Source organism: Capsicum annuum, chromosome 6, assembly GCF_002878395.1.
Source record: "Capsicum annuum cultivar UCD-10X-F1 chromosome 6, UCD10Xv1.1, whole genome shotgun sequence".
NCBI lineage: Eukaryota > Viridiplantae > Streptophyta > Magnoliopsida > Solanales > Solanaceae > Capsicum > Capsicum annuum.
In genome coordinates, this window is record NC_061116.1 from 134,516,018 (window position 1) to 134,584,697 (window position 68,680).

At 36.5% G+C, this 68,680-nt stretch overlaps 2 protein-coding genes across 4 annotated transcripts; one reads left to right on the top strand and one right to left on the bottom strand.

Moving 5' to 3' along the window:
• Positions 1 to 22,779: 22,779 nt before the first annotated feature.
• Positions 22,780 to 26,017, top strand: LOC107873215 (probably inactive leucine-rich repeat receptor-like protein kinase IMK2). The gene is made up of 2 exons (XM_047414894.1): positions 22,780 to 25,137; positions 25,220 to 26,017. Exons 1-2 carry the CDS (start codon positions 23,160 to 23,162, stop codon positions 25,834 to 25,836), a joined length of 2,595 nt encoding a protein of 864 aa, XP_047270850.1. The 5' UTR covers positions 22,780 to 23,159; the 3' UTR covers positions 25,837 to 26,017.
• A 7,114-nt stretch (positions 26,018 to 33,131) lies between these two features.
• LOC107873216 (sorting nexin 2B) lies at positions 33,132 to 54,069 on the bottom strand. 3 transcript variants are annotated; one of them, XR_007057183.1, is made up of 6 exons: positions 52,902 to 54,034; positions 52,309 to 52,518; positions 51,849 to 52,109; positions 46,889 to 46,975; positions 33,564 to 33,657; positions 33,132 to 33,403 (listed from the first exon to the last, which is right to left on the bottom strand). XR_007057183.1 is itself a non-coding variant. In XM_016719975.2 (5 exons), exons 1-5 carry the CDS (start codon positions 53,892 to 53,894, stop codon positions 33,323 to 33,325), a joined length of 1,632 nt encoding a protein of 543 aa, XP_016575461.1. In that variant the 5' UTR covers positions 53,895 to 54,069; the 3' UTR covers positions 33,132 to 33,322. The 3 variants fall into 3 exon arrangements, 2 of the variants coding, with proteins under 2 accessions (XP_016575461.1, XP_047270851.1); XM_016719975.2 differs by lacking the exon at positions 33,564 to 33,657 and having other exon boundaries at positions 52,902 to 54,069; XM_047414895.1 differs by lacking the exons at positions 33,132 to 33,403; positions 33,564 to 33,657 and adding an exon at positions 33,779 to 34,297.
• Positions 54,070 to 68,680: the final 14,611 nt, after the last annotated feature.

The following is a 68,680-nucleotide window of genomic DNA, read 5'->3' on the forward strand; positions in this document are numbered from 1 at the left end:
ACATTAATGAAGGAATAACCATTCAAATGTATAATCAGATAGATTTGGTCTACATTAGACTATTTTCTTCTGCTTCTTAATGTTAATGGCTGAAAGCATTTGTGAACTATGTATAGATTTAAAGTAAGAGTATTTGAAGAGGTGCCATCAACTTCACACCCTCAAACAGTTAGTCCTACACATTTCTTCGAATTATAAGGCATCATTAAAGTACATTAGTGAAGAAATAACCATTCATATACTAACACATTAGACTATTTTCTTTTAATTAAATACAACTTTTTGACAATTGAATTTTCGACTACAGTCACATGAATTTTTTGACTACATAATGATCGATTGGTGAGCCAAAGAATTAATGTAGTTTTTGAAAAAGTTCTTCAAATGGGGGTTAGTTACAGCTAATTATCTTTTGAAAAAAATTAATTTACCTTTGTTAAGAATTCGTGCCCTACTGATTATCTTATTTTCGCCTAACTGTTGCTTATCAATGGCACGAGTTGCCTGACGTGTTCCACTGACGTGTTCCAAGGAAGCAGTAAAACAGAAAGTAAGAACACAATGATTTTTACGTGGAAAACACCCGGCTCAAAAAGGTGTAAAAAACCACGACCTATACCTCTACAGGATTTAACCCCAACTTCACTAAATAACTCTGAGCCTCAACAACGACCGATTACAAAACTCTTGTAACCAACAAATAGGAATTATGAACTCTATCCCTATAACTCAACAACTAGGAATAATAAACTCTAATTTCTTTGACTCAACAACTAGGAATTATAAACTAATTCCTAACTACACACACCTCCCAAGGTATTCGTTCCCAAAGTTTGAGTTTTTCCCAACTCGAAGACTAGCTCCTAATTCAATTTATAACACACTGAAACTAATATTACATCAATAGTTCAAACACAATGAACAACTCTAAAAATCAACGCTAAAACTCGTAGCTGGATTCTATACTTAGGACCAGGTTCTTCAATGTGTTTCTTCAGTGATTGAGTAGCACTTCGTGAAGTCAATCTGTCGATTGTGCTTTTCTGCTTTGTAAGTGTGTGAGTTATTCTAAATAATACATCTTCTATTTAAGCACAGATCTCCAAAGAGTCATTCTTTATTTTAAACTCCTTCTTTAATCAAAACTATTATTGCATAGAATTCTACTTCAAGTGAGACTCCTTCTTCAATTCCAACTCTTGTCTCCTTAGTGTTGTAGTCAAACTCCAACTCTCCAAAGAGTCCTTCAAATTATACGTTTTGCATAAACTTCTGCAATTTTTAGATTCTTTCTCCTTCTACACATAGGACTCTTAAGAATATGCTTAGACGTGAAACTCCTTCTTCACATAGGAATCCTCTTTCAAATCAACTTGTTTTTCCTTATCATCAAGTGTTTGAATCAAATTCAACTTGTTCTATTCCCCACGTGATCAGTAAGTTGAAGTTTCCAGTTACACTGATTTAACTCATTCTGATTTTTAATTATTTATACTGTAGACTGCACTGCTGAACTTGTCGGATTAGTGGAACACGTATTCAACTTGTTTCATTCATATTGTCGTTCATCAAAACTCCAAGGTTCCAATAAATTCACCCTTTTTGATGATGACAACCTCTTGTCTTTATGCATTCAAACATCTTCACCTATAGGCATTAAAGTATAAAACACTAGAATGAAATAAGTTAGTCAATGGGTTATAAACATTGCACAACCCTCTTATCTTCCCCCTTTTGGCATCATCGAAAACCATTTCAATGCAATAATATACTAGCCAAAGTGATTTGTTATGCTATTCATGGCCACTGGGGCTATCATCAAAATAATCAGACAAAGAATTTAGCCAACATAGTAATATATTAAAGAGAGCAAAAATATGAGTCAATTTAGCAAAGATAACCATTCCATTTAACTACCAAAGCATGTTCCACATTAAACCTAAGCTAGTACTGAACAAAGCAAAACAATTGAGCATTTAAAAAAAGGTATAAAAGCGGGACATGGCTAAGGATACGAATATTGAGGAGCTGATGAGGAAGGTGGAACAGGTGTTATCAACTATGTCAATTGACGAATGACTTCAATATTTTCATCCCTTTCTCAATCAAGGTCAAGCTTTAAAATCATGATCCTAGCCTTAAATACCTCTTATTCCACTTCATGACTGTCTTGTGCAGCATTTAGTTCAGATTTTTTTTTAAATTTTTTTTCATATGAGTGTTAGCCCTCCTTATTGAAACAGGTATAACAACATGATTCATCTGTTCAAGAACATCTAGTCAAACCTGAACTAGGACTGAGAAGTCCTAAAAAATAACCAATTAGGAACTAAAAGGGAAAGCATATCCCTTTTCATTCTTCAGAAACATATGTTGTATGTGATTGATGATCAAGCTTGGCAAATCCATGGTACACAACTAATATTTTGGTTGAGAAAGAAGAAAAATTTTCTGGTGTAGGATTAACACATATGTGCACACCCATTTGGAGAGAATCAAAGAAAGTTTGGTCAACCAATTTATTAGCTTTATTAAACAATGAGAGGATGAATTGTGTGGAATTGAACAGGTGTGCTCAACTGTTTCAACTTAGACAACCTATGCTTATGTTAGTGTAAAACATACCTAATAAGAAGAACTTTGTGGTCACGATTGCTTGCTTGTACCTATTTCTGCACAATCTAATACAAAATTAGGTTAGAAAATTCAAAAATCTGGAATTGGGACACAACTAAATGTGCAAGACTAAATAGAATAACTTTTGAGCTAATAAGATTAAGAAGAAAAATAATTATTCTAGTCAATCATTGAGGGGAGTTCATGCAATTTTAATCATCCCCAAATTTAACATATTTCTTTCAAAATGCTCTCTACTTAGTGCCTTTGGTGCTTCTCCAGTCTATTAAGTAACCCACATAGTGAATAGTTTTATAGCCTTCAAGAGTGAAATTACTTTCCTTTGAATACCATAGTCTCAAGCCATTGATTCCCATGAGATATCTCAAGATTCTTGTGATAACACCAATTCTTATGAATTACCAACAAAATTATCATCAGCTTGTATTGGTGTTATTGATGCATCAATTTCTTGATTTATTGTTTCCTCTGTTAATATGCCCTCAGTTTGTACAACAGCTGAACCAGGTGGTACAACATGTTCCTGTGCATGCTCATCAGTTTCACAGTCATCCTCTTTTATCATTTTTTAAAATCTCCCTTGCTCCCCCCTTACACGAGCACTATAAATCTGGCCATCTTTTAAATGATCCATTCCCCCTTTAAATGTGGTGAGTGAAAGAAACTTTATTTTCTTCTAGTCTTATGCCTTGAGCAAGCTTTATCCATGTACAAATTTTGCTTGACTCCTTTTACTCTTACCTACAAAAAAAATTAGGGGTTAACTTTAGGCACCCAGACAAGCTTAGGTCCTTTCTTATGAGAAAAAAGATGTATGGAGTTTCTTCTAGCCCATCGAGGCAACAGGTTATGTGACATGTTTCTCTGACCAGATTTGACCTTCTTGTTAGCTTGTGCTAACATAGAATAAGATATTTTTGCTAGGATTATGCTTCTTGATTTGCTTTTTGCTGCAACTGGACATTTAGTAGTTGGATGTCCCTGATTACTACAAATATAACACATATCTTTAATAGCATTAGAACTTTTATAAAGGCCCACCTAGCCTTTTCATTGTGAGTTCTTTGACCAACTTATGAATAATTTTTGAAGAATATGTCCATCTATTAGCTCTTTCAAGATCAAGTTTCAATTTAGAAACTTCTTGACTTAAATGACTGACCTTTTCTTTTTCACAAAAGTATTTATGTTTAATCTTAGTCAATTCTGACTCAATTTTTTCTTGTTTCTCACTTTTGACCCTTTTTTCTTTTTCAGAAAGAGAGTTTCAAGATTTCAGATTTGAGGGTCAGGTTTGATGAATCAAGTTTGCTAACCTGTTCCTTAAAAGTACATTTTTCCTTTTCAATAGTGTTCTTACAATTTTTTAGATCAATAAAATCAAACTTGAGACTAGCAAGATTGTTGAATAACTCATCCCTATCAGAAGTTAATTCTTGAAAATCATCAATTAGAGCACTCATTAAGGAAATAAGTTTTGTTTTAGAAAACAAATGCAAATTTTCTTTAAGTTCAAGTATACTTACCTCAGAAGTATCATCTTCTTCCTCCAAGTCTGAATCTTCAAGAGCCATAAGTGTTGTTTCATTAACTTCATCATCATCTAAGTCAGATCTCCATGCTACTACCATTGCATATTCTTCTCTTTTTTTCTTTCACTTCCTTTTCAGCCCTTTCCTTTCTCCATTCTATTTCCTAGACAGGCCAATCCCTGATCTGATTATCAGTCTTACCACATTTGTAGCATCCATTTGGATTGTCATTGGACCATTTCTTGCTACTTGTTCCCTTTTTATTTTTGAAGAATTTGCTGAAGTTCTTAGCTACAAAGGCAATTTGTTTTTTATCAAGTTTAATTTCTTTATCGCTGTCAGATGCCTTCAGAGCTAAGGTATCCTCAAGGGCTACTAGCTCTTTAGTTCCATCAATTTCCATTTCATAAATTCTCAGATTCCCTATTAGTTCATCTAGTGTCATGCCTGTGAGATCCTTATTTGCCTCCCTAATAACAGTCACTTTAACATTCCATTTTGATTTTGTTAGCACCCTTAACACCTTTTCAACTTGTTCTTCAACAGTGATGACTTTTTCCAAAAAATTTAACTCATTTGTCAAGGTAGTAAGACTTGTCATCATTTTCATGCAAGGTTTTATTCTCTTTCATCTTAAAAGCTTCATATTAAGTAAATAGAAGAGCAATTCTAAATTTTCTTACCTGAGAGGTACCCTCATGTGCATTGACAAGTGCATACCAGATTTGCTTAGCAGTGGTACAGGTTGACACTCTGTTGTATTCAGCCGGTCCTAGTCCACAGACTAAGATATTCTTAGCCTTAGCATTTTTCTTTAATGCCACTACGTCATTAGAGGTAAACTCACTTCTTACCTTCTTGACCTGTTCACCATCTTCTAACTTCATTGGAATAGTAGGACCATCAGTGATCCTATTTCATAACTCGTAGTCTTCCCCTTGAATGAAAGTTTCCATCCTAGCTTTCCACCAAATGAAGTGAGAACCATCAAAGAGCGGAGGTCTAATAGTGGATTGACCTTCACTATGACCAGTAGGTGGTGCGGAATTCATCATATTGATCTTTGTTTTAGGTGCTAACCCTTTTTAAGATAACCTCTCTCTGATACCACTTGTTAAGAATTCGTGCCCTACTGATTATCTTATTTTTGCCTAGCTGTTGCTTATCGATGGAGCGGGTTGCCTGACATGTTCCACTAACGTGTTCTAAGGAAACAGTAAAACAGAAAAAAAGAACACAATGATTTTTATGTGGAAAACACCCGGCTCAAAAAGGTGTAAAAAACCACGACCTGTACCTCTATAGGATTTAACCCCAACTTCACTAAATAACTCTGAGCCTCAACAATGACTGATTACAAAACTCTTGTAACCAACAAATAGGAATTATAAACTTTAATCCCTATAAATCAACAACTAGGAACTATAAACTCTAATTTCTTTGACTCAACAACTAGGAATTGTAAACTCTAATTTCTAACTATACGCACACTTCCCAAGGAATGCGTTCCCAAAGTCTCTAAGTTTTTCCCAACTCGAAGACTAGCTCCTAATTCAGTTTATAACACACTGAAACTAATATTACATCAATAGTTCAAACACAATGAACAACTCTAAAAATCAATGCTAAAACTCTTAGTTGGATTCTATACTTAGGACTAGGTTCCTCAATGTGTTTCTTCAGTGATTGAGTAGCACTTCGTGAAGTCAATCTGTCGATTGTGTTTTTCTAATTTGTAAGTGCATGAGTTATTATGAATAATACATCTTCTATTTAAGCACAGCTCTCCAAAGAGTCATTCTTTATTTTAAACTCCACTTTAACCAAAACTCTCATTGCATAGAATTTTACTTCAAGTGCGACTCCTTCTGCAATTCCAACTCTTGTCTTCTCAGTGTTGTAGTCAAACACCAACTCTCCAAAGAGTCTTTCAAAATATACGTTTTGCATAAACTTCTGTAATTTTCAGATTCTTTCTCCTTCTACACATAGGACTATTAAGAATATGCTCAGAAGTGAAACTTCTTCTTCACATAGGACTCCTCTTTCAAATCAACTTGCTTTTCCTTATCATCAAGTGTTTGAACTTGTTCTTCCCCGCTTGATCAGTAAGTTGAAGTTTCCGGTTGCACTGATTTAACTTATTCTGATTTTTAATTATTTATATCGTAGAATGCACTCTTGAACTTGTCGGATCAGTGGAATACGTATATCAACTTGTTTCATTCATATTGTCATTCATCAAAACTCCAAGGTTCCAACAACCTTTATGATCGATCTTTTAAAAACAAAAACAATGCGTTTGCAAATTCACTTGGTACCTTCAAAGTTACTTTTACCGGTACACTTTTAATCCAATTGATTTTCTTTTCTTTTGGTCCATTGAGATTGACTTGTTAATAAAATTCAAGATGGGGATAGTTTATAATGGTAATGGGGAAATACTTCATTTCATTTTATTTGCCGGTAATTTTTCATTTTATTTGTTCATTTTAACAAACTGCTAGAGTTGATTTTTTTCATAATAGCTTTAGTATTAAATAACTATATAAAATAGTAATAGTCAAATTTAAAATTTTAAAAAAACACTAGAAAAACTAATTTTGTAACAGGGACAAGTAATATGAAATAGAGGAGACAATAATAAAGTATTCCTCCTCTTTCAATTTATGGGTTTTAGTTCCCGTTTTAGTTTGTTTAAACAAATTTATTCCATCTGTGAAGGGGTCTTGTTGAGTAACTAGTAAAGTTGTTGTCATGTAATCATGAGGTATTAGGTTTAACCCGTAGAAACAATCTCTTTGAGAAATGCAAGGTAGCATTACGTACAATAAATTCTTGTAGTTTGGTCTTTGCTCGGACCCTACGCATATGGGAGATTTAGTGCATTGAGTTGTCCTTTTAAGATTATTTCATTTATCTCAATTTATGTGATTCTTTTATTTTTAAGATTCAAATTATATAAATTTTGATTAATATTTTAAAATATAATTTTTGAGAAGAGTATTTTAAAATATTTAATGGATCTAATTTAATTTGCTTCAAAAACTTAATCAAATTAATTATAGAGAAACGAAAACTGCCATATAAAATTAAAATTGAGGGAATACTTTTGACATTTAATACTTCTTCTTTTTTTTTTTTGCTAGTGACATTTAATATTTCATACTACACGTAATATTTTAAAAATCATACAATGCAAAGGATCTGGTTATAATTTATCTTTTATTAAAGTTCACATTTTCAATATTCTCTTTTTATTGTTCCTTGTTACTCAAATCTATTGTGACAAATTTTTCTTTATAATCAGTCTCGAAAAAATATCATATTTGCATAATTAGAATAAATTTAACTTTAAATTATTTTTGTTATCCTGAATGAAATAATTGTAAGCTATACAAGCGTCTAAGTTTGTTTTAGACCACTAATTTTAAAAATAAATTCATTCTTTTTCTTAAATCTTATGTCAACTCAAACGATATTGAGATAGAGGGAGTACGTTTTTAGAATCCATTTGGCTATAAAAATTATATATTTAGTTTGAAATTATTTTTTCCTTAATTTGAAAATCAATATTTGGACATATGAAAATTTTAATACAACTTGAAGTGGTATTCAAATTTAAAAATCAGCTTATAACTTATTTTGCAATTTACTTTTCACTTTTGAAGTTGTGTTTAAGTACATTCAAGCATGAACATTATTCCAAGTATTCTTTCTAAAATATATAATCAAACACAACTCTTGTTGAATATTTGATGTGTACAATTACTCTATATATTTCTCACACTCACATCCTAGTAATTTACTTGTATTTCTCACTTGATCACTCACTTAATGTTTATTTCAGCAACACTCATTACTTGAGCACTCACTCGTCTTAAGCATACACTCGTTAATTGTTCATATTTTACATACATCTTAGTGAAACACCTTATTTATAAATGGTGATGGAGGTGTTTAGTGAGAAAAATTTACTTCTCTCTTCTACAATATTTCTCCTGCCAATTCTCTACAACTTTATAATTATTTTAGATGCAAATTAAATTAGTAATAAATATAAATGAACAAAATCGAATCGTAAAACTACACCAAATCACAAATTGAGTCAAATAAAAAAAAATCTGACTAATAATTTGATTTGACTTCATTTGGTGTTGGAAAAAAGGTTCAATTATAATAGATTTGGTTTGATTTTAACTTAGAAAGATCAAACTAAACCGAACCAACCCGATATTGTACGTGTACAATTTTAAAAAGTACTTAATACATAAAAATATCTACTATGATGTAATTTATAAATATTTCTTTAACTTTTTCTTATTTTTTTATCATTTAACTTATTATTTCAAGTTTATTGAATGATTCAATAAATTTTATAGCCCATAGATATTATAGAGATAATACATAAATATGACCTTAAACTTGACACCAAATTATAACTTTGACCTTAAACTTTGATAGTGCACAAATAGGACCTTTAACTATTCAAGACCTGAACAAATATGACCTCCGATTTTGCAACCCCATACGTGAGTTTCACTCGCGCCTACGTGGAAAGGTAATCCAATCACACGGTGCCACGTCGTTAAAAGGATTGACTTGGAGGGAGGTCATATTTGTGCAGTTTTGAATAGTTAAAGTTCATATTTGCATACTGTCAAAGTTTTGCTTTTTGTGATAAAACGATGTCGTTTTTATTATTATTATTATTATTATTATTATTATTATTATTATTATTATTATTATTATTATTATTATAATTTATTTATTTATTTCTATAGCAGCAACACCTTGCTTTTTTGTTTTTATTAAAAAAAAACAGCCACTAGCAGGGATCGAATCCGCACAGTAGGCTGAAGGAAGCGTCCAAGAAGAGCAATTAACACCACTGGGCTATCTAAGTGCCTTGTTTCATGTGGTTCAACATTAATATACGTACATAAATATAGATTTTCTACCTTATAAATACAACGTAATTTTTTTACCGAGGGGGTTCGGGTGAACCCCATGGCAACCACGTAGGTCCGCCCCTGCGTTAATTTAATAATATTTTAATAATGTTAATTTAATAACATTTTAATAGTGTTAATTTGATAACGTTAATTTAATATACTACTGATGCTATCCTTAATAATGTTAATTTAATAACGTTTTATTAAAACTATAATTTTTTTATTATTAGTATAGTTTCATATTTAATTTAATATTTAAATAAATTATATTTAGATATATTATATAACTTAAATTCGTCCTATGCTTTACAATATATATACATATCCGCACGATTTTTTCATATGAGGCTGACCCACCTAATTAATAAATCTTTAATATTGCTCTTTTTTTGCAATGACAAAAGCAATAAATGTCATTTTCATCTTTGAGCCAAAAATAATGAAAAAATAATAGTGAAAAGTCATTTAAAGGTCATATTTGTGTAGTTTTGAATAGTTAAAGGTCATATTTGTGCACTGTCAAAGTTTAAGGTCAAAGTTATAATTTGATGTCAAGTTTAGGGCCATATTTATGTATTATGCCCTTAGATTTTAAGCTGGACGCGTCCAGTTTTGCGTGTTGAACACGCATTTTGCCACGTAGGATCGGAGGTCATATTTGTGCAGTTTTGAATAGTTAAAAATCATCTTTGTGCACTGTCAAAGTTTAAGGTCAAAGTTATAATTTGGTGTCAAGTTTAGGGTCATATTTATATATTATCTCGATATTATAACTCAAATAAAGTTCAAAACAATATTTATGTTAATAAAAATATTCAATTAAAAAATAAAGATGACAATAATATTGTATATTTATTCTTTAGTTTTGCATAAATATATATCCTGAATTTATTTTTCTATTTATTATTTATTGTTATTTTCCTAAAAAACACCTAAGATTGATGTATCTTGTTAAGACTAAAGAAATATTTGAAGCACAAGTTCATTCTATGTTTGTACAAAAACTTAACCAAAAAATTCCAAAGATCCGAGAAAATGAAAAAATCTAAAAAATTAAAGTCAAAAAACTCAAATTTTATTGATTTAGTTTGGTTTATAAATTTAAAAACTTAATATAAATAATTTAGCTGATATTTTAAAAATTCGAACCAACCTGATGAAATACACCCCTAGTGATAATTCTTAATTATTTGATCTTTAACTCAAATTTATGGCGAAGCATTTAGACTTACTGTCCAATTAGAAAATATAAATAAAAAAAAGGGGACTTACAAAACTAGTCTAAATTTGGGCAAAATTGTACCATTCCTAACCTAACTTTCAAAATTATAATTTTTAGTTTTTCTCTCTCTTTTTTCTTTTTTCTTTTCTTTTCTATTTTTTTTTTTTTTTTTTTACTCTCTTCTAGTTGTAATCTCTACTTCTCCTCCTTATTTTTTTCTTGTTTCTTTTTTTTTTCTTTCTCATTTTTTTCTATTTTTGTTGTATTTTCTATTTTTTGTATTTCAAAAAATATGGTTACGTCAAGTACAATTCGTGGATGATGACGGATACATCCTAACTGCTCATTGTATTTGTATTCACCATCATTTTTAATTTTATTTTCTCTTTTTTTTTTTTATTTTTTACTTTTTGATTTTTTTCTATTTTCGTTTTTTTTAATTCTTTATTTTCGTTTTTTCCTTTCTTCTATCTCTAACTTCTATTTCTCTTTCTTTTTTTCTTTTTTCTTTTTTTCAATTTTTTGTATTTATTTTGATTTTTATTTTTTTTCTTTGTGGGTTTTTTTAATTGTCCTTTTTCTATTTTATTTTTTTCGTTTCTTTCTTTTCTCTTTTTTATTCTCTTTTATCTGTAGCTTCTATTTCTCTTTCTTTTTTTTCTAGCTTTTTTTTGTAATTTTTATTTCTTTTTTTTTTAAAAAAAAATCTATTTTATAGTTTTTGTATTTTCGAATTATATGACTATAACGAGCACAAGTCATCGATGATAACGAAAATAGAACAATCAGTTATTTTATTTTTATTCACACTATCATTTAAATTTTTGTATTCATCGATAGAAATGTATTTGTATTTTATTATTCGCGCTTGTATTTTTGGTTTATAGTTCGCATTTATATTTGTATTTTGTAATTCTCACTTTTATTTGTATTTTATAGTTCACACCATCATTTTTATTTTTATTTTCGTTGATACACTTATATTTGTATTTTGTAGTTTGCCCTTATATTTGTATTTGTATTTTATAGTTTGTATTTGTATTTATATGTTATAGTTCACACTTGTATATATATTTTATAGTTCTCACCATCATTTATATTTTATACAATTTGCACTTGTATTTTAAAGAACTATTTTGTATTTGTATTTTAAAGTTGACTGCACATTGTATTTGTATCTTGTGGTTTCATTTTGTTTATTTGTATTTGTATTCTATTTTTATATATGCACTTGTATTTTTAAAAGAGCTACTTTGTACTTGTATTTGTAAATTGACCACATATTGTATTTGTATTTGTAAGTTCACTTATTTTATCTATTTGTATTTGAATTTGTAGTTGACAACATCATTTGTATTTTTAAACAATTGAAAAAGAATTATTATTTTTCTTTCTACGAACACTTGTATTTATAGTTATTGATATGAATTATGTTTTATTAATACAAATTGAACAATATAAATATAAATATAAATATAAATGATAAATTACAAAAATACAAATGTCAAATTATACAAATACAATTGTTACATTTGTAGCAAATGATACATGTTTATACAATTTGAACCATAAACATACAAATGATACTTGTTTATACACAAATACAAATGATAAACTTGATATATAAATACTAATGATACATTTTCATTGAATGACACATGGCATATTATATATTTTAGACTCAAGTAAATACAGTTAATCCGTACATTTATTTGTATACAAATACAAATGATAAATAGTATTCACGACAATACCATTTGAATTCAAATAATGAATTTATTTAAAATATATAGTGTGGTATGAATAAATATAAAATAAAAATATATAAAATATAAAATATGACAACAAAAAATAAGAGGAAAAAATACAAAAATAGAAAAAAAAAAAAGGAGAAAAAAATGAACCAAAAAAAGAAACAAGAAAAAAGATAGAAAAAAAAATACTGCAAAGAAAAAAAATAAAATAAAAAAATATATAAAAACAATGAAAGCGAAAAAAAGTGAAAGAAAAAAATTATAAAAAATGAGAAAAGAAAAGAAGAAACAAAAAATAACAAAATGGAATTAAAAAAAAGGAAAAGGTAAAATGACTGAAAAATAAAAAAAAAGGAAAAAAATGAAAAATAAAGAGAAATAGAGAAAGAACGAAAATTAAAGGAGGATATAAAGAAAAAAGATAGGAATTATATTTATCTATAATCTATATCTATAATCTATAATCTATAATCTATATCTATAATATATTAAAAGTGTGAAGACCCTTAGAAAAGTGATTTGAACTTTTTACCCTTCATTAAAAGACTCTTCTTTAGACAAAACAGTCTTTTTTACTTTTTTTTTAAATTATTATTTAATTATATTTTATTATGTTAACTAGACTTCCAAAAATATACGAGACTCCTAAAATATATGGTAGGAGAATTTATTAATATTTTTCTTTCAACTAGATTTCCTAAAATACATGAGACTCCTAAAATATATGGTAGGAGAATTAATTAATATTTTTCTTTCTACTGTTCAATTAGAAAAATACCCCTAAAAATAGGACTTTATTAAGGAAATAATTTAATAAATATTGAGATGTACGTTAAACTAGAGAACAAATCGATTTGCCTATTGGGAGAATATACTTGATGGTCATCTAATTTGATTCGATTACATGTCTAGATTTGTGAATGCTAGATTTTCTAACCCTCAACTTGTTCATTGTATTTATAAGCATAATAGAATTCAACATGTGTGTTGTAACCCTGCAAAATTCTTAGCCTAACTCAGTCCTTTAAGCTTGTTAAGCGGGTCCCAGACTTATAAAATTTTAGCTAAGTATCAAGACTTAGAATCATTTTAACCTTTCAAATTTGGAAAATTTTATTTTCAACCTTCCCGACCTTAGTTAGTCGATTTTTTAAATTGATTCATGATCAGGGTCACTTGTAGGTCATCTCAGGCGAGTTTCAGATTTTTTGAACTAGCGTAAGGGCGAGTTTGGATGTCCAAAACATTGAAGGGTCGTGATAGCCCTGCTTCGCGAGGGCCAGTCAACCCAAGGGTCGCGCCGCGATGGCTACTTGACCCAAGTAAGGTTCGCGTCGCAATGGCTACTTAACCCAAGCAGGGGTCGCGATGTGATGGCACCCTATTCAATATTATTTTAATATGGGTTGTGGGGGCAAATGGGTCATTTACCCCATCCTTATTCAGCCTTAACACGAAATTAATCAGCCTATAAGGCAAAAATTTTATTTTTTACTCATAAACTCTCTCAAGAGCAATCCCTAGCCTCATCAAGTTCAAGAATTCAAGTCACAAGAACTCACTTCAATCTTCTCAAAAGTAGTAATCAAGGTATGTGAAGTGTTCATCCAAGGGTCCCTTCCACCCTTGGAGTCTAAGAAACTATTGTTAAACTTCAAGTTTATGGAATTTAGGAATTCCATGTTGGGTTTGATTATATCCATGTTTATAATGATTAATTGGGATTCTAATCCATATTTTATGACAGTTTTATGTGAGGTTAATTGATATGTATGTAATATCTTGAGGATCCATGTAAAACCCTTGAAATTGTCAATGGGGATTTGAGTGATGATGTCTACTTATTGTTTAGTGTTATGTGCATAAGTATGCTTACCAAGTGTTTGATGAATTACTCATGTGAACTAATAAGGAAAGAGATCATGTTATGTTAGCTTATGTGCAAGTTGTATCATACAAGTGTTTGATAAAATGTTTCCATGAATGATTTGTGAACAAGTGCACATGTTATGCTTTCCAAGCTTATGCTATGATTTACCTTTCATGCTATCGAGTCTTGGGGGTATTCAATACCTAAAAACTTAGCTGTTAATCTAGAGCTTCAGTCAGTTACAGAACTCAGAAAAATCTCAGTAGTATTCATAAGTCAGTCACAATATTCATTTCATAACTCAATGGTACTCAGTCAGATAACAGAATTCAGTAGTATTCCATCAGTCTATGAAACTCAGTGAACTCAGTTCAGTTCAGTCAAAAAGTAGAATCAGTAACAGTTCATTCAATCTCAGTACAGTCTAGGAATCAGTTCAGTATCTATTCAGTTAGGAGCAGGATTTAGCACCGAGTGAACCCAAGGATGGGGGCTCACCTGCCAGTGGAGGGTGTGGTCCTTAGAAGCAATCCTTGTGTTCCAGAACTACGTAGCCAGCGTAGGTTGAGATATTTTCCTACAAGACTAGGTTTGATATATCTTATTTGAGCTTTCCTACCTACGAGGGTTGACGGAAGAGCTTCCTATCAGAGAGGGTTAACTCACAACTTGTTTTTACCCATGGTACGGTATTGATACCCTTCCAATTGGGGTTATAGGTTGGACCCTAAATCAGTTAGAGAAGAGGCATGTCGGTTAGATGATTACTTTCCATAGTCTTAGTCTCAGATTCAGTCTCAGTATAGAACTCAGTTTAGTTCTACAAATTCAGGACTATCAGATACAGTCACTCAGTTCAGTACTATCAGATACAGTCATTCAGTTATGAGTAATTCAGATATCAGTTAATTAGTATTTAGATTCAGTATCCAATGTTATCATGATTTCAGTTATAGTATACGTATTCATGCATATACTCTCATTCGGTCATATTCATGATATTCAGTTAGTATTGTTCATGCATATGAACCCATACATTTCAACCTACCTCATGAGCATGCCAGTATATTCAAAGTACTGACGCATGCCTTTCTTTTGGGCTATGATGTCTTATATCATAGATTCAGACGCGCGGGCTCCTGAGCACCCTTAGCAGTTCAGACTTTCAGCAGTCAGAGTTAGCGGTGAGTCCTCATAGTTTGAGAATATGATTATTTTCTTTCAGTATTTCAGTTATCAATTCACTTTCAATAGTTGAAGTTAGTTGGGGGCTTATCCCATCAACTCAATAGTTCAGACAATTTAGAGTCTTTTCAGACTAGAATTATTTTTAGATAGATATTTCAGTTATGGTATTGTTATACTGTATTTAGTTTTATCTACAGATTTAAACCTTATGGCAAGTTTCTGCCAAAATTCTACATATTACAGTATTATTATTCAGTTATTACAGCAGGTACTAGTCATAGGTTAGCTTGTGGTCCTTCGAGATTATGAGATCGTGTAGCATCCAAGGTACCGACTCGAGGCATTATAAATTTGGTATCAGAGCCTAAGATTCAACAAAGTCTTAGGAATTTTGAAAGCCACATCTAGAAGAGTCTTGTGCATGGGTGTGTAGCGCGCCATACTTTTAGACGAGAGGCTATGACATCTTTTAGGAAAAGTTTCCATTATTTCAGTATTCATGTCGTGCGAGTGAGCATGATCTCTAGTAAAACTCTCAGTTTAATTTGTTTCTTTCTTTCACTTATAGAACATGTCTTCCAAAAGGACTAATGAAAAAAAATCCAGAAATCAGTAAGCACCTCAGCCCGTTTAGGCAGATCCCCTGGACGAGCACATTTCTTATACAAAATTCAAGGTTGCATTCACTACTCTAGCCAATTCAGTCACAACTCAGAATGAACGACCAACTGTTGTTCCAGCCAACCCAGTGGCCAATACTGCTGCATCTAAGATTTGAGACTTCACCTCAATGAATCCTCCCCTATTCTCAGGTTCTAAGTCTGAAGAGGATCCATAAGAGTTCCCTAATCAGGTTTAGAAAGTCACAGATATCATGGGAGTGACTTTTAGTAAGAGTGCTAAGTTAGACACCTATCAGCTACAAGATGTAGCCCATATGTGTTTTAGGCAGTGAAAGGTAGATAGGGGTACAGATACAGAGCCCATAGAATGGGAAAAGTTTACTACGGCCTTCTTAGATAGATTCTTTCCCTTAGAGCTAAAATAAGCCAAGGTGTTAGAGTTCATCAATCTCAAGCAAGGAAGTATGAGTGTGAAAGAGTATTCCTTCAAGTTTACTCAGTTAGTCAGGTATGCTCCCCATGTAGTAGCAAACAATAGATCCATAATGAGCAAGTTTGTGTCTAGGGTATCGAGTAGAGTGGTTAAAGAGTGCAGGACTGCGATATTGATTAGGGAGATACACATATCTACGCTTATGGTCCATGCTTAACAGATTGAGAAACAGAAACTTAAGAAGAAAGAGAGGGAAAATAAAAGAGCCAGAATGGGTAGCTTTAGTTTTGCCCAGCCAAGGTTAGAGGGTGATAACCGTTCTCAATTTAGTCTGAAGTTTTCAGCCCTAATTCCATCTTCAGCTAGTACACCAGCACCAAGGTTCAGGAACGGCAGTCATGATAGGGCGCCAGGCCCTAAAATCCAGAGTAGTGCAAGCTGTGTTCGTACTAATCCTCTTTGCAAAGAATGTGGTAAGAATCATAAGGGTATGTGTAGAATCGACAATGATATGTGTTTTGGATGTAACAAGTCAGGTCACAGAGTCCGAGACTGTCCTAAGGCTGGTCTACGAAGTCAGCACAATCGTCCTTCAACTCAGTCCTGCTGCCTGAATCAGTAAGGTGCCACTTCCAGTGCCGCCAGTGGGCAGCGCCCAAATAAGATTTATACACTTTAGTCCAGGTAAGATTGGGAAAGTTCCCCTGATGCGGTCACTGGTACATTATAGACCTCCTATTTCATGTTTATGTCTCATCAGATTTAGGAAGTTCTCTATCTTTGTAACTATTTGCATAGCATTTAACTTTAAAGTCAAACCAAATATTAACAAAACCTTTCTCAGCCTCTACCCCAGTGGGTCAGTCTATCATAGCCCGGCGGGTATACAGGAACTGTCCGGTTATGATATCTCAGGAAGTCAGGCTTTCAGATTTCAGTAGTAATATTAGTATGTGTAGAAAAGTAATGGGTGGGAATGATTCCCAACCCATATTTACCTTAGTTTAAAGTTTTATACTTCAGTCATCACGATACCTTGGCATGTTTTACGTCTCAACTCCATGAACACAACTTATATTCACATAATTTTCATAGAATCATGTCTTGCAGACCCAGCATTCAGCTATCAATTATTCAGTTAATTAGATAAGATAGTATGTTTATGCATTCGTGCGCAGTGCCCATGCAAATATTTTTTAGTAGTCCCAAGTAAAGTGCCATACTAAGGTGGAGAGTATAATTAAGAGAGTATTCAAGGGATATGTCTAAGCTTGAAAATTTATAGTTGCAGTGCATAAGTCTTAGTCACTCTATCTTAGATAATGATTCGTAGGCCTCGCCTCATATTGCAGAATTCTAGCCACGTTGTGATGTCGTATTTAGACAATGCCAAGTTTTCCTTACTCCCTAAAGTTAATGGCAACTCAATAGAAAGAGTGTCAGATAAAAAGCTCCAATTAATAATAATTTTTTAGTATCAGTTAGTCCGTAAAGCCAGTAATTCATTTTAGCAGTCAGACGGACAAATTCGTGTGGTATAGTTTTCTATCTTTCCATCTAGTCGCATTATTCGAAGTTTTATAAAAGTAACTATTCCAAAATTGAGAAACCTTATGGTTACGAGTTCAGCTCAATCCGGGTGTCATGCCTCAGTTTTAGATCTCGCATATACAGTAACGATTCAGTTCGTAGGTGCCTTATGCATCGTATCAGTTCTCCTCAATATCTTATCCAAGTCAGCATTCTTCAGAGGACATAATGTCCCAAGGGGGAGATATACTATAACCCCCTCCCCCCGAGTTTTTATTACCTAAACCTTCCATCTTCTCTTCACGTAACGAATCCAGTTTGGAGTAGTGGGTACTCATAGGTGGACCCTTAAGTTCCAATCTTAGCCGTAAGCCATGTATTCAGGGGCTCGGTTTTGTTCATGATAATCAGTTCATGTATCACGTTTCAGGCTAAGTTATGTTCTCATTCATGCGTATTCAGTAAATAATCTCAAGTTTGGGATTGGTGATTTGGTATTCTTGAGAATCTCTCCTATGAAAGGAGTGAAGAAGTTGGCAAGAAGGGGGGAGCTTATCCCCCGATATGTCGATCCTAATTGAATTCTCAGCCTTTTAAAAAAGGTAGCTTACGAGGTCGAGCTATCTTCAGATTTAGCTTTAGTGCATTCAGTGTTCCACGTCTCCTTGCTTAAGAAATGCGTAGGTGACCCAGTAGACGTAGTCTCTCTTATAAAAAAAAATGCGTAGGTGACCCAGAGGGCATAGATATCCAGAATAGTCTCTCTTATAAAAAGGTTCCAATCGAAATCCTTGACTATTAGATTCGTAGACTGGGGAACAAAGAAGTCCCTCTAGTCAAAGTTCTTTGGCGTAATCAATCTGTTGAGGAAGCTACTTGGGAAGCAGAAGTAGATATATGGACCAAGTATCCTCACCTCTTCTCCGCAGACTCAAACTCGGCTCAAGGTAACAGTTTTCCTTAAAAACTTACTCAGTTCTATGCTCAGATATTCCTCGTGAACTTGGTATCAGTTGTCGTTACATATTCAGTCCTACATTCATGAATCGTGTTCAGTCATGTACTCATGTATCAGACATGCATGTTCAGTATATATAAACTCAGCTTATTAGTAATATCAGTTACGAAATCATGCATCAGATATGCATGTTCAGTATAAAATTCTAGTATAACAGTAGTCTCATCCATGAAATCATGTTTCAGTTGTGTATGTCTAGTACTTACTTGCAGTCTGTCAGTTCTCCCATCTTAGTCAGTCTTATTCAAAGATGAATGTTCTCAAGGGGGAGATATTGTAAGACCCCACAAAATTCTTAGCTTAACTCAGTCCTTTAAGCTTGTAAAGGGGGTCCCAGACTTAGAAAACTTTATCTAAGTATCAAGACTTAGAATTATTTTAGCCTTCCAAATTTGGAGGATTTTATTTCCAACCTTCCTGGCCTTAGTTAGTTGATTTTTTAAATTGATTCATGATCAGGGTCACTTGTAGGTCATCTCAGGCGAGTTTTGGATTTTTTGGACTAACTTAAGGGTGAGTTTGGTTGTCCAAAACAGTGAAGGGTCGCAATAGCCCCGCGTCGCGAGGGCTAGTCAACCCAAGTAAGGGTCGCATTGCGATAGATACTAGACCTGAGTAGGGTTTGCGTCGCGATGGTTACTTGACCCAAGCAAGGGTCACGATGCGAGAGCAGCTTGTTCAACATTATTTTAATACGGGTTGTGGGGGAAAATGAGTCATTTTCCCCATCCTTATTCAGCCTTAACACGAAATTAATCAGCCTATAGGCAAAAATCTCATTCTTTACTCATAAACTCTCTCAAGAGAAAGCCCTAGCCTCATCAAGTTCAAGAATTCAAGTCTCAATAACTCACTTCAATCTTCTCGAAAGTAGTAATCAAGGTATGTGAAGTATTCATCCAAGGGTCCCTTCCACCCTTGGAGTCCAAGATACTATTTTTAAACTTCAAGTTTATCGATTTTATGAATTCCATGTTGGGTTTGATTATATCTATGTTTATAATGATTAGTGTGGATTCTAATCCATGTTTTATGATACGTTTGATGTGAGGTTAATTGATATGTATGTAATATCATGAGGATCTATGTAAAACCCTTGAAATTGTCAATGAGGATTAGAGTTATGATGTTTACTTGTTGTTTAGTGTTATGTGCATATGTATGCTTACTAAGAACTTTATGAATTACTCATATGAACTAATAAGGAAAAGAGATCATATTATGTTAGCTTATGTGCAAGTTGTATCATGCAAGTGTTTGATAAAATGTTCCCATGAATTAGTTGTGAACAAGGCACATGATTATGCTTTTCAAGCTTATGCTATGATTTACCTTTCATGCTATCAAGTCCTGGGGGTATTCAATACCCGAAAACTTAGTTATTTACCTGGAGCTTCAGTCAGTTACAGAACTCAAAAAAATCCCAGTAGTATTTATAAGTCATTCACAATATTCAGTTCAAAACTCAGTGGTACTCAGTCAGATAACAAAATTCAACAGTATTTCGTCAGTCCATGATACTTAGTGAACTTAGTTCAGTTCAGTCAAATAGTACAATCAGTAGCAGTTTAGTCAAGCTTAGTACAGTCTAGGAATTAGTTCAGTGTCTATTCAGTTGGGAGTAGGATTCAGCACCAAGTGAGCCCAAGGATGGGAGCTCACCTGCCAGTGGAGGGTATGTTCCTTAGAAGCAATCCTTGCATTCCAAAACTACGTAGACAACATAGGTTAAGATATCTCCCTGCAAGACTAGGGTTGATATATTTTATTTAAGCTTTCTTACCAACGAGGGTTGATATAAGAGCTTCCTGTCAGAGAGGGTTAACTCACAGCTTGTCTTTACCCGTGGCACGGTATTGATACCCTTCCAACTGGGGTTATAGGTTGGACCCCAAATCAGTTAGAGAAGGGGTATGTCAGTTAGATAATTACTTCCTACAGTCTTAGTCTCAGATTCAGCCTCAGTATAGAACTCAGTTCAGTTATATAGATTCAGGACTATCAGATACAGTCACTCAGTTCAGTTCGGAACTCAGTACAGTTTTATAGGTTCAGAACTGTCAGATACAGTCATTCAGTTATCAGTAATTAAGTATCAATATACTCAGATATCAGTTAATTAGTATTCAGATTCAGTATCCATTGTTATCATGATTTCAGTTACAGTATACTTATTCATGTATGTACTCTCATTCAGTCATATTCATGATATTCAGTTAGTATTGTTTATGTATATGAACCCATGCATTTCAGCCTACGTCACTGAGCATAACAGTACATTCAAAGTACTGACGTATGCCTTTATTTTGTGCTATGATGTCTTATATCATAGGTTCAGACGCGTGGGCTCCCAAGCACCCTTAGCAGTTCAGACTTTCAGCAGTCAGAGTTAGTGGCGAGTCCTCATAGTTCAAGGACATGATTGTTTTCTTTCAGTATTTTAGTTATCAGTTCACTTTCAGTAGTTGGAGTTAGTTGGGGGCTTCTCCCATCAACTCCACAATTCAGGCAGTTAGAGGCTTTTCAGACAGATATTTTAGTTTTGGTATTGTTATACCATATTCAGTTTTATCTACAGATTTGAACCTTATGACAAGTTTCCACCAAAATTTTGCATATTACAGTATTATTATTATTATTCAGTTATTGCAGCAGGTACCAGTCATGGGTTAGCTTGTGGTCCTTCAAGATTATGAGCATCGTATAGCGTTTGGGGTATAGATTTGGGGCGTTATATGTGTATATATATATATCTTCTTTATTTTCATTCAAAATTATTCTTTAGAGTCAAAATTTTCGCTCAAATAAGAATTAGTTAGATCAAAATTGAAGCTTTGTGATCACTATTATATATATTTTTTATAGTTTACAGGTCATAGATGAATGTCGGTTGACTTTGAAGAATTTCTTGTGTAAAGGTCCGGTTTAATTGTATTGTTTTAATATCTTTATTATCTAATTGTTTTATTTTAATTTACAGATACAAGATGAATGTGGGTCGGCTTTGAAATTTTTCTTTAGGTAAATATTAGGTTTAACTGTATTATCGTAATCTCTATTAGTTTGTTATTTTGTGATAATTTACAGTTCGTAAATGAATCTCAATCGGCTTTGAGAATTTTTTGTGTGTAAAATTTAAGTTTAATTGTGTTGTTTTGATATCACTTTTATCGTATTATTTTGTTGCAATTTACAGGTAATAGATAAATATTGGTCGGCTTTGAAATTTTTTTTTTATGTAAAGGTTAAATTTAGTTGTATTATTTTGATATCTGTATAATCATATTATTTTGTTATTGTTTACAGGTGGTAGATGAGTGTCAGACGACTTTGAGAAATTTTTTTTGTGTAAAGATTAGATTTAATTGTATTATTTTAATGTATCTATCATTATATTGTTTTGTTGCAATTTACAGATGGTAGATGAATTTCGATCAACTTTTAAAAATATTTTTGGTAAAGATTAGGTTTAATAAATAAATTCTCCATCTTTACATACTCAAAAGATATTAAATTTAATTTTATATTCATCTTTATTATTTAAATAAATATCCTATTTAGTGTAATATTTGAACTTATTAAAGTGAAGTATAAGCGCAAGACGCGTACACCTAAACTAGTTTAATCATAAAAAAGCTATAAATTATAATTAATTAAAATTTAGACTGAATAGAGTAATTAACACCTTTTATTTTTTAGGTCATATAGTTATTTCAATAAAAATAAAAGAAAGGAGGGTAATTTTGTTAAAGAAATATCGGAAACATCAAATCTAGTTAACCTTGGTAGGATCAAGTCATAATCATAATCAAATACACAGTCGATGAACTGTCACGGGCGAAATTGGTAAATTAGCAAATAATGACAAGGCAAAAGTATCAATATTCAGTTAATATTTTTTTGTAGAATAGGATCCCGCTTGAAAAAGATAGCCGTTAGAGAAAGTTAAGTAGCAGCTGGCGAAAATAAAAACAGCCCAGTTCCCAAACCCTTAGAGGTAACTTAAATTTTATCCAAAGACCATTAGTTTCCAATGCAAAAAGCCAAGGTATTTTTAGTTGTATAAAGCTTTTAGGAAACTAGCCGTTATAGCCTTTGTTATTTTCAACTTTTAGCAACATTAGTGAGAGAGGGTGTGAGAGCCTTCTGAATCTGATTACGACTGACACTTTTTCATGTCTCCCAATAAAGCTCCTCATAGATTCCTCCGTTTTAGCTCTTGTGCTCCACTTCACGTGGAACCCCAGGTTCCTCTTACTACAAATCTTCAACTTCTACTGCTGTTTAGTTTCAAATTAGGCAGAGAGTGGCAACTGAGGGAAAGAAAAAGGAAAGAGAAAAGTTTCTTCTTTTATTTATCTTATTCTATTCTCAAATTGTAGTCCTGAGAAGTGGTTATGGGAGATCAAGAATCAGTTTTTAGTAGTTGTATTGAACGATATCCATTTCGAGTTAACAAGTTTTTAACTCGACAAGGAGGAGCTGCAGGGAGATGCATAATTTCTGGTGAAAAATGGGACATTGAAGCTGGTGTATCGAGGTGTTCCAAAAGGTTCTTTCTATTTGCCCAACTTTTCCTGTTATTTCAGCTGCTAATATCTGGAATTCAGCCAACTTCAGGTGAAGTTTGGGACGGGATAATTATCACTGCAGCAGATTTCCAAGCACTTCAAGCCTTTAAGCAAGAGTTGGTTGATCCAAGAGGGTTCTTGAGAAGCTGGAATGACAGTGGATTTGGAGCTTGTTCTGGTGGTTGGCTTGGTATTAAATGTGCTCAAGGACAAGTCATTGTAATCCAGCTTCCATGGAGAGGTCTAGGTGGAAGAATTACTGAAAAAATTGGTCAATTTCAATCTCTTAGAAAGCTCAGCCTCCATGATAATGTCATTGGTGGTTCAATTCCTTCTAATTTGGGACTCATACCCAATCTTAGAGGACTTCAACTCTTCAACAATAGGTTCTCTGGTTCTATTCCTGCTTCTCTTGGTTTATGCCCTCTTCTTCAAACAATTGATCTCAGCAATAACTCATTATCTGGTACAATTCCAGCTACTCTAGTTAATTCTACTAAGCTTTATAGGCTTAATCTTAGCCACAACTCTGTGTCTGGGTCAATCCCCACAAGTCTCACTCAATCTCCCTCCCTCATTTTCCTAGACCTCCAGTATAACAATCTTTCAGGCCCAATACCAGACTCTTGGGATGGAAATGGAAAAAACCTCTTCCAACTCCTGTCCCTTAAACTTGATCACAACTCCTTCTCTGGAAGCATTCCTGCTTCCTTAGGCAAGTTGAATGAACTTTTTGAGCTTACCCTTAGTCATAATCAAATGACTGGAGTTATCCCAAGTGATATTGGGGGACTCTCTAGGCTTAGAACACTTGATTTGTCTTACAATGCCATTAACGGAAGCTTTTCTGATAGCTTCTTGAATCTATCCTCACTAATGGTCTTGAACTTGGAAAGCAACCAACTTGATAACCAAATCCCAGCAGCCATAAACAATTTGCAAAAACTCTCAACTCTCAACTTGAGGAGTAACCACTTTAGTGGTGATATTCCGGTCACTATTGGAAACATCTTTGCTCTTAGACAACTAGATTTAGCTCATAACAATCTAAGTGAAGAAATCCCAGCTTCTTTAGATAATTTAACAAATCTTAGTGACTTCAATGTCTCATATAACAATTTGTCTGGTCCTGTTCCAACTCATCTAGCTCGGAGATTCAACTCAAGTGCCTTTGTGGGTAATCTTCAGCTATGTGGTTACAGTGTATCAAACCCGTGTCAAATTTCTCCAGCGCCATCCCCTGAAACGCCAAAAAGACGAGGTCATAAACTAAGTACTAAGGACATCATTCTCATAGCGGGAGGGGCACTTCTCATAATCTTGGCTCTGCTATGTTGCATTCTCCTATGCTGCTTGATCAGGAAAAGATCTGTGGCTAAAGCAGGGAAGGATGGCCAAGCCACCAGTAGGGAGGCTGCAGCAGCTAGAGGTGAAAAGGGTGTTCTGCCAACTGCTGGAGAAGTTGAAGCAGCAGGAGATACAGGAGGAAAGCTTGTCCATTTTGATGGACCTATTGTATTCACAGCAGATGATCTTCTATGTGCAACCGCTGAAATAATGGGAAAGAGCACTTATGGTACAGTGTACAAGGCCACGTTAGAGGATGGTGATCAAGTTGCTGTGAAAAGATTGAGAGAGAAGATTACAAGAGGTCAAAGGGAATTTGAGAATGAAGTCAATATTCTTGGAAAGATCAGGCACCCAAATCTTCTTGCCCTTAGAGCATATTACATGGGTCCCAAAGGGGAGAAACTTCTTGTTTTTGACTACATGCCTAAGGGAAGCCTGGCAACTTTTCTTCATGGTAAGCATAGATCAGTTTTCCATTTTAGTTCTGGCTTGCTCTTATTTGTGAAACTCAGACTTAAATCTGCTATTCTTTGCAGCTCGCGGTCCTGATACACCAATTGATTGGGCAACACGGATGAGAATAGCAAAGGGTACGTCAAGGGGACTGCTCTTCCTTCATACAAATGTCAATATCATTCACGGGAATCTTACATCTAGCAATGTTTTACTTGATGACAACACAAATGCAAAGATTGCAGATTATGGTCTTTCGCGCCTTATGACTGCTGCTGCAAATGCAAATGTGATTGCAACTGCTGGAGCACTAGGCTATAGGGCACCTGAGCTTTCAAAACTCAAAAAAGCAAACACGAAGACAGATGCATACAGCCTTGGTGTTATTATACTGGAACTTCTAACCGGGAAGTCTCCAGGAGAAGCAATGAATGGAGTGGATTTGCCCCAGTGGGTTGCATCAATTGTGAAAGAGGAGTGGACTAATGAGGTGTTTGATTTAGAACTAATGAGGGATGCATCCGTTATCGGTGATGAATTACTGAATACCCTGAAATTGGCTTTGCACTGTGTTGATCCATCGCCATCAGCTCGACCAGAAGTTCAGCAAGTTCTCCAGCAACTAGAAGAAATTAGACCTGAAACAGCCACCAGTTCTGGGGGTGACAGTGCTGCAGCTGCCTCAGTAAGCGATGACTAAATACTAGATTTCTTATCTAAGTAATTTTTAGGCAAGTGTTAGGTGCCCACTATTCTTTCATTCTTGAATTAGGTTGGTCCAGAAAGTGATTTTGTTCTTCTACTGTGTAGATATCTACTCGTGTGTGCGCGCTATTTTGTTTTCTTATTTTGAGTGGTAATTCATCCTCCTAGTTTCCATATTTTTTTTGTCCTAGAGGACGTTAACACAAGATACTTGCTTTTCTTCACATTCTACTGGCGTAACTAAAAATTGCAAAAGTAAAATCTACATGCAATAGAGACGACAAAAAAAGCAGCATCAGCCAAATATTATTTTTTGAATGGTGTATGATGATGCAATAGAGGCAACAAGTTTTACATGAAATTTTTAGGTATAACAGCTTTGCATACAAAGTGCAGCATACCATCCATACTTGGGAGGAAAATATTGTTATTTTCAATGTTTTCGGGTACAAGAACATGAATACAAGTTCAAGTCTCAAAACAAGAACACCTATGAAGTTCCTTAACACCTTCAACGCAATATTAAAAATAATCTATTCAAGAAGTGTGATATTTTTCAGAAATAAGATGAAACAGAAATGTAAAGCCAAGTCCCTAGACTTCACGGAGTGTCCTTAAGGAATAATTCCCCTCACTGTACCCGAGGTTATGGAATTTTCCTCGCAGGATAAAATGACTTTCAATCCAACAATAGCGGTACCTCAAATTGTTGGATTCGTCGAACTCACTCAACAGATAATGATCACAAGGAGTTTTTAAAGATATGAAGAGTGTTTTGCTATAAAAAAATCATGTCTATACCTGAGGAATATATCAGGTATTTATAGCTTTTAATGTGTCCTTTTGGAAAGGATGCATTGGTTCAGTAAAAAGGCACCTATTCACGTCACCTGCGCCTAGTCTGTGCTGGAACTGCGCCTGATCTGCAGCCGCAGGTGACACTGTCCAATTTCAATGGCTACCTGCGCTGGATCTGCACCCGCAGGTCACGCTATTGTGATAACCAATGTGCCTTTCCTCGAAGGGTTGCATCCCTTCGAGATGCGTTGCGTATGCGTTCGCATAGCGTCCGAAATACGCCTGAGAAAAATAATTCTATCATATTTTTGGATTAAAATGTCGCTTGTAAAACAAGTTTCAAATAAAATTCATCTAAAAAGATAGATCTCATCAATCGATCATTATATAAATCCAAATCCAAATCCGAAACCGACCCGAGCGAGTGACGACAACGACGGTGCGAGGCACCACCTTGTTCTTGCCTCACTATCCAAGTGGAGCAAGTGTTCCTTATTAAAACACTTAAAAGTTTCCTTCTCCCACCAATGTGGGAGAATTAGTGAACTTTTCATTAAAAGAGTAAACTTTCCATTTTAGTGACTCTATTTCCCTCCAGTATTTTTCCCTTCATTTTTTATTCACACACACATTGAACCCAACAATCCCCCACATGAATAGGGAATGGCTATCTTTTAAGGAATTTACGGACAAGCATGTGATCATTTAGCAAAGACTAATTGCATCTGGATAAGTGGATTTTCCTTTGAACTTTTCGTAGTGAACATGCATCGGATGCACTCGGTCAATTGGTAGATTTGATACCTTTGAACCGTTGAGCTTTAATGTACACCCAAACAACACGTGTCACACAACCAGCCTTTTACCACTTATGGTTCTCATGACTTTGTTCTTTTTAGCCGTGAACACGTCCCAGTTTCATGAGAGCTTAAAGAATAGGCATTTACTAACATCTCCTTGAAGGGGCTTCCACTTCACCCTCACATAGGTGATTTCTAAATATTCAATCCTATAGATTAAACTATTTGGTCAAATCTACCAAATTTAGATAATCATTAAAAGACTTTTCACCTTAAGTCTTATCCCTGTTTACTTAACATTGTCTACATAATGAGAATGGGTTCGTATATCAACAATGTTGAACCTGTCAAACACAATTTGTTTGATCTTTTTGAACGTAGCTCTTGGGATCTCCAGTCTCCTAGGTAGAGTTACTGACATGCTGACTTGTCCTAGGCCTTAAACTTATTCCCTTGGATGTCCTCTCAACTCTTTCTCTAGACAGGCCTTTTGTAAGTGGATCCGACACATTATCTTTTGACTTCACATAGTTAATAGTGATAATTCCACTAGAGAGAATTTCTCTAACGGTATTATGTCTTCGTCTGATGTGATGAGATTTATCGTTGTACATCATGCTCCCTGCCCTACCTATTGCCGCTTGGCTATCACAATGTACACATATTGGTGCCACTGGTTTGGGCCAATAAGGAATATCTTCCAAAAAATTTTGGAGCCATTCTGCTACATCAGCTATATCCAATGTGATAAATTCAGATTTCATTGTGGAGCGAGCAATACATGTCGGTTTGGATAATTTTCAAAAGACCGCTCCTTCACCGATAGTAAATACATATCCACTCGTGGATTTTACTTCGTTCGATTCGGTGATCCAATTTGCATCACTATATCCTTCAAGTACCGTAGGATATTTATTATAATGCAAAGCATAGTCTTGAGTGTATTTAAGATACCCCAAAACTCTTTTCATTGTCATCCAATGAGTTTTGTTGGGATTACTCGTGTACTGACTCAACTTACTAATAACGCATGCTATGTCTGATCGTGTACAATTCATCATATACATTAAACATCCCAATACTCTTGCGTACTCCAATTGCGAGTCACTTTCTCCGTCATTCTTTCGAAGTGTGAAGCTCACATCCAATGGAGTCTTAGCAATACCAAATTTCATATACTTAAATTTGTCAAGTACCTTTTCGATATAATAAGAATGTGACAATGTCATCCCTTGTGGAGTTCTATGGATTCTTATTCCTAAGATCACATACGTAACTCATGGGTCTTTTATATCGAACTTGCTCTCGAGCATCCGTTTCATTGCATTTATGTTAGAAATATCTCTACTAATGATAAACATATCATCCACATATAAACAAACAATGACTTGGTGATTTGGAGTGTCTTTTATATAAACATATTTATCACATTCATTAATCTTGAACCCGTTTGCCAACATGGTTTGGTCAAACTTCGCATGTCATTGTTTAGGTGCTTGTTTTAGTCCATAAAGTGTTTAACAAGTTTATACACCTTATTTTCTTTTCCTGGAACCACAAAACCCTCAGGATGTTCCATATAAATTTCTTCCTCCAATTCTCCATTTAGGAATGTTGTTTTCACATTCATTTGATAGATTTCAAGATCATATATCGCCGCCAAGGAAATTAATATTAGAATCGATGTTATTCTTGTTACTAGCGAGTATGTATCAAAGTAATCAAGGCGTTCTTTCTGTTTGAATCCTTTTACTACATGTCTTGTCTTGTATTTGTCAATAGTACCATCCGCCTTCATTTTCCTTTTGAAGATCCATTTAGAACCTAAAGGTTTATTTCTTGGAGAAAGATCAACCAACTCTCACGTATGGTTGCTTAAGATTGAATCAATCTCACTATTAACTGCATCTTTCCAAAAGGATGAGTCTGACGACGACATCACTTCTTTAAAAGTTTGAGGCTCATTTTTTAAGAGAAATGTTACAAAATTTGATCCAAACGAAGTTGACGTTCTTTGACATGTACTACATCTTGAATTCTCATCATTATGTACATTCTCACTTGGTTCAGCTCGAGGTCGTTTAGACCCTTTACTAGACTGTTCATGTCTAATTTTATACGGATAAATATTTTCAAAGAATTCAACATTGTCTGATTCAATTACCATATTTTCATTAATATCCGGATGTTTGGATTTATGAACCAAAAATCGACATGTTTTACTACTTTTAGCATATCCTATGAACACGCAGTCCATCGTCTTAGGTCTTATCTTAACCCTTTTAGGCATAGAAACTTGGACCTTCGCTAGACACCCCCACACTTTGAAATATTTCAAGTTGGGTTTTCTTCATTTCTATTTTTCATAAAGAATTGATTGTGTCTTACTATGGAAAACTCTATTGAGTATTCGGTTGACTGTAACAATAGCCTCCCCCCACAAGCTTTGTGGTAAATCTGAACTTATAAGTAAGACATTCATCATTTCCTTCAAAGTTCATTTTTTTCTTTCCGCAATTCATTAGATTGAGGTGAATATGGGTCCGTCGTTTGATGGACAATTTCATTATCTACACATATTTCAGCGAAGGGAGATTCATATTCTCTGCCCCTATCACTTCTTATAGTTTTGATCTTCTTCTCTAACTGATTTTCAACTTCAGTTTTGTATTGCCTAATCGCATCTATTGCTTCATCCTTACTATTTAGCAAGTAGATATAACAATATCTAGTGCAATCGTCAATAAAAGTTATGAAATACTTTTTCCCACCACGTGATGGTGTTGACTTCATATCACAAATGTCAGTGTGTATTAAGTCTAAGGGATTGAAATTCCTTTCAAGGGACTTATATGAATGCTTAGCATACTTTGATTCCACACATGTTTGACACTTTGATTTATTGCACTCAAAGTTTGGCAAAACTTCTAAGTTAATCAGTTTTCGCAAAGTTTTATAATTGACATATCCTAAACGTTCATGCCACAATTCATTAGACTCAAGCAAGAAAGAAGAAGCAGAACTTTTATTGATTTCAATAGTCATTACATTCATTTTATATAGGCCCTCAGTGAGATAGTCTTTTCTTACATACACTTCTCCTTTGCTGATTACAATTTTTTCGAAAATAGTTACATATTTGAATCCGTTTTTGTCAAGAAATGATACAGAAATCAAGTTCTTTCTTAACTCCGGTACATACAGGACATTGTTGAATGTCAACACTTTGCCTGAAGTCATTTTCAAGCATACTTTTCCTGTTTCTTCTACTTTTGCAGTAGCGGAATTAGACATGAAGCTCTTTTCTTCTCCTTGAGTCGGAGCAAACGTTGCAAACAACTCCTTATTAGCATAACATGACGGGTGGCACCAGAATCTATCCACCATTCGCGAGGATTTTCCACCAAGTTGTATTCGAAAAACATGGCACACAGATCGTCCATTTCTTTCTTGGACTCAACCACATTTGCTTGATCCTTTTTCTTGTCTTTCTTAGGGGCCGGACAATCTGTTGATTTGTGGTCAATCTTGCCACAGTTGAAGCACTTTCTCTTGAATTTCTTCTTGGGTTGATTGCTTTGATTCCCAGCTTTCTTTCGCTTTTTAGAGTTGTTGTCATTTTCTACAATGTTTGCTCCATTCATTGCAGAATTTCCTCTTGACTTACTTTCCGCAGCCTTATTATCTTCTTCAATGTGCAGTCGTACAATTAGATCTTCGACTGACATCTCCTTACGTTTGTGTTTCAAATAGTTCTTGAAGCCCTTCCACATAGGTGGTAGTTTTCTATTATTGCTGCTACTTGAAACGCTTCATTCACGATCAAACCTACAATAAAGTTTATGCGAATACTAAGAACAATAGACTTGTTGTCTATTATTTTATATTCTAGGAATCTTGCAACGAAGAACTTTTTAGTTCCGACATCCTCAGTCTTGTACTTTCGTTCTAGTGTTCCCCATAACTCTTTTTCTGTCTTTGTTACACTATACACATTGTAAAGGTCATCTTGGAGACCACTCAAAATATAGTTCCTGCAAAGGAAATCGGAGTGTTTTCAAGCCTCCACAATAACAAATCTCTCTTGGTCAGGGGTTTCCTCGGGCACCTCTAGAGCTTCCTCAAATGTGAACCTTTGAAGACAAAGAGTTGTGAGATAAAAAAACATTTTCTGCTGCCATCTTTTGAAATCAATACCCGCAAATTTTTTAGGTTTCACCGCTGGTGTCATAGCTTGCGGAGCATTAGTGCGACTCGTCGTGGCAATGCTAGTTGCCGCCATAGTCATTCCAGCATCATGTACTTGACTACCAATAGTCATTTTCCTGTCACAAGAAGACAATAACTTTAATATATCAAAATACTATTAATAAAGTTGCAGCAACTTTAAACACCTCTTGTTTCTAGTTTAATGATGAAGTTTTTATGACTTCCAATTGTCAACCAAGTGATCTTTAACTTGTGATGGAGATTTTATTTCTTCAAACTACTAGTTAAGTTCAAACGAAGTAGAAAGCTTAAAACTTTAATCTCCAGAAGTCAAATAATAAAGATTTCGAAAGTTTATTCCTTAAGATTGTTATTTTCAATATTTTCGGGTACAAGAATCTGTATATAGGCACAACAACTTCAACACAAGTTCAAGTCTCAAAACAAGAACACCTATGAAGTTCCTTAACACCTTCAACACAAGATTAAAAATACTCTATCCAAGAAGTGCATTATTTTTCAAAAATAAGATGAAACAGAAATGTAAAGTCAAGTCCCCCGACATCACGGAGTGTCCTTAAAGGAATAATTCCCCTCACTGTACCCGAGGTTATGGAATTTTCCTCTCAGGATAAAATGATTTTCAATCCAACAATAGCGGTACCTCAAATTGTTGGATTCATCGAACTCACTCAACAACTAATGATCACAAGGAGTTTTTGAAGATATGAAGAGTGTTTTGCGGTAAAAAACCGTGTTTATACCTGAGGAATATAGGTATTTATAGCCTTTAATGTGTCCTTTTGAAAAGGATATATTGGTTCAGCAAAAAGACATCTATTCATTACAGTCACGTCACCTACGCCCAGTCTGTGCTAGACCTGTGCCTAATATGTGGCAGCAGGTGACACTGTCCAATTCCAGTAGCTACCTGCACTGCATTTGCACCCGTAGGTCATGCTATTACGCGAATCAATGTGCCTTTTGCCTCAAAAGGTCGCATCCCTTCGAGATGCGTTTGCATAAATACGCCCACACTCGGAGAAAAATAATTCTATCAGGTTTTTGAATTAAAATTTCACTTGTAAAACAAGTTTCAAATAAAATTCGTCTAAAAAAATAGATCTCATCAAACGATCATTTTCCAAATCCAAATCCAAACCGAGCGAGCAATAGCGGCACGAGGCACCGCCTTGTTCTTGCCTCACTATCCAAATGAAGTGTTCCTTATGAAAACACTTAAAAATTCTCCCACATTGGTGAACTTTCCATTAAAAGAGTAGACTTTCTATTTTAGTGACTATTTCCATATGCTATTTTTCCCTCCATTTTCCATTCACACACATTGAACCCAACAAATATAACATCATGATATCGATTGTATGGATATAAATTTGTTTGAAGTCTTCAAAGGCTTTTCTTATTCCTAGTGTCAGGCTTGAGGCCTTGATGACGTGATCTTTGCTGGAACTCAACAAATAAATATGAGAATCTGACAACTTTGTTAAATGAAAATCCCCACAAGTTATCAATTAACATCTATCCTAAGATATGAACATGTCTCTAAGCTAGTATACAAATAATAAAGTACAATGTCAGAAGGAGAAAGGGAAGGGGGCATAGGGAAACTAAAACAACGCAGAAGCTAAAAGGCCATTTATATACAGCAACTCCTCAGCTACTATGTTTTACATATCCACTTGTTTCCTCTGCAAGAGTCTGCCAAACATTTGCCATCTTCTCTGCATATCCTGCCTGGTAAAGCCCAACATGTTATTTTCTCCAACAAATCTTTTCAACGGAATAGAAGAAACAAGTAAAAGCGGCAACTCTTGCTAGAAAGGAAAATCATTAGTAATAATCAACTGAAAACAGCAAAAGCACAAACTTTGATCCAAGTTCACAGATGACATACCTTATCTAAGAAAAGTTTAAAGGTGACTTTATTCCCAGGCCATGATTTTACCTTGTCACGAGAAAGCTCAAGTGGTTTGCTCATATAATATTTTCTGTGTCCCAGAAATGAACGGATCACAACAATCTGAAGCTAATCATTCTAATACAGATTGTTCAAACTGGAAAGCCAACTACAGCAAAAACAAGAAAGAAGGGATAGAGGAAGGTAATAAATTTGTTTTGAGTTGAATTTGATAATGTATATTGCCCGATTACCAAGTAATCATTGTTATAAACATTTCTTTTCAACTTTTCCCCACAGATGGCAAAAACAACTAATTCCCAATATGTATACCCTCTCTCTCGCATCTAGTGTGGGGCCAGCTTTAAGGGTCTAAGTTCTGTTATCAAATCCCGTGCTACATAATGAATCTTTCACCATCCAGTTTAACAATATGGCTTAATAATGTACTTCAAGTAGTTCTATGAAGCTTGCAAAAGAAATTAAAAGAACGGGTCAACATCCTCAAAGCCTTATTTTACTGCAAACTAGACTAAACATCAGAAGCAACTCCATTGATCAACAGTGCAAGACCACATAAAACTGTTAAAATGGTGATGTGCCATTCAATCCTAGTTTGCATATAGCACGATACTCTTAACACCAAGTGTCCATCAGTTATGCATCATTAAACCTTGAGTTTAACAGAGTTAAAGCTATGTAATGTTCCTCTGCGATGTTCACTCTGTGCACTGCGAAACAGGAAACAACAATCTATTAGTGGACCTTGTCTCAAACCATGTATTGACTTGCCTTAGACACGATACGAGAGGTAAAAAGACAAGAGGCACCGAACAATTTCATTCCACAGGGGCAATATTGACTGAAGATCACAACATGTTCCCAAACCCCTCTCTATATACGTGGTTATCTCCTTTATCAGCTCTTCTCCACTTCCCCTCATCGATACCCATTCAGCTCCATATTCAGCTAGAAAATTAACAGACTCAGTTTGCATATAGCAATGGAATAGGATGTAGTGGAAAGAAGCAAACGGCTCTCCCTGAGTTTGAATGTTGGGGAAGAGGTTAGGGAGGATGCAATTATATATCGTAGTCCTTTCTAAGATGATTGCAACAAGGATCCTCCCTTTGGACCCTTTCTCCCAAGAGATTTAGTTGTTCATAAAAAGCCTAAAATAATAAGAGCCAGATCTAAGAAAACTACAACAACAACAACAACAACAAACCCAGTGTATTCCCACCTAGTGGGGTCTGGGGGGGTAAGATGTACGCAGTCCATACCTCTACCTCTACCTCTGATAAAGTAGAAAGGCTGTTTCCGATAGACCCCCGACTCAAGACACGAGATACCACACAAACACATAGTAAAGCACAGAAGCAGATTACATAACATAAATACGGCACCCATAAGTAATATAAAACAGAGGAAAGCAAAGGAAAGCACACAGATTCGTAATAAAACATGGAACACGGAAGACGGAATCATAACAGAAATAAAACCCCCACCAAGTAATTCCCTACACTAGCGACCCAAACTGGCCCTAATCCTCTGCCGAAATTCGCGCCCTCCAGACCTTCCTATCTAGGGTCATGTCCTCGGTGAGCTGTAACTGTTTCATGTCCCGCCTAATCACCTCGCCCCAGTACTTCTTCGGCCTACCCCTACCCCGCCTAAAACCATCCAACGCTAGCCTCTCGCACCTACGGACCGGGGCATCCATGCCCCTCCTCTTCACGTGTCCGAACCATCTCAATCGTGCTTCCCACATCTTACACTCCACTGAAGTCACACCAACCTTCTCCCGGATAGTCTCATTCCGAACTCTATCCCCTCTAGTCAGTCCACACATCCAGCGCAACATCCGCATTTCTGCCACCTTCATTTTCTGGATGTGGGAGTTCTTAACTGGCCAACACTCCGCTCCATACAACAAGGCTGGACGGACTACCACCCTGTAGAATTTGCCTTTAAGCTTGGGCGGCACCTTCTTATCACACAGCACCCCCGACGCGAGTTTCCACTTCATCCATCCCGCCCCAATACGATGCGAGACAACCTCGTCAATCTCACCGCTACTCTGGATCACGGACCCAAGATACTTGAACTTATCCCTCTTACATACCTCCTGTGCTTCCAGCTTCACTACTACCTCATTCTCCTGCCTCACGTCATTAAACTTGCATTCCACATACTCTGTCTTGCTTCTGCTCACCCTGAACTCTTTAGACTCAAGAGTTTGCCTTCACACCTCTAATTTGTCATTCACACCCCCTCGAGTCTCATCTATCAGAACTACATCGTCTGCAAAAAGCATACACCACGGCACCTCCCCTTGAATGCGCCGCGTCAACACATCCATCACCAACGCAAACAAAAAGGGACTAAGAGTAGATCCCTGGTGCAATCCTGTCAGGACAGTGAAATGCTTTGAGTCTCCTCCCGCCGTCCTCACCTGAGTTTTCGCTCCATCATACATATCCTTAATTACTCTGGTATATGCCAGCGGTACTCCACTCACCTCCAAGCATCTCCAAAGCACCTCCCTGGGGACTTTGTCGTATGCTTTCTCCAGATCGATAAACACCATGTGCAGATCCTTCTTCCGCTCCCTATACTGCTCCACCAACCTCCGCACCAGGTGGATTGCCTCCTTCGTCGAGCGGCCGAGCATAAATCCAAACTGGTTTTCCGAAATAGACACTATCCGTCTCAGCCTCACCTCGACCACTCTCTTCCAGATCTTCATAGAGTGACTCAATAACTTAATCCCCCTATAGTTATTGCAACTCTGAATGTCCCCCTTATTCTTATAGAGAGGGACCATGGTACTCCACCTCCACGCCTCGGGCATCTTTGCCGTCCTGAAGATTTCATTAAACAATCCAGTCAACCACCTTACACCAGCCTCTCCAACGAACTTCCAAAACTCCACCGGTATTTCATCAGGCCCCATCGCCCTGCCCCTTCGCATCCTGCGGACAGCTTGTCTAACCTCTTCTACCTTAAAACGTCTACAATAGCTAAAATCCCGACACTCCTCTGAGTGCTCCAGTTCCCCTAACACAATAGCTCTATCCCCTTCGTCATTCAAGAGCCTATGAAAATACGACTGCCATCTCTTCTTAATGTGGCCGTCCTCCACCAACACTCTACCGTCCTCCCCCTTAATGCACCTCACCTGATCGAGGTCACGACCCTTCCTCTCCCTAGCCTTAGCGAGTCTAAACAACTTTTTCTCCCCTCCTTTCTCCTGTAACCCTGCGTACAAGCTCTCAAAAGCGGTCGTCTTAGCTGCCGTGACTGCTGACTTCGCCTCCTTCCTCGCTAGCTTGTACTCTTTCCTGTTTACCTGCTTCTCCTCTTCGTCCTTACTATCCACCAACTTAGCATACGCCCCTTTCTTGGTCCCCACTTTCTTCTCCACCTCTTCATTCCACCACCAATCCCCCCGACGGTGCCCGGCCCGGCCCCTAGAAACACCCAACACCTCACTTGCATTCTCTCTGATGCACTTTGCCGCCCTGTCCCACATACTATCCACGTCCCCCCTACACTCCCACACCCCCATTCCCGCCAACCTCTCCCCTATCTCCCACGCATTCACTGGCGTCAGGCCGCCCCACTTAATTCTCGGTCTACACTCCTTAGTCCTCCTTTTTCTATCCTTCTTTATGCCCAAATCCATAACCAAGAGCCTATGCTGGGTCGAAAGATTCTCACTCGGGATGACTTTACAGTCTTTACACAGCGCCCTATCCCCTTTCCTAAGCAACAAAAAGTCAATCTGAGTCCTGGCTACCGCGCTTCGAAAGGTGATCAGGTGCTCGTCCTTCTTCGGGAAGCCCGAATTCACCACCACCAGCCCAAAGGCCCTCGCAAACTCCAGTAGGGTCGCCCCTCGTCATTTCTCTCCCCAAAACCAAAACCCCCATGCACGTCACCAAAGCCTCCCGATAGCGCCCCGATGTGCCCGTTGAAATCTCCTGCTACAACAATCTTCTCCGAACTAGGCACGCCTCTCACCACCTCCTCCAAAGCCTCCCAAAACCGCATCTTCTCCTCCCCCTCCGATCCCACTTGCGGCGCATAAGCACTACACACGTTCAGGATAAACCCCCGAACAACCAACTTAATAGTCATCAACCTATCGTTGATCCTCTTCACCTCCACTACCTGACCTCTAAGCTCTTCATCTACTAAGATGCCAACTCCATTCCTACGCCTGTCGCTCCCAGAGTACCACAGCTTGTAACCATCCACATCCCTTGCCTTAGACCCTACCCACTTGGTCTCTTGGACACACGCAATGTTGATCCTCCTCTTCCTAAGAATCTTCGCAAGCTCTATAGACTTACCCTGAAGGGTCCCTATATTCCAAGACCCAACCCTCAGCCTACCGTCCCGCCCTCCACTACCCCCTCCGCGGCCAAACCTTGGCCCCCCTCCCACTCCCGCCCTCTCCTCATCCCCCGCCCCCACCACGGCCCCACTCCCCAACCCCCTCGGACATGACCCTATCCACCCATTACCGCCCACAGCCAGCACTACACGAAAGTATAGGAAAATATATAGATATACACGGTGGTAGTATCAAATCAGCAGCAAGGAAATACAAGGCTCACACAAATTCAAAGGAATACTCCCGAAACAAAACTATACTCAATTAGGGGGCAAACACCACCGGACTCAACACCCACCGCCCCAAATACGGTTTCCCAGCCAATAACCCAATCCAAAGCAGTGGAAGAAACGACCACAGCGACAGCAACCACAGACAACAGACAATGTCCACAAATTCCACGCAAGTCAAGGTACAGGGGCTACTACTAGCATAATACTAAGAATGAAATATGAAATAATGAAATAAAATGGAATATGAAATAACGAAAATAACAAAGGTTAGAAGTCACCGGATTACGCTTGGAGCTGCGGCTGCTTGAGACGGAGCGGCGGGTGGCGGCTGGAGACCGGGCGGCGGCTGGCTGGCTGAAGACCGAGGGGGGAGGGCTGGTGTACCCCGCGGGGGGCGGGGGGGTGTACGGACAGGACAGGTAAGGGTGGGGGGGCCCGGCGGTCGGGTCGGCGCCGGCGACCGGAGGTCGGGGCCGGCGGTCGGGTCGGGTCGGCGCCGAAGGTCGGCGACGGCGCCGGGGACCAGGTACCGGTGCGAGAGGGAGGGAGAGAGGGTAGGGAGAGAGAGAGATCGGGCCGGAGGTCGGCGCCGGGGGCCGGAGGTCGGGCTCGGAGATCGGGCCGAGTCGGCGCCGACGGTCGGCGCGGGGGCCTCGGAGATCAGGCCGGAGATTGGCGCCAGGGCTCGGAGATTGGGCCGGAGGTCGGCGCCGGGGTCCGGATCGGCGCCGACGGTCGAATCAAGTTAAACAGTACCTTCAGAGAGAGAGAGTACCAAAACTGGCTTCGTGACGGGAAAAACCACAGCTGTCAGATGACTATTCTGACAGTATAGGTGGTATTCTGACATCCTCCACAGCGTAGTTATTTTCCTAATACTAGTCTCTATGAGGGAAAAGTTAGCCCTCCTCACCCTTGGTCCCTTTTTCCTTTTTGGCATCAGATTTTCAGACGGAATCTTCCATCTTATACTCTAATAATAATTTCTCCAAGGGCACACAAAAGAGAAGCTGATATCTTGCTTATTTTGATGCAATCCTACATACACAAAAGAGAAGCTGATATCTTGCATATTTTGATGCAATCCTAGACATGAGGACTCGAATCGAAGACGCGGAAAGTATAGATAGAAGGATAGAATAACCAAGATAGGAAGATAGACACAAAATTGATAACAAAAAAAGCAATCTACAGGTATTTCAAACCCTAAACCTCCCTTAATGAATTATCAATGAGCATCAAACTCTTACGTGACCGCAAAGGGATTAAATCTCCCTTACAACCAACGTTTCTAAATAAAGTTCAACAAATGCTTTCCAAGCACTCAACACTCCCACGGAGTCTCATAAATACATCATGTAATTAATCAAAAAACAAAACTCAGCTAAAATGAAACCCTAAGCTATCTATTTATAGTCCAAGACTAATTATTACATTAAGGCCCTTAAATGGCCCATGACCCATTAAAAGAGATGGCCCCTTCCTTGGTTGCTGCTTAAGGGTGACAGATGTGACTGACCGTCACCTACTTGACAGGCCGTCGCCCAGGCGTCAGTCTGAAGCAGTGACTGCTTAAGGGTGACGGATGGAGTGACTGACCGTCACCCTTCTGACTAGCCGTCGCCCAGGCCATCAACTTAGAGGCAATGAAGTGTTTCTTCACTCGCTTCCTTGGCGGTTCATGGCACGGTTGGTTAGGCTCTTGACGTGTCTTCAAATGACCTCCTCCTTTAGTTCTTTAGGTCTTTTGGCATTCCAAAGCGCATTCCGAGCTCCAAGCAATTAACCACACATGGAATTGTGGGTTTAGGAGTTCGAAAAAGGTCCTCCAAATGCAATCTTGAGCTCTTTGGTGGATCATGGATCGGACCTCTTTGTGTTGGCCATGAAAAATAGGTTTAGAAGCTTTCATGGCCATTCGATTTGCATCAGCCTCCCCTTCTTGAAAAGGATTTGTCCTCGAATCTAAGCCTTGCAAAATCAAAGAAAGGACAAACAAGCACCAAATCCCCATGGCATGAGGGTTAGGGTTAGCAAAACAATCATGTCATCATGCCAGAGTTGCACACACTTGAAATATAACAAACGATCCTTCGTGATACACATTAGGAACTTATTGGAGAATGCACAAAGGAGTCGGCTATGGGAATCACCAAGAGGTAAGGAAACCACAACGGTCATAATGGCATCACTAAACCCAAAAGGTAAGGTTACCTTCGACTTAGGAGCCATAAGACACAATTGCTTCATCACCTCTTTAAGAGACCACATCAAGAGTGGTGCCTCAATTGGTATTAAAGTTCACAAGACCCATATAGCATTATCATTCAAACAAGTAGACCAACCAATAAGTTCCCTACCTCCACATAAAACAAATCCAAGACTAGCATGGATATCACCATAAGCAAAGAGGTAGTATAGGAAGGAATCAAGTGTAAAGGCATCATCCAAATCTATAAGAATGCCATTTGGCTCAAAGATATAGCACATAATACACACAAGGATGGAGTCAAGACACTTGAGCACATGACTTCTTCCCTTCAAGTAAATCATCAACTTGGTCTCCACAAGTTGGGATTCATGCAACTTACGCATAAGTGTGTCAAACAAGGATGCACATATATAAGCAATACCCAAAGAAGACAATGACATATTGGCCCTAGGGTTCTCAAGAATAATACCACCTTTGAGAAGGAGGTCATCATCTCTACGCACATTTTGAAGAAGGGTATCACACAAATGGAGTTTATCCAAAGTAGTTTCAAGAAAAGACTTTCCCCTTGACCTACAAGTGGTAAAACCTTGGTCAAGAACGAAAACACATAATGGTGAACTCTCTTGGAGCCTTTCATGGCTCTCCTTCTTTAAAAACCCTTCATCTTAGTTAGAGTTCTTTTCCTTACATAATGTTGGTCCCTCAAGTGGATTGTGAATCCCCAAGAAAGACTTTCCATCATAGGAAAGGATATCAACACCTTCATTCACACTTTGCTTGTCATATAGACCAAGCAATAAGTTGGGTGTGCCAAAATTATCATATCCACAATTGGCACCGGGGTCAAATGAAAAGAATGGCCATAGACATGGGTCTAGACAACACACATTTTTTCCCATAGGCTTTACCCAAGTTAAAAGATATACTCTCTACAATAGCATACGCATCATCAAAAGCAAATAGAAAGCAGAGAAAGGTATCACTCAAGTCAACTTCAACTAAGATGTCCTCATGTAGTACTCACTATTAGTTTCAAAATCATCACCCTGAGTACTCTTAACAATAAGGTCACACAACGTGGAAGAGGAAGCAATTTCCAAACAATGGACACTTTCTCTTTTCACGAAGGAACCCTTAAGTAGAAATATACCACCACTAACATCAAAGGGATAATTACTTAAGTCTTCACAAGAAGCAAGCAATTCATCCTTATAGTCATCAAACAAGGGTGGAGTGTCATACAAAGGAGCACTTCCGCAATCATTTTCCAAGGAACAATCACTTATTAGGTGTCTTAAGCATTCAAGCAAATCAAAGTTATCATCACCCAATTGATTATTACTTTCCAAGACTAAACATATTCCTTTCCCTTAAGAGTACTCTCATCTTCCAAGAAGAGATTTTCATCTGTAGGAGGAATGTAGTCACACCATAGTGGGTTGTCATATAGGCAATAGTCTTCATTATCATTCTCACCACTAGGTTCACTAGGAGTGAGCTCAACATCTTCAAACAACATATTGTCCTTAAGGAGAGATGAGTCTATCCATGAAGAGGATGTAGAGCATGCAAGTCTACTCTCTAAAAGACAACTATCGAGTTCCAAAGAAGTTTCAAGCACATGACTATCCCTATGAGCCAAGCAAGCATTAGAATCTTCACTAAAGGACAAGCTCAAAGGGTCACTCCCATTTTCTTGATCAACATTCTCAAGTTCTTCACTCACTTGAGATCCATTAATCACACTACACACACCCTCAAGAGGTGGAATAGTTTCGCACACAAGTTGATCAAAACAACTTTCACAAGATGATGTACTATCATTCAACACAATGGCTTCAACACTAGGTGGACACAAATTGATCTTACGAGAAGAGTCAATTCGGTCATCAATAGGATCAACTAGTGTATCCACACTCACAACACGTACATCATCATCAAGAGGCAAAGAATTAATACTCACATAAAGGTAAGCTACAACTCACACTCAATGGGCTACCTGCCTTACAATCATCATTCTTATGCACAAAAGTGTAAGAGATAGCTATGTTACCTTCAAGTTATTGAGCACATTCTTCTTTACCTTGGTGTGAAGGTCCTCCACAAGCTTTGGAAACATCTACAATTTCCCTCGTCAAGTCTTCAAAGAAAATCTTCTCTTTTCGTACTTGTTCTCCTCCGCTTGCTATGTTGGTACCTACACAAATGTCCTTATTAAAAGAAGGACAAACAATGTTAGCATGGTTGGGTGGCAACCCTTTCACTTCGCTCCCCTCATCCTCTCATTTTTCCTCTTAGGTTGCCACCTTGCACTCCCTTACTCCTCTCAATCTTTTGTCTCTCATTTCCATTTGACTTGGAAAAAGTAAACATATTTCCTTGAGATTTGGGAAGGGTAGGTGGAAAGAGATATTTCCCCATTTGTCCTTTGCAAACTAAGGCCAATTTCGCACATTTGGAATCTTATGTTGTGCAAACCAATCAGCACCCAAGTGTAAGTGCCGACATTCCAATGGGAATATGTCACACCGCACCTCCTCATAGTACCCATCTCGAGTGAAGGAAACCTTCACGCTCTCGGAGAATCTATAGCCTTCATAGAAGTAAGGGAAACGCTTGGACACTCGAGGTATCCCTAGATAATCAACCAAAAGATGAGTTATGTAGTTTGTGTAAAACCAATCATCAATGATAAGAACACATCTCGGCACTCCACAAATCTTTACCCATCTTGAACATGGTTGTCTTCTTGGATCACTATTGTAAATCTTCGTATAACCCTTCGACACAAAAATTGGCCTAAAAAACTCTTTCAAGGCACCCCAAGTTTGAGTAGGTTACCTTATAAGCTTACACTATTCCAAGGTCGGACCTTGAATGTACTTAAGGGCATATATAGCTTGTTCGGCTTCGCTCATAGCATAATCCTTGAAGACTCTTTCACATTGCCATTCCCAATCAAGGTAAACTTGGGATCTCATTCTCCTTTGAAGATAGATAGAGTAAGAAGACACTGACTCCTACTATACCTTTCATTCATACCTTGGTTCCCGCATCCACACATTCGGGCACTAAAATAAGAAGCTTGAGATGTGGCATCCTTAGACTTCAGAGATGTATACTCTTCACTACTCATGGGACAACCTCCACTATAGCTAGTATAACCGTTCACACCACTTCGACTTTGATAATAGGTACTATAAGGTGAGGAATATGATTCTTCATACTCCACATGTGTACTCTCACCATGACTCTGAAAAGGTGCATAAGAGAGAAGGTTATACTTCACATCGTCTTGATACTCAGACTGGGAAGTATAATACTCCTCACAAGCCCCATCTTCCTCCTAAGCTCCATATTCACTATATGTACTTGGGTCATCATTCATCTCATACTCTTCTTCAAAGTAACAACCCTCATTTTCATCCTCTCTCGATTATGGCTTATATTCATAGCCTCCATAATCTCCCTCTTTTTCGTAGCCATAACTATCTTCACCACAATCATAGTTTTCTATGTCGTAGTCACAATTGTCCGGGGCTACCGAAGACACGTTCCCCTTATATCACCTTGTACCTACAAAATGAACAAACAAAATTAGTAAAGCACCTCACCAATACTCGTATGAACTCACCTTTGTGATCCTCACAATTGGAGCAACAAATGTTGAAAGTTGCTTGTACTCCGATGGACAATAGGGTATCAGTCTCTACATTGCGGTCGGAGTGGATACTTGTTTGATCGACTCAAAGAAATAAAAATCTACTTAGGGATTTGAAACAAAGAAGCTACAATGAATTAAAACTAGAAAAGCACATAGAGAAAAAGGACGAAGAAAGAAACGGACTCAAATACTAATTCACAACTAAGTAGGATGATTACTAGTTGTTAATTAACGCTTAGAATCAAGAAAAGAAGACTAAGAATCAAAGAAAAGAAACTAGGAAATCTAAGAATGAGCTTACGATTAAAATCCAAAGATTTTGGTTCACTGCTCAAGGTTGACGGACATAGTGACTGACCGTCACTAGGTTGACGACCGTCATGTTGGCCGTCACTTCAAATCAGTAGCACGTATAAATTGGTGTTTGGACAACAAAAGGGGTGGCGGGTTGCCAGCCTCGCGACTGACCGTCGGGGAGGCCGTCGCTCCTTTATAGAATCTCGTTAAGTTCTCCTCTAAGTGACTAGGAGGGTGACAGGTCGTCACTATAGTAACTGACGTCAAAATCGTCGTCAATCCCTATCCAGTGCGTATTCATCTTAGACGTGTGATAGTAAAGATGGAGAGGGCCTTCTACGATTTCTCCTTCTTTGAATGATCTTATTTGCTTCTTAGAGATTATTCAAGACTTGAAGGCTTCAACAATGGATCAAAACAACTCTTGAAAGCCTTGAATCTTTTGTGGTCCCCTCCTTTGTACTCTTTTTTGTCTCTTCCTCAAGAATATTCCCTTTTGATGTTTTTTGATTCTTTCTTTCTTTAGAAGACTTGGAATATTCTTTGGAATAAACAAGTACCACACCTTTCTCTCACTTGCCTTTTGGATTAAACACCACTTTTTGAATGTTCTTCTTCAACAATATTTGAAGAACACTAAGAACATTCAAAAATGATCCTTATGAAAATGAACTCGGAATTCGATGAAATTCGAAACCCAAGCTCACTTCAACTCCCCAAATACAATACCAACAATTTCAAGCTCAAAATCCAACCAATAGACCTCCAATTTTGAGAACCCACCTCAAGTTTTCTTTAACCTAAGCTCCAACAATGGTGGATGTCTCAAACAACCCAGATTAAGCTCAACTACTGGATTTTGACTCAAATAGTACTAGGGAACACAAATCTAGCATAAGAAACTCAAACAGACACAAAAATCAAAAACTCAAAATAAGGGATACACTAAAAACTTTTTTGGACTATTTTTTTTTCTAATTTTTTTGTGATTTTTCAACATAACAAACCCAAAATTGACTTCATAGGAACGAAAACAAGCTCGGCTCTGATACCAGATGATGCAATCCTAGCCACGAGGACTCGAATCGAAGACGCGGAAAGTAAAGATAGAAGGATAGAATAACCAAGATAGGAAGATAGACACAAAATTGATAACAAAAAAAGCAATCTATGGGTATTTCAAACCCTAAACCTCCCTTAATGAATTATCAATGAGCACCAAGCTCTTACGTGACCGCAAAGGGATTAAATCTCCCTTACAACCAACGTTTCTAAATAAAGTTCAACAAATGCTTTCCAAGCACTCAACACTCCCACGGAGTCTCATAAATACATCATGTAATTAATCAAAAAACAAAACTCAGCTAAAATGAAACCCTAAGCTATCTATTTATAGTCCAAGACTAATTATTACATTAAGGCCCTTAAATGGCCCATGACCCATTAAAAGAGATGGCCCCTTCATTGGTAGCTGCTTAAGGGGGTGGAGTGACTGACCGTCACCCACTTGACGAGCTGCTGCCCAAGCCGTCAGTCTGAAGTAGTGACTAGTGACTGCTTAAGGGTGATGGATGGAGTGATTGAATGTCACCCTCCTGACTGGCCGTCGCCCAGGCCATCAATTTGAGGCAGTGAAGTGTTTCTTCACTCGCTTCTTTGGCGATTCATGGCACGGCTGGTTGGGCTCTTGGCATGTCTTCAAATGACCTTCTCTCCTGTAGTTCTTTGGGCCTTTTGGCTTACCAAAGCGCATTCCGAGCTCTAAGCAATTAATCACACATGGAATTGTGGGTTTAGGAGCTTAAAAAGAGCTCTTTGGTGGATCATGGATCGGACCTCTTTGTGCTAGCCTCGAAAAATAGGTTCAAAAGCTTTCATGGCCATTTGGCTTGCATCATATTTGCTTCTTTTGCACTTCTTCCACTTTTTGGAAAGTTGGTGGAGGAACGGACATTACCGTGACTATATTAGATGTTGTTTTTGGAAACTAGTAACTTGGACTATATTACTCCCTCAGTTTCATATTAGTTGACTCTCTTGTTAAAAGTATTTGTTTCATTTTAGTTGTCCAAGTTCTAAAATCAAGAGAAGTTTAGAGTATTTTGTCAATACTACCCTTGTCATTAAATGACTATGTAAAGTAAAAATATTCAAATTCATATTCTCAATGCATAATTAATAGGGTTACTTTAGTAAAATAAACCTCTATTAAATATTTTCTTAAGGGGTGCGCCAAGTCAATAAGGGCCAACTAAAACGATACGAAGGGAGCAGATGTTTAAAAACAAATATATCTGGATTAAGTGTGCTTAACATCAAAAGCTCAAAATGGTCTACAATTACAATTGGACACAATGGAAAAAATCAATTGTCTCTTATAAGCATTATACAAGGGAAAAATAAAGTATGTTCCTCGGAACAATGCTAAATCAATGATTTTCAATCATGCATCTGATGAAGCAACACTAGAAGAGAAAGACACTTTTTTTATTGGTCTAGAAACAACGATACCTGATTGACTATAAATCCTCGCAACATTCCCAAGAAGTCGTCATGTCTTTCCTTCTCAAATCTCTCATGCTCATTCTTGTTGTTTTCCTGCAAGATTCACCATCAAACAGCTACAATGTCAATCTCATTGCAAATGATATAGAATTAAAGAAAATAGAAGCGAAGATAAATAAAATCCTCTATACAGCTATAATGTTACATACTTTTCAGACCATATCCCAATTTAAAAATAATAAGTACTGCCTTCCTGAATAAGCCATTATATCAAATCAAACAAGTTGACCTACTTATACATGCATTCAGTCTCATTTATGAAACAGGAGCCTGGTTGGAGGGGTTTTACTTAAAATAACTTCAGCACTTTAAAATGTTAAAAGAAAACTAATGAAAAATCATTTAACGAGCACTGATTTAGCAAACCAAGTACTTCTTGAAAAGACCAGGGACACCAAAAACTAAACATGAGTGGCAGTAATACATTGAACAATACAAACTCATAACAAGTTTCTGATCTATCAGAAAAAGAAAAGACTCTAAGAAGCCACATTCAAATACAACTTATCATCTTCTAGGAACATTGAAATTAAAATATTTGTACCTAGTAGATTTTGGGGAAAAATCTTGGCAAAATTTGTTTGGCCATAGAATTTACCGATCTTTGGCAAAAACCCCAAGATCCCCAAAACTAGAAAAAAGTGGTTTTGGGGCCAAAATCTAGTTTTGGGTTCTTTTAAAAATTAAAAACTTATCCCCAACTTTTATATTTTATAAAAAGAACCCACTAATTATTACTCCAACTATAATCAATCTACGCAACCGACCCCTCATTAAACCATCCCTTTCTATAAAGAATAGTTTGTTACTACCGTTATTATTAATTTATTTTTTGCACTGATGTATCTTTGTAACCACTTGTAATTTGACGAAATCCCTTCATTTTTCTAGCTGATGATCAAGTGTGATCAGCTAATTTTGGTTGTTTATCTACCTTCTCTTGTTCTGTGTTTTTCTTTCTTTTTGGTATTATCTAGTTGCAGACGATGTAGTTCTGATAGATGAGACTCAAGGGGGTGTGAATGACAAATTAGAGGTGTGGAGGCGAACTCTTGAGTCTAAAGGGTTCAGGGTGAGCAAAAGCAAGACAGAGTATGTGGAATGCAAGTTTAATGACGTGAAGCGGGAGAATGAGGTAGTAGTGAAGCTGGAAGCTCAGGAGGTATGTAAGAGGGACAAGTTCAAGTATCTTGGGTCCGTGATCCAGAGTAACAGTGAGATTGACGAGGATGTCTCGCACCGTATTGGGGCGGGATGGATGAAGTGGAAACTCGAGTCGGGGGTGCTGTGTGATAAGAAGGTGCCGCCCAAGCTTAAAGGCAAATTCTACAGGGTGGTAGTCCGTCCGGCCTTGTTGTATGGAGCGGAGTGTTGGCCAGTTAAGAACTCCCACATCCAAAAAATGAAGGTGGCAGAAATGCGGATGTTGCGCTGGATGGGTGGACTGACTAGAGGGGATAGAGTTCGGAATGAGACTATCCGGGAGAAGGTTGGTGTGACTTCAGTGGAGTGCAAGATGCGGGAAGCACGATTGAGATGGTTCGGACACGTGAAGAGGAGGAGCATGGATGCCCCGATCCGTAGGTGTGAGAGGCTAGCGTTGGATGGTTTTAGGCGGGGTAGGGGTAGGCCGAAGAAGTACTGGGGTGAGATGGTTAGGCGGGACATGGAACAGTTACAGCTCACCGAGGACATGGCCCTAGATAGGAAGGTCTGGAGGACGCGAATTATGGCAGAGGATTAGGGCCAGTTCGGGTCGCTAGTGTAGGGAATTACTTGGTGGGGGTTTTATTCTTGTCAGGATTCCGTGTTCCGTGTTCCATGTTGTATTACAAATCTGTGTGTTTTCCCTGCTTTCCTCTGCTTTATATTACTTATGGGTGCCGTATTTATGTTATGTAATCTGCTTCTGTGCTGCACTATGTGTTTGTGTGGTATCTCGTGCCTTGAGCCGGGGGTCTATCGGAAACAGCCTTTCTACTTCATCAGAGGTAGAGGTATGGACTGCGTACATCTTACCCCCCCCAGACCCCACTAGGTGGGAATACACTGGGTTTGTTGTTGTTGTTGTTGTTGGTATTATCTAGTTCATTATAAAATAATAGCTTTGTGTCAACTTATGGGTATTTTCAATAGTTTTCAGAACTTATGTGTATGTCATATTTCATGTTTTTTTTTTAGAAAAAGGTGAAATATCTTTCCCAAAACTATGGCCACACGCACGTTGAAACTTCACCCAAAACTAACTTGCCAAAATATTTGGAAATCTATGGCCAAACGCTAGCCAAGTGTCCCATGCAGTGTTGTGAAAAGTGCTCGCTTCGTCGCTTAAAGCGAGAAGATGTCGCTTTAATGCCTTGACGCGATGCAATGATGAAAAAAGCACACTTCTAGGCTTGAAGCTAGAAGCGTCCCCTAGGTAATATGCTACTAGTTTTTATTTTAAAAAAGGTTCTAATTAAGAGAGGTGTGCTACTGCTAGACTTCTTTCAAAAACATTTTCTTCTTCGACTTCAAAAACTTGTGCACTTGTAAGACTGCGACTTCAATCAAGGTAAGCTTTTCTCTTCTTCTATGTCTCTCTGTTTCTCTGCTTCTCTGCTGCTAGGTTTTTCTTTCAACTTCTAAGGTCAAGTTTGGTTTTAAATACTCTGGGTTTTATGGGTTTGTTTTTTACTGATTTGCATTCCGCTGAAATACTCTGTTTTTTAGTGTTTTTTGCTGTCTGTGTTCCATCTTTAAGAGAGTCGTTGAGCTTCCTTGCCTCGGGCAGAGCAAGATCTCGTTCTTCTTCAACTTGCTTAATATGTTATGACTATCTATTATTCTACTTCTTCGGAGGTAGTGGTATGGACTGTGTACACTTTACCCTCCCCAAACCCTACTATGTTGGAATACACTAGGTATGTTGTTGTCAATTTAAGAATTGAAAGATTATATTATCTATTGAATTCTTGTCTATTTATCTATGCATTTTTTTTTATAACCGTGGTGTCCGGGCCAGCTTGCGCGCAGCTCAACTAATACTATGGGATACTTGCCACTTCCCACCAACAACAGATATAAGGTAACTCTGTCCACCCTAGTATTTGTCTCTGCAGGGAATTAAACCTGAGACCTCATGATGCTCAAACCCACTTTATTGAACCACTAGGCCACACCCTTGGGTTTATCTATGCATATTTAATATTTTTAAATTTTGCACTGAAAAAAGTGTGCGCTTCTCTTCACGCTTCTCGCATCGGTGAAACGAGCCCTCGGTGCTGTTTTTCTCCTCTCGCTTTTCAAAACACTAATCCCACCTTGGTTGAGGAAATAGGTTGTTGTCTCTTTTGGGCAATCCTCACCTACCTCATGAGCTAACTTTTTGGGATGAGTAAGTTCAAGTTCAACTTTCTTAAAATGGTAACAAAGCCAAACCCATCTTTATTCTTGATGTACCTAAGTTGGAATCTCGTTGTACTATTTGCACACTAGATGTCTAGTCATAGGAGTGCAGAAACATGTTAAGTGTCCCACATTGATTTGAGGGGATGACTTAAGTTAGGTTCAAGATCTGTTCCTTTTTTTTTTAATTACCGTGGTGTCCAGGCCCTCAAAATCTGTTTTATTAACACGGACATGTTGATTGAATAGTAACTCTGTTGCCTCGGCTTACCAGCATCACCTGGACTATACATAGTTGGGCAGCACCTGATTAATCAACTAGAGATATAGTTCAACAATAAGGTTCATAAGAATCTTAAACGAATCTGTCTGACATCCTTCTGAGGAAGTAGGACTGTTCCAATCCTAACCTTAAATACTCGTAAAGCTATTTTCATGTTCACACTAGAGTCGTAGAAAGTGAACCCTCACTTTATGTTTCGCTAATCCAATACGGGTAAAGGAATAGAGCTTTAAGAGTCTATAATAGAATCAGACATGAACAAGATCCAGTGCTATGAAATTCTAGGTTGCCTACGTTGGTTCCACTTGTGGAGCTCAGACTCATAAGTTAGAGATGTTGTTGGGGACAAGAATATCATGAACTCAATAGCTATGGTCTATTTTCATCCCAGCTTGTCTGAAAAAAATATATAGTGAAAGACAAAAATCTGCAGCTAAGACAGGCCAGTGCAAATCAGTCAACCAGGTGAAACATTTTCATCGACTTCCCATTGCGGTCTATACCCCCCCCCCCCCTCCTTTTCTACAATTACTGAATAATCTCTATTTCTTTTATTTTATTAACCATGGTGTCGGAGGAAGATTGTGCACACCTCAACTAATTCCACAATACATGTTATCGCCACTACCACAAGTATTAGGTAACTTTGTCTAGCAAGGGTTGGACAGATGGGAAAAAACTCCACTTAGTGCTTATTTGCATCCACTGGAATTTGAATTTGACACTTCATGGTTCTTAACCTACTACTTAACCTACTTCATTCAGCACTAGGTCACACCATTGGATGCAAGTTAATGTTGGTCCTTGTCCACATATCAATAAATACTTGGGCGTACGTGTAGTAGTCCAATTGTTGTTGATTAACCTTGAACTTGAAACTGAGTATAATTAATCCAACTGTTGCTAATTAAGCTTTAAATTGGAATAAGTATAATTAGGCCAATTATTGTTAATTAAGCTTGAACTTGGATCTACATATCCAATTGTTGTTAATTGACCAATTGACCAACATCCAGAAGAATTTAGCCAAAAGATGTACATGTCATATTCAAGATTAAAAGCAAGATTCACTTTAAATGCAGTGAAGAGGATCCATCGTTTGGATAAAAGAGACAATCATGCTGATGATATGGTGATTAATGATATGGTTGCTCACTAAACAGCAAAGAAAATGACTATACCAAAATCAGAAAGCTTACTTTAGCTGCATAACTAACTATTAACATGTGATGTTACCTTGATCCGCTCGTATTCCCTCACAGCAGAACTTTTGGCATCTTCAGTTACCCTATAAGTTTCCCTGAGCTCTTCTATTTTGCGAATTCTGGACCTGTCCCCACCAAATATCTTAGATGAAGCAGCTTCAAGTTTTTCGATCCTCAACTTTAGTGATGACAGTTCAGACAACAATGTCTGTACAGTCAAAAGAGCACTTGACCTATCGGAAAATGCATTGTTCACAGCTAACATCACTCCAAGGTATTCATGGAGCTTATCCTGTAACATAACGACAGTTGAATGGATAAAGCAATTGTAAAGATTACCGGTGCAAAAACTTTTTAAAATTAGTAAAACACAATTAATTAGGATGTCTCCGAACAGGATATTGTCTGATGAATGCTAGGTAACAACTTTGTCTCGTCTAGTATATTGGGTGCATCTATATAAGTCAGCTTTCATGCTAGTAGAAACTTACCAAATGTTTGACCGTTTGTGCATTTAGCTCCCTGTATAGTCTGCTTGCCTTAACGGAAGCAGTTGCTACATTCTTCATATCTGCAGCCCTTAATCTTTGTGAATCATTAACTGCTTGCTCTGTCTCAAACTTTGTTAACTTGACAAAAGCTAGGCCCATTTGCCCCATGGTTTCTCCAATATCCTGCTGAGCTTTTACAAGTGCTTCAGCCTGAAGAATTATACGAATAAATTGCTCTGTCCCAGTAATGGTCAAATAACTGTCCCAGTATAAGACTAATGAATAGCTCAAATGAAGATAGTCATGCTCATTATAAGAAACTATTGCATACGGCATAGACAGTACTCATGATGAGTCTTATGATTATGTGAATGTGTACTAAAGTAACTAAGCCCGTTAAGTGAATTTGCATTTATCGAAACTGAAATTCTTTTAGAGGACCGGCAATAATGTGTGTAATGAACAATAATATATGACCAACTTTACGGTACTACTATTATAATCAATCAGATGCGAACATGCCAACTATTTACCCATCCACGTTCAAAAGAAGAACAAGACTCCATAGAAAATGTTGTCTGACAGATCTTAACCTGCTGAGACACATTGCTGAGCTGCTGCTCGAAATCCTGCAACTTCTGCTTCTTTTCCAATAACTCCTTGTCCTCCTCCACAGCAGGTGGCTTCACACCACCCCAATCATTAGCCACAGATTGTTTCAACTCCTTAAATATTCTCAACAGGTCCCTACCTCCCTTGGTAGGCTGAGCCACCTCATTGGCATCCACCATTCCCCCTGCTGTCTCACCAAAGATCTGCTTGGGTAACTGTACTGCCCCATCCAACATCCTGGACGCCACATCTGCGGTTCTTACAAGCGGAAGCTTCCTGTGAGCCTCCAAAAACATTCTTAGCTCCTCACTTCTCCTAATCACAGGATGGGCAGCTAATCTCCTCAGGTACTTCTCCAGTGCTGCTCTCCTCTGTTCCACAAACTCCTGTTTCTGCATCACCTGACTCTCAACGACACTCTTGTCCGGCCTTAACGGAATGAAAAAACCTCTATACGATTCAGCTAATCGGTCGGACAAAGTCACCACATCTCTAAATCTCCTCCGAACGCTAAATTCAGTTCCGTCAAACTCGGGTAAATTCGTTCTGGTAGTAATTAGGTATGTGACATAAGTAGTCCCCCCTGGAACGAGAGAATTGGACAGCTCTTGCTCTTTCTGCGGATCCAAAACACTTATACTCAAAAACTCGGAGGAGGAGGAGGGAGATGAGGAAGGAGAAACGATAGAGTGATCATGGCCGCCATTGACTTCGGGAGAGGAGTGATCAGCGTCGAAGGATCTGAAAATAGCGTCAGCGTAAGAAGGAGGTTCGAGGATGGAATTAAAGGAAGAGTTAGGGGTTTGACTTTGGTCAGTGGGGATTTCAGCGAAGGGAAGAGATGAGGAGGAAAGTGGATCGGAGAAACGATGAGCGCCATTAGAGGAATCGTCGTTGAGGACCAGAGATTCCATCTCTTCTTTTGATGGATAAAGGTGGGACTCTTCGCAAGTCTGATTCTCGTATCCCATCATCTTTACTGCTATATTGTAGAAACTCAGAGAGAAGAGAGAAGGAATTTCACAAAAATATTAAGAAGCGGAAAGTGGAGAGTGACCTTAGCCGGCAAAAAGGAAGAGCTAGGGTGCATCGGTCGGTTACTAATAATCAAATCAATAACATATTTTTTTTTTCTATCTTTTGACTTATAGATTGTTGGGCCTTATTTAAAAGTTTGAATATTTCAAACTTCAGAATATTAAATATATTTACTTTTTATTAACATTTTAATTCTTAATAGGTAGATCTTAATCATTTAAATGTACAATCAAGTCTTAATAAGTTTAAAGAAATATCTTATTATTAATTAATATTCATCATTTTATTTATAATCAGCAGTCACTATTTCTACCATCATCACCATTATCAACCACCACTAATAACCTCCACATCGATAAAAAATACTGCTATCAACCACAATTATCAATTACTACCACACCTACTACCTCTTCTATTCTAATTGCTAGTTATACGTGGCCCGTGCTAAGCCCGAGCACAAACTCTAAATATAAAAATAATAATAATTTAATAAAAAAATTATTTGTGTTATACTTTTTATACTTAGTTAATAAAATTTAATGACACGTTAAATATGAATTGTTGAATATTCATTATTACTAAATTTTGTCAAAAATTTATTATGATAAAAAATATAAAGAGAAATCTAATTGACTTTCTATCCGTAGTTACGTCATTTTTAGTTTTGACACACAATTTAAGAAATCATTTTTCTCTATAAAATTAAAAAAAAAAAATCAATCTTCACTACATTGTTTTTATTAAATGATACCAATTTAATATGACTTTTTGGTTATGTAATAATTCAATTATCTTAAGTTTGATTTATAAAAACCATTAATAGCATAATAATAATAATATAAAACAAATTAAATAAATTAAGTATAAAAGATAAAAATAAAATAAAAAATATAAATTAGACAAAGTAAAGATCTAAAAAAATACATACAAATTTGTTACTCGTTCATCTAGTTTCACTGTCTTACTTTCTTTATTAGTCTGTCCCAAAAAAGAAAGTCTCTTTTTATATTTAGAAAATTTTTGCATTTCAACATTTGACTATTAATACTTTATGTAGTTACTTAATAATAAGAATGATATACAAAAAAAAATATAAATCTTTCGTGATTTGCTAAAATTAATAAGTAAAAAGTAATTAATTTCAATATAAGAAATAAGTAAAAAGGGGAAAAGAAGAGATTTATAAAAAAAAACAAAAAAATTACTACTATGTATTATTCAATTACAAGGGTCCAAATAAAAAGATCATAAAATAATAAATGAGGACAAATGTAATAAGATGTATGATAAAAGTAATAGACAAGTGTGCCAATATAATTGCACCAAAAAAGTTTGTGAGGACTATCAAAATTCAAGATTCTCTCTTATATATAGTTATAATATCACCGTCACCACTGCCGTCAGCAACACCACAATCAGTAACCACTACCGGCCAATTCCTACTACCAACCAACTCATCTATCACAACTAGCACCACCACTAACTACCACTAATACATCATAACCTCTACACATTCTTTGGCTGTCACCACCATCGTCACTAATAATGCCACATCTACCACCACTTCAACGAGTACTATCGCTACAGTTTATCTCTACTAACAGTCATCTCCACCATCACAACAAATAACATATCCAACTAGCATCAACACATTGTCAATCATTATGCATTTATGTTTCAGCCAACATAATAACACCTTAAACTACTAACATCAAACAACGTCACATCACAACAACCACCACCACCATCAATTGCCACCATCATAACAGTCACTACAATACCAACCATCACAATTATCACCACCAATATTATTAATTACGGACATCAATCATTGTCACCGCAACCACCATTATAAGCCATCTCGACTATCACTAAGAAACATAAATGTTTTTTCTCAATCAAATACTAATAATTTTGTTGTATTAAATTACATACTTTTTTAATATATAATTATTTTTTATTTAAATTATATTTTTTATTTTATTATGTATACAAATATTTTTTTTTACACATTCAAATGTTGAAAAACAAACAATTTTAATCATACAGTTTTCAGATATAGAGACAACATCTTAATCATTTAGATGTGCATTCAGATTCAGACGTTCGAATCTTAAAAAAACAAACAAATAGAGCCTTAGTTCTTAAGGTTCGATTTTCAATTTAATCAATAAGAAAATACGTATAAAATAGAAATAGTAGCAACTAACAAGAAAAAAACAAAACTTTAGTTATACCCAAAATGCTACATGATGTATTTTATTTTACAAGAATCTTTAAGCTTGAAAAGGTTTTCGGAAAATTGAATAGCTTTATAGAAATGAAAGAAATATACAAACTAAAAATTGGGATAAAGTATAATTTAAAATATTCTTATTGGGTTATAGGTTTACCTCATAACTCAATAAGAAAAAATCGAACTGAACTAATAATCCAATAAAAAAAAATTATAAAACTATTAAAAAATTGTTAACGCAATAACCCAATAATAATATATTAATAACATTTTTATCTATTCGACTTATTAATCGGTTAGATTTTTGCACATCCTAAAAAGAGTGGTTTTGAGGAGTGCACGACAAGATCTTAATGGATCCTTTGAGGACAAAGAAAGCGAAACAAGTCGATTGTGAGACTGAAGCCTACGCAAGAGAAAAATTACAAGCACGTGAATATCATGTGTCGATAACTCATATCAGTTGTACTACATTTTAGCCACGTCTCCATTGGATTGGTTTTGGATTTGGATTAGTCTTTTTGCAAAATAAATGTATTTATTTTGGATTTTGTTTTGGTAAAACAATCTTCATATGCTGCAAATCTAATTCTCAAAAATTATTTTGAGAGGAAGAAAAAATAGACGCAACAGTAATTATTGTGGAATTAGAACTCTAAACTCTATGAAAACAAACAAAAAAAACTATACTCTTATGGTTAGGCATAAAAATCAGAAAGCCAAAAAATCGAATCGAATGGAACTAGTTCAGTTCTTTGGTCTTGATTCTTTGGTTCGATCTTGATTTTTATTTCTTGTACTTTGATTTGGTGTTCGATTTAAGGGAAACATCTTTTTTAAAAAAATATTTATTTAATATTTTTATATGCTGGCCTGACTCAATAAATAATTGTAGACTCATCAGGTAAACTACATAACAAAAATACTATAAATTCAGTTTTCTTTCCTTTTTATATATGGGACAAATACAAATTTATCCCATTATATATCAAATATTTTCAAACAAATTTTCATTCTCATTTATCTTTCAACTTCAATTTTTTACTTTACTTTGAGTTTTTTTTCTAAAAGATTTTTTCTCAACCTTTACTTTTTTCTTTTCTCCTCTCAACTTCTATTTTTTTTTTCCCAATCTTTATTTTTTTACTTATTCTTTTGTCCTTTTTATTCATTTTTATTTTTCTCATTCTTTTTTTTCTTTTTGTTTCGTTTGTCAACTTCTATTTTTTTTATTTTCTATTTTCTTTGATTTTTATTATTTTTTAAATTTCATCAACCCTTATTTTTTTAGTTTTATTTTTTCTTTATTTTTTTCTTTTTTCGTAATCTTTATTTTTTATCTTTTTTTTTTCTCTTTTCTTTGATTCCTTTCAAAGAACAAGTTGCGATCCATGGACAAGAGTTGACACTATCACATTATATATTGATTTATGAAATATTTTATTCCACTTGCCTTACATGCAAGACTTAATCCAAGGTCTTTCAAACAACAAGTTATGTCTCATGGGCAATGGTCAATACTACCACATTATGTTTTGACTTATGAGATACTCTATAACTGCTATGTCTTGTTTTGATGATGAGTAGCTGACAACAAGGGACTAGGTCCCTAGGTCGTCAAGGATAAATATAGCTGTCACAAGGTCTATGCAGTTTTGTCTTCTAGTGTAACAAACTGCGTTGGTAAGCTTGTACCTTTTCAGACACTTGGCCCAATTAGATTTCTACTCTAATAATTATTCCACTATAAAAGAAAAAAAATGCTTCTCAATTGGGTGGTTTTTACAATCTAATTATTCAAGAAAAAATTAACAAAACCTCAATTTTGCAACAGTGCACAAGTTTTTTATTTTTTATGTGATGAAAGAGTGTGTGAGCTCTTGAGTCAAGTCTTGGTTTATAATTGAATTACTCATGTTATAAGAGTAATGCCATTTTGTGTTCTAAAGAGCGCTTAGGTAGAGTATCTAAGTTTAATATTGGTTAGAGTTAACAAGTATTAAGAAGTGTTTTTGGAAGAGTTGCCAAGGTAAGCTTGTAGTAGAGTTATTACAAGCAGCAGAAGCTTAGAGTTAGGCGTGTTCTTGGTAGAGTTGTCAAGGTAAGCTTGTAGCAGAGTTATTACAAGTAGGAGAAGCCTAGAGTTAGGCGCGTGTTCTTAGCAGAGTTGTCAAGATAAGCTTGTAGTAGAGTTATTACAAGTAGGAGAAGCCTAAAGTTAGCCGTGTTCTTGGAAGAGTTGTCAAGGTAAGCTTGTAGTAGAGTTATTATAAGCAGCAAGAGCCTATAGTTGGGTTTAAACAAAATATGTAATCAAGAAGTTGATTATAGTGAATTGTTGAAGTGCTTGTGAGGGCAAGTTGTGGTTTTTCCTCCCTTGAGCAAGGAGGTTTCCACGTTAAATTCTTGTGTTTTTAATTTCCTGCAGAGCTTTAGCTTTCTTATATCTTTTCTGTGTTATTGCCTATAATTAACTCTAAGGGACCTGGTCCCTCATAGTGTGATGCAAGCCCCATAGTTTAACAATTGATATCAGAGCTAAAACACTCTAAAAGGTTCACACCTAGAGTGAGTTGGTTATCATGGCTTCTCCACCTAGTTTGAAAGAAGGGCAATCTAACCCTAAACAAGAGAAGAAGGAGGTAAAAAGTGAAAAATCTCTGGCTTTAAAGGCTTTAAGATTTGATTCTAGTGAAGAAGACTTTGATGTTGCCTATATGGCAAAAAAAATTATTAAAGCTATCAAAAAAAGTGGTTAGCGTCAATGAAGTAGCAGCAAAAATAGTGGCAATGTGAAAGTCTGTCATAAATGTGGAAGTCCTGATCATTTCATTAAAGACGATCCATTACATAAAATAGATTATCAGGAATATCTCAAGAATGAAGGTGACAAAGAAAAGAACAGGGACTAGGTCCCTATAAAATCAAGAAAAAAAACTTCATCTGACTATGCAGTTAGGCAAGCTCTAGCAGTGAGGTGAGAGTCCTCCAATGAATTTGATGAAACTGAGAAAGCTGAAGATGTGTCCATGTTGGATATGGAAGAATGCAAAGTTATCTATGATTCCTTGGTTGCTTTCATGGAAAACACTAAAGATGAAGAAGAAAATGAAGCAGAAGAAGTGGCATATAGTCAGAACTGGTTCATGAATAATAGATTTTCAAAGCATATGATAGGAAGGACTTTCTACTTTCTTCCTCCCAAGACACTTCAATGTGGAGGTGTCTCTTCTGGAAATGGCAAAAAGGGCTATATTCATGGTGTGGAAAAGGTTAGAAAGTCATCTGATCAAGTAATAGAATATGTGTACAATGTAAATGGGCTCAAGTACAGTCTTCTAAGTGTTTCTTAAATCTGTAATAAAGGTGATGAGGTCAGATCTTTAGCTGAAGGATGTACTATGTCAAACTTGAAATATGGGAAAGTTATTGTAATACCCCGTATATTTCTAATCTAGAAAATGAACCGTTGCTCCTACAAATGAAATCTCCTATCCTGTGATTCATATTTGAGTACATGAATTAGGATGAGTATCCTAGTGATAATAGAGCTTATGATGTGTTAAGCATGATCATAAGAGTCATTTAGAGTAACCCAAACTAAGAATTTTTGAATCTACCAAGTTTTCGTGTGTGATTTCATATAGGTCATCTTTGAATGAGTATAACTTGGTTTATAGGTATTATTTTTGAAGATTTATACCCTTCAAATTTTAGAGAATTGAATAAGCTTTCCGTCGATACCAAATTTGCCTAAAACGGACACTCGGTGAATAAGTTATGGCGATTTAAAGTTTCAGCGGTGTCATTTCAGTCAGTGGCGCATCGTGCCGTAAGCCAAAATGACGTGTGTCAATTTTTAGTGTCTCTCCGCAATTCCACCGCATTGCGGTGAGTTTTCAGGTCACAAACGGGTGGCAACGCAATATCTCCGCATCGTGCCGGGGGCCCAAATCGAGTAATTTTCACAAAAATTAAATGACGCATCTAGAGGGGTATTTGGGTCATCTTTCCACCCCTATATATTCCATAAACATGGAATTTAGCCCTAATCCAACCACATTATACTCTTTTTTCTCAAAATTCTCTCAAGAACCCCATAGGGTTTTCATAGGAGCTTCAAGATTCAAAGGATTTCACCGTAAATTTTCACGGATCTTCCATCTAAGGTATGCGTAGTGTTCATCTATGGATCTATTTCATTCATAGAACTCAAGAACAATGTTTTAAATATTATATTGTGATTGTCTTGTTGTGATATGACCATGTACATGGTGATGACTGTTGTTTAAGTTTCAAGATGATATCTAAAGGTGTTTTCGTAATTGGTACATGTTTTCTTAAACCTCCCATAAGACCCATATTCTGGCTTTTAGCTGGAGAATATCCAACAATAGTTTCCATTGAATGAATAATGGATCCGGATCCTAAAAATAATAATGCTTTGGAATAAGCATGAGTGAAGTATATGTGTTCGTTAGTTGGAATCCATGAACTTTATGTGGTTTAAAATGGGGAAATTCATGAAAGCACACCTAAGCTAAAAGAATGTATGCAAAGTGTTTAATAAAATGTTTAAGGTGATAAGATTTGTGTCCATTGATTTAGTAGTGCTTAAATGTCAAGTCCATGCTCTATGCTTTATGATTTTACATGAATTCCACGTGATTGATATGTGTCGTTGTTGTGATATGGATTGAGCATGATATTGAAGCTATGCAAGTGTACACATGTTGTATGAGTTTTCCTTCCTTACGTAAGATGTTAAGAACTATGCTTAATGTGAAATCCCCTACTTATGATATGGTGAATTATAGACTCTATTTTTATGATCAAGTCAGTTATGTGTGTCAGTTTCCTTCCATCGAGTCCTGGGAGTACTTGTACTCAAAAAAATATAAATGTGTGCCTAGAGCCATGTCACGTTATCATGATAATCTCAGTCAAGCCATGATCTATAGAACTCAGTCAGTCACGTGACTCAAGAAATATCAGAAACCTCATGATCTCAATAAATTCTTAGATAGTAGTACTATTCCGTCAGTCAACGGAAGTCAGTTACTTAGTCCATGTATATCTAGTTAAATCATGTTCAATCTCTTCAGATGGGAGTAGAAGTTAGAACCGAGTGAACCCAAGGATGGGAACTCACCTGCCAGTTTAGGGTGTGATTCTTAGTATTCATCCCTGTGTTCCAGAACTACGTAGCCAACATAGGTTGAGACATCTTAACCTACCAGATTAGGTTTGATGAGGTGGCTTAACCTGTCAGTTTAGGGTTCCCACCGTTCTCATTTGAGTACCTTCCAGCTAAGGGTCACTCACAGCTGTCCTTACCAGTGACGCGGTATTGACACCATATACGTTATTGGGGCATGTCGGTTAAGCAACTACCTCCCACAGTTTCAGTCCCAGTCTCAGTAAAAGAACTCAGATAGTTCTTCAGATTTTAGTATACCAGGACTGTCAGTTACAGTCAATTCAGTTATAGTACGGAACTCAGGTAGTTCCATCAGATTCAGGACTGTCAGACATAGTCATCCATGTTATCAGAATTCTAGTATCAGTTATGTTAGATAACAGTAAACCATGTATTAGCATACAGATCCAGATATCACGTATTCACGATCTCAGTTACTATGTATACATGCTTGCACTCTCACGTTCATATTAGTTAGTCAGTTAGCATTGCTCATGCATGTAAACCTTTTTGCATTTAGCCTACCCCACTCGTATGCTCAGTACTTTCAGTTGTACTGACGTATTTATGCTATGGTGCTTTCTTTTATATTACACCATAGGTTCAGAGTCACGAGTTCCAAATTAGTAGTAGCAGTAGCATCCCAATACGCAGAGTGGCAGTGAGTCCTTATCCATCCGAGGATGATATTATTTTATTTCATTCGTTATTTCAATTCAGTTTTGCTAGACAGAGTTAGTTGTAGACATGTTCTTTCAACTCCTTATTCTAGACAGTATTTAGAGGCTTTCAGATTTAGTTCAGATTTGATTCAGACTTTAGTTTTTTTGGGTATTTGTCACCCATATGGATGTTATGTTTTTTCAAACACTTTATTCAGTTGAACCTTATGGCCTATTTTTCATGTTTTCCACATTTTACGTGTATATTATGCAGTGTACAAGTACAGATATCAGTTATGGGTTAGCTTGTGGTCCTTCAGGGTCATAAGCACCGTGTAGCATTCTGGTTCAGCAAATTGGGGCATTATAGTTATTCTCAAAGACAAAAGCAAAAATATGTACGTGGTTGATTTGAAGTCTGTGGCTGATGGGGAATTCTGTGGCTGATGGGGAATTAACTTACTTAAGTACTAAAAGTGAAGATGCTGAATTATGGCATAGAAGGATGGGACATGTAAGTTTCTCTTAGACAAACTAGGTCTTCCATCAAGACAACAAGATGTGTAATGCCTGTGTCAAGGGCAAACAAACTAGGTCTTCCATCAAGATAAAGAAGTAGGTGAGTACTTCTACACCTATAGAGATGTTGTGTATGGATCTATGTAGACCTGTTAAAGTCCAAAGTAGAGGAGGAAAGAAGAACGTATTTGTGATTGTAGGTGACTAATCAAGGTTCACGGATGATGTTTTTGAGAACAAAAGATGAAACCTATGAGGCTTTGATTACTTTTAACAAGCAAATTCAAATGAAGCTAAATTGTAAGATTGCTCAAATCAGATCTGTTCATGGAACAAAATTTTAAAACTTCCAAGTTGCAAGATTTTGTGCTGAAAGTGGAATTTGTTATAACTTTCCTACTCCAAGGACTCTTCAGCAAAGGGGTGTTGTTGAAAGAAAGTACAGAACCTCATAGAGATTGCTAGAACTATGTTGATTGATAGTGGACTTCCAAAAAACTTTTGTGCTGAAGCTATAAACACTACTTGCTATGTGACAAATAGATGCTTGATTAGATCACTCTTAAACAAGACCCCATATAAGCTTGTGTTCAAGAGAAAGCCTAAGCTTGACTACTTCAGACCTTTTGGGTGCAAATGCTTTGTTTTAAATAATGGAAAGAATGAATTAAAAAAGTTTGACTCCAAAAGTAATGAAGCAGTATTTGTGGGCTATTCCTCAACAAACAAACATACAGAGTTTTTAACAAAAGAACTCTAAGTATTGAAGAAGTGTGCATGTGGTCTTTGATGAGTCAGGAAAGCTACTAAATCCAAATTATGGTGAAAATTAGAAATTACAGAACTTATTTCTTCTTAAGAAGATGATATTACTGAATATGATAGTCTAAAGTAAATAAGGAAGATGAGAATGATGGGAGTGATGGTGACCCTGGATCTCAGTCACAAAACCCAGCTTCAGTCGAAGATCATCAAGAAGCATTCGGTCAAACTCCTCAGGGACATGGTCCCAGTGAAGCTAACCTTAGAAGATCATTCTGGTGGCACAAATCTTCTCATCCACTTTAGAATCTGACTACACCTTTGGAATCTGGAGTTCAAATAAGAGCTCCATCCAAAAATTCCATGTCATTCTCAGCATTTTTATCCCAAATTGAACCTACAAATATGAAATAAACTCTGAAAGATATTGACTGAATCAATGCAATGCAGGAGGAGCTTCAACAATTTGAAAAAAGTGAAGTCTGGCACTTGGTCCCCAGACTTGTTGATAGAATAATTATTGGGACTAAGTGGGTGTACAAAAACAAGCAGGATGAACAAGGAACTATCAATAGAAATAAGGCAAGGCTGGTTGTTCAAGGTAATAAATAAGAGGAAGGAATTGATTATGATGAGACCTTTGCCCCTGTAGCAAGGATAGAGGCTATCAGGATTCTTATTATTTTTGCTACCGATATGAGATTCAAACTCTTCTAAATGAATGTCAAAAATGCATTTTTAAATGAAAACTTGAAGGAGAAAGTATATGTTAAACAACGTCACATATTTTTCTCATCGTGTACTTAAATTGGACAAAGCTCTCTATGGGTTGAAGCAAGCTCCTAGGCTTGGTATGAGAGGCTTTTAAAGTTTCTTCTAGAAAAGGGCTTTAAATAAGGAACAATTATCAATACTCTCTTCCTAAAGTCCAAAGGTATCATCTTACTGATTGTTCAAATTTGTGTTGATGATATTTTATTTAGAGCTACTTCTAAATCCCTGTGTGAAAAGTTTGCAAAGATAATGAGGAGTTACTTTGAAATGAGTATGATAGGAGAACTGAGATTCTTCTAGGTTTGCAAATCAAGCAAACTTATCAAGGGATAATGATTTGTCAAGAGGAGTACATCAAAAAATTACTGAAAAATATACATGGGAGATACCAAGCCAATTGAAACTCTAATTGAAACCTCCAAGATGGATAGTGATGAATTTAGTCCCTCAGTTAATTAGACCATGTATAGAGGGATTATTGTGTTTATTGTCGGAATGTATGCAAGATTTTAGGCCTCTCCTAAAGAGTCTCATTTGAAAGCTGTAAAAAGAATTCTCAGGTATTTGAAAGGTATAGGGGACGTGGCCTGTATTATCCTTCTAGAGATAGTTTTAATCTGGTAGGATATACAGATGTTAATTATGCTGGGTATTTGGATGATAGAAAAAGTACCTTAGGAATGACTCATTTTCTAGGTTCTTCCTTAATCTCCTAAGGTTCTAAGAAGCAGAATTTAGTTGCTTTATCTACTGTTGAAGCTGAGTATGTGGATACAACTTCTTGTTGTGCTCAATTTCTATGGATCAAATAGTAACTGAAGGACTTTAGGATTGTCTCATACCTCTCAACATTGCCAAGAATCTAGTGCAACACAAGAGGACCAAGCACATTGATATGAGACATCACTTTCTGAGAGATAATGTTGAGAAATGAGCTATTTGCATGATGTTTTGCAAGACTGAGGATCAAATAGCAAACATCTTCACTTAAGCTCTTTACAAGGAATAATTTTTGAAGAATAGAATAAGACTGAGATTGATCAAAATCACTTTACCTATCAGATGAACCAGTTTTTCTCCCTAAAAATGGCTATGATCATGAGACAGGTATCCTTGATAGAATATTTTCTTGTTGGTCTAACTCCATATCATACCTTTGCAGGTATACACCCATGGGAACAACTTTAGAGGAGGACATGTGACATGCACAAAGTGAGGATTCACTCAAGAAAGAAAAAAGCCTGGTCCTATCTAGCAGGTTAGTATCATGAATTTATAATTTTTTTTTGTTCTAACAGATAAAGATGCATCCTCTCTATCTTTCCATGTAAGAAAATTATCTTATTTTAAAATAAAGAATGAGTCATCCCTAAATTGAAATTGATCCCATCCTATTCTTCCAAATATCCTTCCTATGGTTACTCATTCCTTTAAATCTTGCTATACCCATTCCTTCTCTTATCAAAAAGAGAAGTCCAGTCACAAATAATTCTCCTATAGAAAGGATCTACAAATGGCTAAAAATTCTTACTTTTTGTGTCTTTCAAAGAAAACTGAGCTTAGCATTAATAAAAGTTCTCTCTCAAATCCTCTTGAAAAACACCCTTCCTCTCCTACTCTTCCAAAGCCAAACCCTTCTTCACTCAAAATATTGATGAAGAATCATCCCTGAACCTTTAAAATTTTTCCGATAATATATTAATGTATGATGCCTGGGTTGCTGAAAATTTTATTTTTCTATCAAATAGCCCTGGAAAGAGCATATTTGGTCATAAGAAACTAAATGATAGTAAAACACCAAGAAATTCTGGAGAAAAGTCTGGAAGTTTTACTGAAAAACAACCGACTCTTGAGGGACCTAGTCTTAATAAGAGGGAAGTGGCTGAAAAAAAATATGTGATTACTTATAGTAGAAAGAAAAATAGGGAGAGAAGTAAGGTTGTACCCAAGGAAGTTATAAATAGGTTCTTGATAAATAAATAGGTGCTAACTAGAAGGATTTTTTATTCATGTGTGTTAACATAATCAGTTATGCTGGAATTAATTGAACTTGTTAAACATCAAAGATGGCTCCATATTATGAAAGGACCTATTCCCACAATATTTGATGAGTTAGTCAGGGAATTCTATTCCACACTGGACTTTTTTGAAGACAAATTGAGCATAACTGTTGAAGTTCAATGAAAGAAGCTAAATCTTGATATTGCATTGCTTGGAAGAATTTTGGATGTTTCTATAGGTGGTGTGAGGACTGTCTCAAAACAACAACCCTCAATAGATTTTTTAGCAAATTCATCAGAAGTCAAAAGAAAATATGTGGCTACAGTGAATAGGAAATCACTCCAGAGGGAGTTGTAATTAATATTTATTTTTGTTAACAAAGTATTTTTGCCCAGATCTAAAAAAGAAACATTGATTTAGCTACTGATTTATATGTTATGGAGTGCCTTAGCAGTTTGCGTTCGTTAGTTTACCTGCACTAATGATGGACCACATTCATAAAGTTGTTCTTGGAAAAAATGGAAAACATAGCATGTATTATGAATACTGGTTGAACAAAGTGTTTAATCATTATGGCATTGTCTGTGAGAATGGAACTCATGGAATTGTGTCATAAATATTTGGTATAAAGACACTGGTCAAAACTGAGCGTGTGAATAAGAAATCAGGTAACTTTTCTCAAGAAGAGCTCAGCAAGGAAATAGAAGAATCGAAGTTCAACTCAGCTGCCAAGGATAAAAAAATTAGCAAACTCGAAGATATAATTTGACATCTTTCCCAAAAAAACCACGTGTCTCTGAAGTTCTTAGAATTGAGAATGCTGAATTAAAAAAGTGAGTTTCAACCTTAACTGATAAAGTCCTTATCTTGAATACAGAAATAAGGCATCTAACCAAGGAATTGTTGCACTGTCATGTTATAGAGAATAATAACATGGCTCTAATTCTCCAAACCTTATTCCCAAATCCTTTACCTAGTAATATTTGTTGATTTCTGTGGTTTTTTCTCTGGAATATTTAAATGATGCTCTGAAATGATACTTAAATTTTAAATATGAATGAATCTCAGTTTGTGTGTTTCATCTGTCTCTTTCTTAGTTGTTCTTCATGTTAGTGTTGCCCCAGTGGTCATGAGTTAACTAACAGTTGCTTATTTTACTCTTGATTTACTGTTAGCACTTTTCAATAATGCCAAAAGGGGAAATACTGAATTTATGTGGTAGGGACTAAGGTATGTGTGGTGCATAATATGTTAGGACAAGGTACCAAGCAGGTGATAAGTGATACGTGCTATACAATGATGGTGAAGTAAGTATGGCATATTGAAAGGGGGAATCAGTGAATGAAATAAGAGACCAAGTCCCTTGGATTACATATTGTTAGGGGGAAGCATGGTGCATAATGATTGGGGAAACATTCACGAACAGTAGTGGTAATCACTCCAACGATTTAAGGTGAATGAGTTTGATGTGCCAAAGATCTATGGACATGTTCTATGGTTTGTCATTATAAAAAAAGAGAAAAATTGCTATGTCTTGTTTTGATGATAAGAAATTAACAACAAGAGACCTAGTCCCTAGGTCGTCAAGGATAAATACAACTATCATAAGGTTTGCGCAGTTTTGTCTTCTAGTGCAACAAATTGCACAGGTAAGCTTGTATCTTTCAGGACACTTGGCTCAATCAAATTTTTACCATAATCATTATTCCACTATAAAAGGAAAATAATGCTTCTTAATTGGGTGGTTTTTGCAATCTGATTATTCAAGCAAAAATTGGCAAAAACTCAACTTTGCAACAATGCTCAGGTTCTTGATTTTTTTATATGCTGAAAGAGTGTGTGAGTTCCTGAGTCAAATATTGGTTTGTAATTGAATTACTCATGTTATAAGGGTAATGCCATCTTGTGTTCTTGAGAGTGCTCAGGTAGAGTTCCTGAGTTCAATATTGGTTAGATTTAATCAGTATTGAGAAATGTTCTTGGCAGAGTTGTCAAGGTAGGCTTGTAGTAGAGTTACTACAAGTAGGAGAAGCCTAGAGTTAGGCGTGTTCTAGGTGAGCTTGTAGTAGAGTTATTACAAGAAGGTGGAGACTATAGTTAGGTTTAAATCAAATTTGTAATCAAGAGGTTGGTTATAGTGAATTGTTAATGTGCATGTGAGGGCAAGCCATGGTTTTTCCTCTCTTGAGCAAGGAGGTTTCCACGTTAAATCTTTGTGTTTTTAGTTTCTTGCAAAGCTTTAGCTTTCTTATATCTTTTCTGTGTTATTGCCTGTAATTGACTCTAAGGGACCTGGTCCCTCATAGTGTGGTGCAAGCCCTACGATTTAACAATAACTTTTGTCTTAGAGTCAAGACTTACCCCAAGGAATTTCAAACAACAAGTTATGCCTCATGGATAAGAGTTGACACTACCATATTGTGTCTTGATTTAGAGATGATCTATAACTCTTGTCTTAGAGGTAAGACTTAAACTAAAGACTTTCTAACAAGAAGTTACACCCCATGGGATAGAGTTGACACTACCATATTACATTTTGATTTATGAGATGTTCTATAACTCTTGCCT

Coding starts and splice junctions, on each gene's coding strand:
- LOC107873215 (XM_047414894.1), top strand. CDS start 23,160: ATGGGAGATCAAGAATCAGTTTTTAGTAGTTGTATTGAACGATATCCA. Junction 25,138..25,219: donor CCTGGCAACTTTTCTTCATG/GTAAGCATAGAT, acceptor TATTCTTTGCAG/CTCGCGGTCCTGATACACCA.
- LOC107873216 (XM_016719975.2), bottom strand. CDS start 53,894: ATGATGGGATACGAGAATCAGACTTGCGAAGAGTCCCACCTTTATCCA. Junction 52,519..52,901: donor TCAGCAATGTGTCTCAGCAG/GTTAAGATCTGT, acceptor ATAATTCTTCAG/GCTGAAGCACTTGTAAAAGC. Junction 52,110..52,308: donor CACAAACGGTCAAACATTTG/GTAAGTTTCTAC, acceptor GTTATGTTACAG/GATAAGCTCCATGAATACCT.